The sequence below is a fragment of the Schistocerca cancellata genome, chromosome 7 (assembly GCF_023864275.1).
Source record: "Schistocerca cancellata isolate TAMUIC-IGC-003103 chromosome 7, iqSchCanc2.1, whole genome shotgun sequence".
Taxonomy (NCBI): Eukaryota; Metazoa; Arthropoda; class Insecta; order Orthoptera; family Acrididae; genus Schistocerca; species Schistocerca cancellata.
In genome coordinates this window covers 540,157,143-540,229,231 of record NC_064632.1, presented here as the reverse complement: position 1 = coordinate 540,229,231, position 72,089 = coordinate 540,157,143, and the positions used below count along the sequence as shown (strand labels likewise).

Genomic DNA, 72,089 nt, shown 5'->3' with positions numbered 1-72,089 from the left:
CACAATGATATTCCAAAATTTTAGAATATATTACCATAGACCTTTAAAGCCAGAAGGCCAACAAGAAATAAAAAAAATTCAATTAAGATAGCAATAAAATAATTTAAAACCCCAAAAGAAACATATGCAAGGTGCAACACCAATGGCTGAGGGCCACAATTGAACTTCAGAACTTCAGAATATATTACCATAGACCAGGCGTCTCCAAACTTTTTAGTCCGCGGGCCACATTGACTCCTCCACAAAGTCATAAGGGCCAAGATCTACCTAGTGCGATTAAAGCACCCTAGCACTCCATGGTCATCGTAATGTAAGGCTAAAGGAAAGATGAAATCGCAAAAATCTAAGGTTGTGGGAATAACTAACACTGAAACGAACTACGATTTTTATTTCATTACGTAATTTTGATTGGTGGACGTACCTGACCGAAATTCTAGCGTATTTTATTCTGGCGAAGTTAACCGACAAAAAAGTATGTCACTGCACATTCTTCACGAAAGCGTCCTGCAAAGTTAACGAAATTTCACAATCATTGTCAGCAACACTATTACTGCAAGACGTAACAGAGGTAGTGTATGTTAACGCATCGTTATTTCAAGCGGCGCAACAATAAGTTTAGTTATGGAATCTTGTAGCAAGTAGCAGAGCCAGAGCATATATTTGATAGTTCTGTTGCGTGATGGTGTCTATGTTGCGAGTGTCACGAGTTTTTTAGTGTTTTATGCGCTGTACTAGTAGGTGAGACGACGAAGTGTGGGACAATTCAAAGTTTGAATTCGAAGAGACAAGGAAAATCTGAAAATCGAAATACGTATAGCATAGTATTTTTTTCACTGTATTTTTTAGTGGAACCACAGTGTAATTGTATTTAATTTAGTAATTAAAGTACCTTAAAAGTAAATTCATTGCAGTTTGTTTAGGCAGACTACTCCCTAGTTTTATTAGTATTAAATAGCACAATTTTATTTTCAGGTTACAATCTTTTGTGAAGTCCTGTACAAACATGGGAAAGAAAGGAAAGGTTGACAGTGAATGTAGAATTTTTAAAGAGTAGTGGGGATGTCAATATTTCGCGGTGGAGTGAAGCAACAAACCAATGTGTATTATTTGGATAGCCATAAGTATAACCATGGCCTCCCGCTTTGTAAAGATAGAGCTCCGACAATGTCGCGGTGTATTGGTCGCGATAGGCCTCGAAACTCAATTCTTGGCAGTATAGGTACCACCTCAAATATTTGGCGGGCCGGATACCGAGGATGTCCGGCCAGCTAACGCGGGCTGGTTTTCCGGTCCTCGCGGGCCGGTTTCGGCCAGCGGGCCGTAGTTTGGAGACCCCTGCCATAGACCCTTAAAGGCAGAAGGCCAGTATGTTTAACAACAAGAAATCTTAAAATCCAATTAAGATAGCAATAAAATAATTTAAAGAAGCAACATATGCAAGGTTCAATACCAATGGCTGAGGGCCACAATTACACTTCACATTTTTTAAAATATATTACCACAATCTTTAAAGGCAGAAGGCCGCAGTGTTTAAGTTTGAAAGACAAATTTAAAAATTAATTTTGCAAAATTTTAAGAAAACAAAACAAATAACCATAAGCCTAAAATTTAAAATAGCTGACAACAGATAATTAAACACCGGTGGCACTCAGAAAGCCTCCAGGGAGGTCGGTCTGCCCTCGTTCACTTATGCGAGACAGGTGGTGAGTCCAAATACACTTGATCAGTCGGAACCCAACCAGGGGACAGCCACGGATCGACCGACACAACGACTTGCTTCCCGTCAATCAGTACATGAGAACTCAAACCGCAATGTTACAAACGTGAAAATCCACAATGGAGTATGTATTAGCTGTCAAAATTACACACCATGTTGGACAGCGACAACACGTGAGGAAAGGACACTGCCTGAAATTACTTTAGTGGTCAGGGCTGGTAACCAGAACACTAACAGCCACTAGGCAGAAAATTCCGCTGGTGCACTTTAATTTGAAACACGGTAATAGTTAATTTCGCTCAAAAGAACACTGCCTAAATTTTCGTTAGTGCCCAGGGGAGGTAACCAGAACACTAACGGCTGCAAGACAGAAAATTCCACTGGTACACTCAAATCGTAGTCGACCAAATTAGTCAATTGCACCGCATGGCGGCGAAATCTCAGTAGTAGATCCACTCGGTGTTGCTCACCGGAAAACCTCCCCAACAGCAGACCACCGAAGCGAACCTCCACAACATGAATGGACGTGGCTTGGGTAGCTGAAACCACTACTCAACTTTGTCGTCCTGAGTCGGCGAACCACGAAGCTCGTAGCGATCGGACAGCTCCACACACGCTCCAACACTGCGCAGGGACTGCCAGCGGACCCAGCCGACTGCACCGTGCAGAGATAACTTCTCTCGTCCTCAACAATCGACCGACTCACTCCAGACCCCCTTGCCGGAAACTATCAGCACCACACCAAAGATGGTACACAGCGCAAATATCGATACACATCACTGCTGCACACGTAGAAGGGAGAACAACCACAACTTAACCGCTACAAGGGCGGGAAACCAAACACAGATAGACAGCGAAGTTCACGAAAACGCATAGTTGGGAGAGAGCACGGCTCAGAGACCAAACAGCAAGGTCATCGAAGCCATCGGATGCGGGAAAGATGGGGAAGGAAGTCGGCCTTCAAAGGAAGCATCCAGATATTTTCCTGAAGCGATTTAGGGAAATCACGGAAAACCTAAATCAGGATGGCCGGAAGCGGATTCGAAACGTCGTCCTCCCCAACGCGAGTCCAGTGTGCTAACAACTGCGCCACCGCGCTCGGTGATCGCCGCAAGTCGTTTCTTTCTGTTCCAGTCCGAGAACTTTCCAAACTACCCTCGTACTTCTGTTAAATGACATTGTTCAAAAGAAGCAGATACAGTAAGTAGCCAAAGTATCACAAGTGCAGTTACCGGCCACTGCACAAGATGATTTTTGGGACACTCATGAGACGTTAGTTTCAATACAGCAGGAGCAGAGCTCTACCAGAGTAACAACAAATAGCCAGAGTTTAGTCTCTGAAGTTTGAATCTGATTACAACAACCGAAAGTTACCTCCTCTGCAATTCTGGGAAAACAGTGAGGAATTTTATCCTGTTCTACATAGTGCGGTTCGTAAATATGTAGGTATAAAAGCTTCCTCGGTTTCTTCTAAAAGACTATTTTCTAAGGCAGAGGACATGGCAACATTCTTAAAACATTACAAGAATTAGACTTCCTCAGTTCACTGCCTGAAAAATTGTGCTGCTTGTAAGAGTTTTCACTACAATATCTATGTCGAAAACTACGATATTATTTGGCTTTACTAATAAATATTAAATAGGCAGTATTTTTGGTGTGATAAAAAAATTGTAATATGTATATCATGAAACTGAGCACCTTCCGTTAATTTAAAAATAATAAAAGTGTGATAACATCGCTTCCTTTTTGGTAGAAAAAACATTTTATCATAAAAATAGTCATAGGAAAATGCTTTGTAGGCCTAAAAATAAAGGGGCAACATATAGTTTAATCGAATAATCGATTGCTTCGATGCCGTTCATCGATATGATTAATCGATTCATTTAAATAACCGGGAAGACCAATTCATCGACTCTTACTCAGAATCGGCCAACCCTATTATCTACTTAATTCACTGAGAGGTGTGTTGCCTCCACACTCTCGTAAAGCCCGCTTTAGAGCAAAAGAGAAAGAGCAAACAGCGAACTAGCTATATTTCTCTCTGGTGTAAACTGCAGGCAACGACAAACGAAGAGCATCGGGTAGTGTTCTGTTCGCTTTAGTTGGTGCTCGCACGTGTTCTGCCGGTTGTTGTTGTTTTAACGAACCATCAAAGGATGTTCGCGTTTTCTCCGTTTTTCTCGCCTTATAGCAGCGCAGAGAACATTCGTCCGCTATTTTGCGTGCAAACCACTTTTTTTGTGGCATGAGCTAAGTGAGCGTTGGATTAATCTGAAGAATATGTAATCTTACTGATAAAAGAATTCAGATATCACAGGTGCTTGTGGGTCGAAGATATCCACAGCACAAATGCTGAAGTAAAAGAAATATGGTTTGCAGAAAATTGTCGAAGCCCTCAAATGTCCGGAAAGAGAAAGACAATAAATTCATTATCTGCTTCGATCAGACGGGAACAGAGTGAATATGCGCAAGCTTTGTATTTAATTTTTATTGAAAAGGAACAGCATAATAAACATATTTCCCTTATGAACATCAAAATTAAAAAAAAGGTATGAGAGAGACCTAATCAGTCACATTGCTTACCTTCGTGGCAGCTGCTTGATGACCACTGTTGTTTTAGAGGTTTTTGCTGCAATAAGTGAATGAACAACAACCGTTTTCCAGCGATCACGCTGTTGTCTACCCTCTAACTAACTGTACGGGGTGATTCCGTTATAACGTCACAAACGTTCAGGGATGATGGAGAAGGATAAATATATCGATCTTGGGCAATGGATGTTGGCACGGAAACCACCAAATAGGGATTTACAAGCGAAAATCTTTCTGATTCCTCTGACAGTGGGGTACATGTAATGGTACTGTTGTTGCTAAGGTTGTAGAGTAGGCAACTTTCAGAGATGGTAGTATGGACCAGCACAAGGAAAAAAAAGTGTAGTAAACATGGGCTCTAAAATGCATACCTTAAGAGCTATGAACACTTGGTCATTTTCGATACCGTGAAACACGTCTCTTCTAGAATCAAGCTTTCAATCTGGAACTCAGTGTGCGCTGATATGAAACTTCCTGGCAGATTAAAACTGTGTGTTGGACCGAGACTCGAACTCGGGACTTTTGCCTTTCGCCCGCAAGAGCCCTACCGACTGAGCAACCCAAGCACGACTCAGAATCCATCTTCAGAGCTTTACTTTCGCCACTACCTCATCTCTTTGCAGAACTGCTGTGAAGTTTGTAAGGTAGCATATGAGATACTGGCGGAAGTAAAGCAGCGCGGAGCAGTCCTGAATGGTCCAGTCGGTAGAGCACCTGCCCGCGAAAGACGAAGGTCACGAGTTCGAGTCTCGGTACAGCACACAGTTTTACTCTGCCAAGAAATTTCAGACCTACTCTATTGCAAGCTCTATGGTGTCCATATTTTTCGAGGAGGTAGTATGGACGAAAACAAGAAAAAAAAAAGACTAGTAAATGTGGGCTCTAAAATGCATACCTTAAGGGGGAGGTTTACTATCTTTTGGTTCAAAAAATTGATTTTTTAAAAATTTCATTTTTGGATCATAAAAGTGTTTAGAATCCACCCCTGAAACGGTTTTTCCGAATACGGTACGGAAATGTTTGTTATTCGCGGTTGAACAAAAAAATTCACCTGCCTGAAATCGGCCTTTTCCGCGCACCAGTTTTCTTTCGGGGACGAGTTATTGTACAGGTGCTTGGGAGGAAACACACATAATTCAAATGAAAGTTTGAATGCGTGTGTTTGGAAGTTAGCCCTCAAGCATTTGCATTCTGGTGTGAAGACTGTGGAGATTGCGACTTTCCTGGCAGTGAGCAGCTTCAACGAAGGATATTCAGCAATTCTGAAGACCATGACAACGATGGACGTCACACTGGGACTCTGTTCGACGCAGTTCGGTTCGCCAAGCATTCTGACAACCACCGGCTTCAAGCGGCCGAAAACCGCTTGTCATCGGCCGTACCACCGGCTCTGGAGCAGCGTAGGATGGCCCAGATCGAGCAGAACGCCCTCTTTGAGGAAGAGGAAGAACTACTTTATAGACCCGGAATAGCAGATTGAACGTACGTTGCATAATATTGCATTTATATGTAGTCAAAACATCAAACGCGTTTATCTAGAAATGACGTTTTTTTTCTTTTTCTTTTCTTTTCTTTTTCTCTTATTTTTTTTTCGCGCGGTATGGTAACTTCCAATCTACTGAACCGATTGGCATGATTCTTTGTTTCCGAGCCGGTCGGGATGGCCGAGCGGTTGTAGGCGCTACAGTCTGGAACCGCGCGACTGCTACGGTCGCATGGTCGAATCCTGCCTCGCTCATGGATGTGTGTGATGTCGTTAGATTTGAGTAGTTCTAGGTTCTGGGGGACTGATGACCTCAGCAGTTACGTCCCATAGTGCTCAGAGCCATTTGAACCATTTTTTTAAATTTCCGACGAATCTAACGAAACTGTCTAAGAGTTGTACCACATTTATTCCGACGAAGTCGACAAATCGATGAAAAAACCCCTGTTTTTTTTCAAATGGCCTCCATTTTGTTTCCTATGGTCCAAATAACTTAAGCGAGGTACAATTCCTAAAGAATCTTATATACTTCGCTAACGTCAACTCAATTTTGATTTCAGAATGGCCGGCTGACCAGTGACATACCGCGCGTGGAGGTCTACATCGAAATTTTGTTTCGTTCCGACGGCACTTCCGCCTCTGCTCTTCGACGTTTCCGGTCGAAAAAATTCCAGTTTATAGAGGAAATATCAATAAACATTTTAACGAAATTTGACATTGATATCTATAACACAATCCGAGAAAATAATTCTCAAAGAACATGCTTTCTTCGGGCCAAAGGTAGTACGAGGTGCATTCAAGTTCTAAGGCATCCGATTTTTTTGCTAATTAACTACTCACCCGAAATCGATGAAATTGGCGTTACTTCTCGACGTAATCGCCCTGCAGACGTACACATTTTTCACAACGCTGACGCCATGGTTCCATGGCAGCGGCGAAGGCTTCTTTAGGAGTGTGTTTTGACCACTGGAAAATCGCTGAGGCAATAGCAGCACAGCTGGTGAATGTGTGGCCACGGAGAGTGTCTTTCATTGTTGGAAAAAGCCAAAAGTCACTAGGAGCCAGGTCAGGTGAGTAGGGAGCATGAGGAATCACTTTAAAGTTGTTATCACGAAGAAACTGTTGCGTAACGTTAGCTCGATGTGCGGGTGCGTTGTCTTGGTGAAACAGCACACGCGCAGCCCTTCCCGGACGTTTTTGTTGCAGTGCAGGAAGGAATTTTTTCTTCAAAACATTTTCGTAGGATGCACCTGTTACCGTAGTGCCCTTTGGAATGCAATGGGTAAGGATTACGCCCTCGCTGTCCCAGAACATGGACACCATCATTTTTTCAGCACTGGCGGTTACCCGAAATTTATTTGGTGGCAGTGAATCTGTGTGCTTCCATTGAGCTGACTGGCGCTTTGTTTCTGGATTGAAAAATGGCATCCACGTCTCATCCATTGTCACAACTGACGAAAAGAAAGTCCCATTCATGCTGTCATTGCGCGTCAACATTGCTTGGCAACATGCCACACGGGCAGTCGTGTGGTCGTCCGTCAGCATTCGTGACATCCACCTGGATGACACTTTTCGCATTTTCAGGTCGTCATGCAGGATTGTGTGCACAGAACCCACAGAAATGCTAACTCTGGAGGCGATCTGTTCAACAGTCATTCGGCGATCCCCCAAAACAATTCTCTCCACTTTCTCGATCGTGTCGTCAGACCGGCTTGTGCGAGTCCGAGGTTGTTTCGGTTTGTTGTCACACGATGTTCTGCCTTCATTAAACTGTCGCACCCATGAACGCATTTTCGACACATCCATAACTCCATCACCACATGTCTCCTTCAACTGTCGATGAATTTCAATTGGTTTCATACCACGCAAATTCAGAAAACGAATGATTGCACACTGTTCAAGTAAGGAAAACGTCGGCATTTTAAGTATTTAAAACAGTTCTCATTCTCGCCGCTGGCGGTGAAATTCCATCTGCCCTACGGTGCTGCCATCTCTGGGACGTATTGACAATCAACGCGGCCTGATTTTAAAACAATGCGCATGTTTCTATCTCTTTCCAGTTCGGAGAAAAAAAATCGGAGGCCTTAGAACTTGAATGTACCTCCCCTTAAGAACTGTGAGCACTTGGTCACCTTCTCTTATCTTCTACTCAACAAGAGCCCATTGCTTAAGGTATGCCTTTTAGAGCCCATATCTATTGAACATTTTTTATTGTTTTCGTCCATACTAGCATCTCTAAAAGTATATCGCTAGAGTACCGTTACATGTATTCCACTGTTAGAGGTATGAGAACAGTTTTCGCTTATAGCTGTCGACTCGGTCATTCCTTATGTCAAATTGGTACATTTACCTTTCTCCATCATCCTAGAAAGTTTGTAACAATATTACGGAATCACACTGTACAGCAGATGTAATCAATTAGCCCAAGCGACGGGTTGTCACACGATGACGTATTAAAAATTTGGGAGATTGTAGAGGATGAAATTCGGAACGTTTTGCATGAATAAACATATAGACAAAAATGTGAAACGAAGCTTCTGTAGCAGCAGCAGACGTTTGACCTGCCACTTGAGTAACTGCCCATCCATCCACTGACGTTACGTTATTGATGCGCATGGAAGACTGTAAACACACACAACTACAGTAGTGTAAAAAAAAAAAATGTCTTAACTTCTGAGGTCATCATCAGTCCCCTAGAACTTAGAACTACTTAAACCTGACTAAACTAAAGACACCACACACATCCATGCCCGAGGCAGGATTCGAAGCTGCGACGGTAGCGTTCGCGCGGTTCCAGACTGTAGCGCCTAGAACCGCTCGGCAACTCCGGCCGGCCGTGAGAGTACAGTCGTCCGCTTATCGTGATGTGCGTACTTAGGAAAATTTGCTGATATGTACTTGCGTTGTGATGAAGCTCACGGGGATACCAGTGCAGCTACTCGGTTATATACAGCAAGGTACCGGAACAGACGACTTAGAATAGCATCTCATTATTCACCGCTGTTGATCGTCGACTGACGGAGAAAGGAACCAAGCCGGCCGCTGTGGCCGAGCGGTTCTAGGCGCTTCAGTCCGGAACCGCATGACCGCTAGGGTCGCAGGTTCGAATCCTGCCTCGGGCATGGATGTGTGTGATGTCCTTAGGTTAGTTAGGTTTAAGTAGTTCTAAGGGACTGATGACGTCAGATGTTAAGTCCTATAGTGCTCAGAGCCAGCCAAAGGAACCTAGCTGACCGATACACGTCAAGTACAGATGCAAAGAAAAGGACACAAACCCCTGAATCTGAAGATGTTTATGGAACATGTAATCGTCGGTCCTAGAAAAATTACACGTGCAATGCACGTAGATCATGCTAGTGTTGAGTGAGCATCTACATCCATTTCGTGGGCAATCTGTTCAGAATATCAGACAGCCTGATTTTGAACCACAGCAACAATTCTCACAATGGTTGTTTCGTCGGCGTGGTGCTGACCCCAGTTGTGTAGATCTCGTGCTCTTTACTGATAACTCAGCTTTTACATGGAAGGATATTTTTTTAACTCCAGCAACAGCCACCAATGGGCTGTTGAAAATGCACACATACCCCTAAGAGAAGTTATCAGATGACATTCTCAGTAAACATTTGGGCTGGACTTCTTGGACAACACCCTATTGGACCACACGTTACCAGATAGTTTAAATCGGGGGCGGTATTTGACCTTTCTGGAGAATGCCTTGCCTGAACTTCTGGGCGACGTTCCCTTGCAACTGCGCGCTAGTTTGTTGCTTCAGTGCGACAGTGCTACAGCGCACTTTGATTGTCGGGCCAGGGTGTGTCCCACAGATGACTTCAGGCAGGCACATATTGGGACTCAGATGACAAAGGGCAGGGCAGGCAGGCGCAGCAGCTCAGTTTTTTGTGACTCACGTGCATAAATACAACAGCGGTAGTTGAGGTGCAGGAAGGGCAGGGTAGCAAAGTGCCTGCTTTCATTTTCGCCGCATAGTGTCACGGACACAGTTTACTGCGAGAGCGCCACCCGTGCTGTTGCAGGGTAGTGTCTCAGAATGACGACAGCGCAGATTAGGGTATTTAAATGTTGATAGTTTTGAGGAAGTTGCACCTCAAACAGAGGGCCATGAGACGTAACAGTCCATTGAAACCCTATTGAAACACGTATTTTTCGATCCAATTTGAAATAAACACGAATCACTCATGTAAACAAAAGGTGGGTCTGTGCTTGTAAAATTATTGCAATGAAACTGGTTACTAAATTATAACTGTATTGAAGCGTATAGGTCCTGTAATTGGAAGGAACATTTTCCGAACCAAGTATCTTTTGCATTTTATAAAAACAGTGAAAGAATTGTTGATATTTCATATTTTGAGTATTTGCATACCCCTAAAATATTAACTGCTTGGAAATCCATATATGTATTTGCTCTATAAGAGTCAGTGCAACTGTTGAAATATGTCATTAATTTTGAGGCAACAGTTTTAAATGTAATTTTATTAAAAAACCCTTTATAGCAATACCGAGAATTGTTAGGAATTATATATGAAGGGGCAGCCATGTTGGCATTTTACATCAGTGTCTTATGAGATTTTGTGCAAGAAGCATGTAATTGCTTAAGTAAGATGTACATTAGTGTCGTAAGCATGTCAGTATTTTTGAGTTTTGTCACTGTAACATAATAATTATAACGTGATATGGAATAAAGGTTCTGAAACATAATGTTAGTATTGGTCATTCTTGGTGTAAAAACCATGTTACAGTGGGCGTGAAGGAACACAGTGCTTGCGACAGCAGAAGAGAAAAAAGCAGTTGGATGAGTGCACCCTACAAAATTATAAGAATTTCAGTAATAATTTCACAGCCATCAGAACTGGACAGTTCCCGATTAATCTAGGCCCGATGTAGTAAAGATCAACCAAAGAAAATGAAGAAAGTTGATGTTTCCAAGCTTATACAACAATCCATTGTGCAGTGTGAACAAAGGTCAAAAGAAAAAGCTACTGAATGTAAAAAGACTGAAGACTCATATCTGTCAGTGACCCACTGTACCATTTCTTCATGTCAGTGTACCAAGCTATTATGTCCAGAAAGCCTCCATACTCGGTTCACTAGACAAACAATCAGACAGAAGCTGAGTTCGTTTTGTTTACAGATAACACAAGCATTGCAATAAATAGTATGTTGAGTGTAGTTCTAGAAAAATCAGCTAATGATATTTTCACGGATATTAATAAAAGGTTTAAAGCCAACTCACTCACATTAAATTTCGAAAAGACTCACTATATGCAATTCAGAACCTGTAAGAGGTTTCTACCCAGCATATACATAAAGTATGAAGAAGAGCAGATAGAAGAGGTTGACAGTCTTAAATTCCTGGGATTACAACTTGATAATAAATTCAGTTGGGAGGAGCACACCACAGAACTGCAGAAACGCCTTAACAAATCTGTATTTACAATTCGAGTGTTAGCAGACATAGGCGACATAAAAATGAAAAAGCTTGCATACTTTGCTTACTTTCATTCCATAATGTTTTGGGGGAACTCTTCAAGTCAAACAAAAGTTTTCAGAGTCAAAAAGTGTGTAATATGCATTATTTGTGGAGTAAATTCACGGACGTCCTGTAGAAACCTCTTCAAAGAACTAGGTATACTAACTAATGCCTCTCAGTATATTTACTCCTTAATGAAATTTGTCCTAAATAATATATCTCTTTTTCCAACAAACAGCTCAGTTCATTCATACAATACCAGGAACAAAAATGATCTGCACAAGGACTTAAAAGCACTTACTTTAGTTCAAAAAGGGGTCCACTACTCAGGAACACTCATCTTCAATAATTTTCCAGCAAACATAAAAAATTTAGTTATAAATAAAGATCAGTTTAAAAGGAGCCTGAAAGACTTACTAGTGGCCAACTCCTTCTACTCCATTGACGAATTTTTTAATAGAAACAAATGATGTATTGTATATACTCATACTATTAGTATTGTTATTTCAGCTTAAAAAAAAATACATGTTCCACATCCACAAGGATCTCCTCAGCACGGATCTATGGAACGAAAAAATAATCTAATCTAATCTAATGAGTTTTATTACAATTAATCAAATAAAATACTTAACTTTGGCAAGTACACAGCAAAGGATGACATACGAAATAATGTCTTTGCAGTGACTGGTGATCTCTGACTGACAAAAGTCTTTCCTGAACTGCTATTGATGTGCCTACCGTTGACGCTGCTATCCAAGTGGCTCATCTTGAAGCTGCTATTGAACTGGGGCTGCCACCAGCCGTCATGGCGCCTCTCCACATAGGGGCTGCTGCTGTTGCGTTGTCGTCTTGGAGGGACGTCTGGTCAGTGTACGATTGGCTGACGTCTTCTCACAGCCTTCTCTTCATTGTCGTTCCCGACTAGCGTGCCGGCGCTTGACTTTATGCCATAACACAAGCAATTAAAAATACAACAAGTCAACATTTCATCTGCAGTAAAATATTTAAAGTAATTTCGAAAGCTGAGACATCTCCCCTAGGAATTCACGGTCTCCACCACGAGAACGCGAACCAACTCGTAATTACGGCGCAGCAAGTGTTTCATTACCATTATGCTCGTCAGAACTCAGCTGGACCTTACACTCAACTCATGAATAGTGACAACAATTTCTTTAATTAATTTCCAAAGTAACCTATGCAGCTCTTGCTTATGTGTTTAATTTGTAATAAATTTCAGTAAAACTTCCAAGAACACAGCATGTTTTTCTTCACTTGCAGTTGGTTTTCGGGCATTACATCTTCATAGTGTGCACATACTGTATTAACCAATTCCATAAACAGAAGTCGCCAATCCACCATTCAGGAAATCAGTTATTCAGGTTCTAGGATACTTGTCTGGTACAGTGTATCAGTGATCCTTCATGTCGCAGGTGTGGTGTCACCGCCAGACACCACACTTGCTAGGTGGTAGCTTTTAAATCGGCCGCGGTCCGCTAGTATACGACGGACCCGCGTGTCGCCACTGTCAGTGATGGCAGACCGAGCGCCGCCACACGGCAGGTCAAGAGACACTGACTAGCACTCGCCCCAGTTGTACAGCCGACGTTGCTAGCCACGGTTCACTGAGAATTACCCTTTCATTTGCCGAGACGATAGTTAGCATAGCCTTCAGCTACATTTGCTACGACCTAACAAGGCGCCGTATTCAATTGATATTGAGATTCTATTAATGTATCATCAAGAGCGATGTTCTACAAATGTGGATTAAAGTTAAGTATTCCAGAAGCTACGTACTTTTCTTTATAGCATTCATTACGTATCCTGTTTCAGACCTCACGCCAGCCTGCGTGAGTTTAAGCGCGTGCCTTTCGGCTTCCTCTCATTGTGTCTAGGCTGTCTTGTCTAGACACAACAGCAGGTATACTGTATTTGCCGTCGTTGCTCTAATGTCAAGTCTTCCAAAAGTGCAGGTAAGTCTTCTATAAGGAAATGTGCATTTGCTGTGGCTGTCATGCAGTTTCGCTGGAGCAAAGACCCTATCACCAAGTCATCAACTACACCGCACCAGACATTCACTGAGGTCCTAGCTTGGAATATTGTTTCCGTAGTGCTATGTGGGTTCTCCATCGCCCATGTATGGGAACTGTGGCTGTTCATCGTTTTATTGAGTGTAAATGTAACCTCATCTGTAAAAAAGTGTATTGCATGACGTCTCTGTGTACAGCCGACCATCCACAAAATTTTTGTGTGCTTGCCGAGTCTCCTAGATGCACATGTTGCACAGGCTGCACATGGAATGGGTACAAGCCCTTGGAATGAAATGTATGCCACACTCGTACTTGTGGAATATAGAGCTGCTGGCTAATACACCGTGTATTGGCGATGGGGCTCTGTTGTACCACTGCAGTAGTATTGTCCCTTTCTTCAACTGACTGCACAGCATCCTGTTTTGATGTTACGTGTACACTGGATAGTGTTTTCGTAATGTTTGAAAACTCTGGGAAACATCCTTGCACAGTGGGTTCATCGATCAGGGAAACCTCTCTGGTATTCTGTCACAGCAGCACGGCCGCTGCCATTACAGTATCCGTACACAAACAACATATCTGCATATTCTGTATGGATGAACGTATGCGGCATGTTGGTATTCTCAGACACAATAGAATCGCTCACTTAAACAACACTCAAGCACGCACGATACGCACGTGGCGTCAGGATTACTCACCGATCCAACCACAATTACACATTGGGTATGCTTTCAGCTGTTGCCTCGGTGTGAAGTCACAGTGTCAACATCTGTTGGAAATACAAAATTATTAAGGCTTTCGTGGCCACTTGTTGACAAACTGCCTATTGGCTTCTGTCTCGGGTTCTTCGGCCGACGTTCATTTAATGATTTTTCTGACGTTTCGCCAGCACGAGTGGCTGGCATTGTCAAAGCTTCACCCTCCATTGCCGGTGGTGAACTGGAGCCGAGCTCATATATATATAGGATGGGGCCCCTCCACGCCCGCACCAACGTGGTGACCAAACCAAAAGTTCTACTGTCACCTCCGTAAGCATGTTAGTATTTGAATCAGGCGTCACAGGATGCAGGCTGTGATGTTATCCATGCGTCTGGGTAAGACTTCTCATTAACATGGTCCATCGGAGATAGATAGTGGTCGAAAACGATCGAAGGGTAGCGGTTGTAAGAGCAGAGGGAAAAAAGTGCCAAGGCCAGCGCCAAGGGAAAAAAACCTCTGCGACAGTAGGACGGGTGGTAAGGGCAGTAGCGGTTTGCTAGCTGCGACAGAGCATGCAAGGTGAGGAGTGGTTAGCGTGAGGTACCGTGCAACGTTACCTATGTACTGCGTGGTCGTGTCGTTAGCTGGGTCAGTCCGGTGCTGCGGCTGGGCTCGCTTGTAGTCTCCTGGGCCGGCGGCGGTGGCTTACTCCCTGTAACATAAAAGTTCGGCGCGGCAGCTTGGCGACGCTTGTGCGATGAAGACTGCCCTATTAGCTTTTGCACCTTTCACCTGCGGTGCTGCTGGGGCAACCGCTGGGATAGGCGCAGGTACGACTGCGCTGTGGCCTTGGGCGAAGACTGCACGCAGTTGCCTCAAGGCCTCTTCCTTCTCTGCAGCCAAGGCGGCTGCGAAGGCAGCCCTCTCCGCCGCCATGACGGCTTTGAGGGCTGCTGTGGCCTCCTTCACGGCGGCCCCGAGGTCGAGGTCGCACTTCTTCACGGGAGGGCGAGCTGCGTCCTGGCTGCCCGTTTCCGAGCGGCCGTCCCTGCCCCTGGCAGGTGGATCTGCTGCTGCGCCGTTCCTCAGCTGCGCCGGGCTGTTCTGCGCCCTACGCCGTTTCCGACGTCGTCTTCTCTTCTGCTGCTGCGTCGGTACGGCCGCGGCCGCTTCGCCGCCCCCGGCACGGCTGCGACTTGAGAAAGCCGCACAACCGCGCCAACTGGCGACGTGCGGGCCGCCACACCGGACACAAGTCGGCAAAGCGTTGCTGCCGCGGTCGCAGGCGCGGCTGTCGTGCTCGCCTGAGCACTTGACGCACCGCGCTGCGTTGCGGCAATACTTCGCTACATGGCCCTCGCCCTGGCACCTGAAGCACTGGGGCAGAGGGTCCATGGCGGTCGGGAGAGCCTCCGTCGTCACCGGGAAGCCCAGCAACTTCCGCAAGTCGAAGATGTCACTCCCGCCGTCGACCGTTTGCACGGTCACGGCATAGAGCGGCGCCCTCTTCCTGTTGGTCCGGTTGTGCAACCTTGCGGTTGCGCAACCAAACCCGGCTCGCAGCAGCCCTTCCCGGACCGCTGCCTCGTCACAGCACCAAGGCAACCCCCTGAGGAGTGCCTTGGTCGTCTTCATCCTTCCGACGGAAGGTGCCTTATCACGCGCCGGCGGTGCGTCGACGACGTAGTCGGCCACTGCGACCTTGATCGCCCTGTGGTCGGCCACATTTGCAGCTCGAACGCAGATCAGCGAGTCTGTGTCGACAGACTCGTAGACCACCTCGTTCCGAGCGCAATTCGTGATGGTGTCGAACAGCGCTGTCCACGCGCCTTTGCACTTGACGTACAAAGGGGGAGCAGGCCGCGACTCGTCTTCACGGGAGTTCCTCGCATGGTCGGCAGACTCGGTGAGTCGCACAACCGAAGGACCCTTCGTAGCGGCAGGTTTCCTCTGCGCTCCCTTCTTTCCCATGCTGCGAGGCGCGGAACACGACAATTTGCACGCGTTGTAATAACAACGCACGACAATCTGCTCTCCGCGGCGCCCACAGCACAGAAAACCTCTTCACGAGCTCTCAACGGCCGAGTAGGCTAAGCGCGCAACGGCAGCGATGCGCTCGCCTCGCCAGCTCAGGCCGCTCTTGTGCCTCTGGAGCCGAGCTCGCGGCCGCAGACTATATGTACCTGGCGCGCCAACGTCCGAGGGCTTCTCCGCGGTCATTTCCGGTGCGGTTCTCCTCTTGCTACTTGCGACGGTCGTTCGCTGCAGTACGGGAAGCCAGGATCCGTTTACCTTAAGGCTTTCCTCTTTCTTGTTGAAACTGTTCGCGTGTTTTTGTATTTCTACAGCTTCTCTGAACAAGCGCGTGTGATAGTGCTTCTCTACAGCCAGACGATTTTCAAACCGACAAGGAAGATCAAAGAGTGTCTTAGATCGGCGAAGGAAAAAAGAGACCCACTTGCAATGTCGGGAATATATCGTATACCATGCACATGCGGAAAAGTTTATGTAGGAATGACTGGACGATCAATTAACACCAGGATCAAAGAGCATAAGCGACATTGCAGGTTGGGGCAGGTGGAGAAATCGGCCGTGGCAGAGCACGCACTGAATGAGACCGACCACGTAATAAAATTCGCCGACACGGAAGTTCTGGCTGTAGAGAAGCACTATCACACGCGCTTGTTCAGAGAAGCTGTAGAAATACAAAAACACGCGAACAGTTTCAACAAGAAAGAGGAAAGCCTTAAGGTAAACGGATCCTGGCTTCCCGTACTGCAGCGAACGACCGTCGCAGGTAGCAAGAGGAGAACCGCACCGGAAATGACCGCGGAGAAGTCCTCGGACGTTGGCGCGCCAGGTACATATAGTCTGCGGCCGCGAGCTCGGCTCCAGTTCACCACCGGCAACGGAGGGTGAAGCTTTGACAATGCCAGCCACTCGTGCTGGCGAAACGTCAGAAAAATCATTAAATGAACGTCGGCCGAAGAACCCGAGACAGAAGCCAATCTGTTGGAAAACCCCCACTCCTCTTGTAGCATGGATCAGTCGCGTGTCCCATCATTATTCCGTCCACCACAGCGCTTACACAGCATTTCGGTAAGTAATATTCACACTTGTCTTCATATCCACTCACGAATGAATGTAGTCTACAACCCGCTCCAGTCCCATAACGATCGAAAATCGGACACATGTTCATAGGACTTTTCGATTTGTTTTCATATGTAGAAGCACCTCACAAATTATGTGACATTCATCCTGAATCAGCTGTAGATTTCCGCTCAAGCCTGTGAACCTCGCAGATATGATTTTGGTCTAAGTGGAATTAGTTGGTGAACTATCTATCAGAAAACCCTGATTAAAGCGAAATCACCATGAGTATTTCTCTTGTTCATGTATCAGCTTTTCGATTCTGATTTGTTCCATTTCGAAGTGTTATATAAGAACAACGCCAAGTCCATTTCCTCATCAGAATCCGACCCTGAACTAAAATTCATGAGTTCACCCATACCCTCACAAGGAAAAAATGCGCACTGAATCAAAAAGGAAAGACTGTGCGTCAGTGACTCAGCTGCCTCTCAATATGCACACACACTGCGCCACTAACAAGGGAACCTCCCCCTCAGATTTAGTTATAAGTTGGCACAGTGGATAGGCCTTGAAAAACGAAACACAGATCAATCGAGAAAACAGGAAGAAGTTGTGTGGAACTATGAAAAAAAATAAGCAAAATATACAAACTGAGTAGTCCATGCGCAAGACAGGCAACATCAAGGATAGTGCGAGCTTAGGAGCGCCGTGGTCCCGTGGTTAGCGTGAGCATTTGCGGAACGAGAGGTTCTGGGTTCAAGTCTTCCCTCGAGTAAAAAGTCTACTTTCTTTATTTTCGCCGAGTTATGATCTGTCCATTCGTTCATTGACGTCTCTGTTCACTGTAATAAGTTTAGTGTCTGTGTTTTGCGACCGCACCGCAAAACCGTGCGATTAGTAGACGAAAGGACGTGCCTCTCCAATGGGAACTGAAAACATTTGATCGCAAGGTCATAGGTGAACCGATTCCTCCACAGGAAAACTCTCTCTTCCGTGCGCTGTAGTCGTCTGAGATCGTGTGTTTCGATGTTTGTTTAGGTATAGCGTCCCCATACTACGGCGCAGTTACGTCGCATCGGACGGACGGACGGAAAGATAATAATTGTCTGAAACTAAAAAATTAAACTTTTCACTCGGGGGAAGACCTGTACCAAGGACCTGTCGTTTTGCAGCTGCTCACGCTAACCACAGGACCACGGCGCTCCTGACCTCGCTTTCTTCTTATTGTTGCTTATCTTGCGCATGTACTACTCAGTTTGTATACGAAGTGCATTCAAGTTCTAAGGCCTCCGATCTTTTTTCTCCGGACTGGAAAGAGATAGAAACATGCGCATTGTTTTAAAATGAGGCTGCGTTCATTGTCAATACATCCCAGAGATGGCAGCACCGTACGGCAGATGGAATTTTACCGCCAGCAGCGAGAATGAGAACTATTTTAAATACTTAAATTGGCGACGTTTTCCTTACTTGAACAGCGTGCAATCATTCGTTTTCTGAATTTGCGTGGTGTGAAACCAATTGAAATTCATCAACGGTTGAAGGAGACATGTGGTGATGGAGTTATGGATGTGTCGAAAGTGCGTTCGTGGGTGCGACAGTTTAATGAAAGCAGAACATCGTGCGACAACAAACCGAAACAAACTCGGGCTCGCACAAGCCGGTCTGACGACATGATCGAGAAAGTGGAGAGAATTGTTTTGGGGGATCGCCGAATGACTGTTGAACAGATCGCCTCCAGAGTTGGCATTTCTGTGGGTTCTGTGCACACAATCCTGCATGACGACCTGAAAATGCGAAAAGTGTCATCCAGGTGGGTGCCACGAATGCTGACGGACGACCACACGGCTGCCCATGTGGCATGTTGCCAAGCAATGTTGACGCGCAATGACAGCATGAATGGGACTTTCTTTTCGTCGGTTGTGACAATGGATGAGACGTGGATGCCATTTTTCAATCCAGAAACAAAGCGCCAGTCAGCTCAATGGAAGCACACAGATTCACCGCCACCAAAAAAATTTCGGGTAACCACCAGTGCTGAAAAAATGATGGTGTCCATGTTCTGGGACAGCGAGGGCGTAATCCTTACCCATTGCATTCCAAAGGGCACTACGGTAACAGGTGCATCCTACGAAAATGTTTTGAAGAACAAATTCTTTCCTGCACTGCAACAAAAACTTCCGGGAAGGGCTGCGCGTGTGCTGTTTCACCAAGACAACGCACCCTCACATCGAGCTAACGTTACGCAACAGTTTCTTCGTGATAACAACTTTGAAGTGATTCCTCATGCTCCCTACTCACCTGACCTGGCGCCGAGTGACTTTTGGCTTTTTCCAACAATGAAAGACACTCTCTGTGGCCGCACATTCACCAACCGTGCTGCTATTGCCTCAGCGATTTTCCAGTGGTCAAAACAGACCTTTTAAAGAAGCCTTCGCCGCTGCCATGGAATCATGGCGTCAGCGTTGTAAAAAATGTGTACGTCTGCAGGGCGATTACGTCGAGAAGTAACGCCAGTTTCATCGATTTCGGGTGAGTAGTTAATTAGAAAAAAAATCGGAGGCCTTAGAACTTGAATGCACCTCGTACTACTCAGTTTGTATATTTTGCTTATTTTTTTCATAGTTCCACACAACTTCTTCTTGTTTTATCGATTGATCTGTGTTCCGTTTTTCAAGGCGTATCCACTGTGCCAACTTATAACTAAATCTGAGGGGTGTGCAATGAGGAGGTTGCCTTGTAAGTATTTCCTTCGCCGCCCTGTCCTGCCCTTCGTCGGCTTCATCCCAATGTGCGCCAGGCATGCAAATGGAAGGGGATTGATTCCCAGTCCTTTGGCCTGTGTGCCCTCCTGACCGCACCCCTCTTTGCTTTTTCCTCTGCGGTTACATGAGGCCCCTTGCGTACTGTATTCAACACCAGTAGTACCAACGCCTCAGCTCACTGAGCGCGTTTGATACCAGCGGTGGGGAGCGTGCAATCTTACAGAAGATCAGACAGAACATGATTCGTCATTGCACATTATGTAACGAAGTTGGTGGCCGTCGCATTGAACATTTATACTAAAGTAGTGAAGACACAGATCCAGTCTACAGTGTTTGAAAGTACTCTACAATTTTGCCAGTTAAAGTTTTCCAGACTACAGAATTCTGTTGTTTCACTTAGCCTACAGAATGTGTCTTAATTCACACTTCCAACTATTGGTTCATTATTGCAAAATGCTCCATACTTCGTGCTGTACAGACCCACAAATTTTTAGACGTCTTTCCGCAACATCCTGTGGATATGCAGGATGTTACAAAAAGGTACGGCCAAACTTTCAGGAAACATTCCTCACACACAAAGAAAGAAAACATGTTATGTGGACATGTGTCCGGAAACGCTTACTTTCCATGTTAGAGCTCATTTTATTACTTCTCTTCAAATCACATTAATCATGGAATGGGAACACACAGCAACAGAACGTACCAGTGTGACTTCAAACACTTTGTTACAGGAAATGTTCAAAATATCCTCCGTTAGCGAGGATACATGCATCAACCCTCCGTCGTATGGAATCCCTGATGCGCTGATGCAGCCCTGGAGAATGGCGTATTGTATCACAGCCGTCCACAATACGAGCACGAAGAGTCTCTACATTTGGTACCGGGGTTGCGTAGACAAGAGCTTTCAAATGCCCCCATAAATGAAAGTCAAGAGGGTTGAGGTCAGGAGAGCGTGGAGGCCACGGAATTGGTCCGCCTCTACCAATCCATCGGTCACCGAATCTGTTGTTCAGAAGCGTACGGACACTTCGATTGAAATGTGCAGGAGCTCCATCGTGCATGAACCACATGTTGTGTCGTACTTGTAAAGGCACGTGTTCTAGCAGCACAGGTAGAGTATCCCGTATGAAATCATGATAACGTGCTCCATTGAGCGTAGGTGGAAGAACATACTGACGAAACTAAAATGAGTTCTAACACGGAAATTAAGCGTTTCCGGACACATGTCCACATAGTATCTTTTCTTTATTTGTGTATGAGGAATGTTTCCTGAAAGTTTGGCCGTACCTTTTTGTAACACCCTGTATATCACATTTCATTAATCACGCTTCATTGCTATTATCTTCGTAAAACGTAATTTAATAAAATTATTGAAGTGCTTCGCATGTGTCGTTGCACGCGTCAAAAACCATTTGAGATATAGCAGCCACTGAAATGTGAAACAATTACTAACGTAAATATCAGCAGTTGCTAATACTCAGGCTCACAGGCGCCGACTCCATGGGGCCTTAGGGGGCCTGAGCCCACTCAAAAATTTAAGAAAATTATCAGTTATATTATTCTTTGTAAGATCACAAAATTATGTTGGAATTTTTTATTTTCCTTGTTTGATGATAAGTTACCTTTTAAAAGACACTCCTGGAAATTGAAATAAGAACACCGTGAATTCATTGTCCCAGGAAGGGGAAACTTTATTGACACATTCCTGGGGTCAGATACATCACATGATCACACTGACAGAACCACAGGCACATAGACACAGGCAACAAAGCATGCACAATGTCGGCACTAGTACAGTGTATATCCACCTTTCGCAGCAATGCAGGCTGCTATTCTCCCATGGAGACGATCGTAGAGATGCTGGATGTAGTCCTGTGGAACGGCTTGCCATGCCATTTCCACCTGGCGCCTCAGTTGGACCAGCGTTCGTGCTGGACGTGCAGACCGCGTGAGACGACGCTTCATCCAGTCCCAACCATGCTCAATGGGGGACAGATCCGGAGATCTTGCTGGCCAGGGTAGTTGACTTACACCTTCTAGAGCACATTGGGTGGCACGGGATACATGCGGACGTGTATTGTCCTGTTGGAACAGCAAGTTCCCTTGCCGGTCTAGGAATGGTAGAACGATGGGTTCGATGACGGTTTGGATGTACCGTGCACTATTCAGTGTCCCCTCGACGATCACCAGTGGTGTACGGCCAGTGTAGGAGATCGCTCCCCACACCATGATGCCGGGTGTTGGCCCTGTGTGCCTCGGTCGTATGCAGTCCTGATTGTGGCGCTCACCTGCACGGCGCCAAACACGCATACGACCATCATTGGCACCAAGGCAGAAGCGACTCTCATCGCTGAAGACGACACGTCTCCATTCGTCCCTCCATTCACGCCTGTCGCGACACCACTGGAGGCGGGCTGCACGATGTTGGGGCGTGAGCGGAAGACGGCCTAACGGTGTGCGGGACCGTAGCCCAGCTTCATGGAGACGGTTGCGAATGGTCCTCGCCGATACCCCAGGAGCAACAGTGTCCCTAATTTGCTGGGAAGTGGCGGTGCGGTCCCCTACGGCACTGCGTAGGATCCTACGGTCTTGGCGTGCATCCGTGCGTCGCTGCGGTCCGGTCCCAGGTCGACGGGCACGTGCACCTTCCGCCGACCACTGGCGACAACATCGATGTACTGTGGAGACCTCACGCCCCACGTGTTGAGCAATTCGGCGGTACGTCCACCCGGCCTCCCGCATGCCCACTATACGCCCTCGCTCAAAGTCCGTCAACTGCACATACGGTTCACGTCCACGCTGTCGCGGCATGCTACCAGTGTTAAAGACTGCGATGGAGCTCCGTATGCCACGGCAAACTGGCTGACACTGACGGCGGCGGTGCACAAATGCTGCGCAGCTAGCGCCATTCGACGGCCAACACCGCGGTTCCTGGTGTGTCCGCTGTGCCGTGCGTGTGATCATTGCTTGTACAGCCCTCTCGCAGTGTCCGGAGCAAGTATGGTGGGTCTGACACACCGGTGTCAATATGTTCTTTTTTCCATTTCCAGGAGTGTACATTCAGTAATGAGTTAAAACAAATACTTGTTACGGTAGTGAGCAGGTTAACTGAAAACGAATAGTGTGAATCATGATAGTGTTACTGTGCTGCGGGCACACTTAGAATTGGTCCCGGTGCGTTAACCTTTGAGCGACATCAAAAGGACTGGAGCAGAAGCGCCTGGAACCCTCCGCCAAGCGTCGCCTTGACGCTTCGAGGCATTACGACGCCGCGGCTGTATAAAGCCCACCCTGCTGTCGCAGTCATTCAGTGTGGATACTTTCGGTCAGTGCATGCTGCAGACGTGTTTAGTGTTCCGACTTTAGTGTCTAGTGGACTATTTTATATGATTATATTTTATTCGTTTACTTTATCTCTTAGTGTATTGTGAATTAAGTTTGCAATGAATAAATTTGTTAGCAAAAAGGCGGGCTGGGAAGTTGATGATAGCGCAAGTCAACCTCCAACAATTATTGTGTCCTCAGCTGCTTAGTTGTCTTCAGGCGAGGACCATTCACAGCCGAAACCTGCACAATCCGGTAAGGGAAGATCATTTCAGAAGTCCTGGTTGATCAACATATACATGGCTAGAATATGAAGCATCTACCGAAATTTTTTTTTGCAAAACCTGCAAAGAGGCAGATGCTAAAAATCTACTACAATTTTCATCTAAAGAAAAAGAAGATGCATTTACTTTCATAGGGTTTTCTAACTGGAAAAAGGCTTTGGAAAAAATCCGTCTTCATGAAAATACGTTTACGCATAAAGAACGTGTTCTGAAACTAAATTCTATCACTAACCGAAGTGTGGCCTCACAATTGAATGAACAGTCAGATAGTGATATGAAGAAAGGCCGTTTAGCTTTTGATACAATTTTGACTACCGTGCAATTTCTATGCCGACAAGGACTAGCAATTAGAGGGCATGAAGATGTAAACTCAATTTTTTTTTCAACTGTTTGAACGCCGAAAGAATGACGTACCTGAGTTTAAAGATTGGTTAGTGCGTTCGGGGTATAAGGGGATGTCCCACAATATTCAAAATGAGATCATTGATCTACTAGGAAAGTCTGTGTTGAGAAAGGTATTGGCTTCAGTCAAGAAGACTGGACATTTTTCTATTATGGGTGACAAAACAAGTGATTCTTCGATTCATGAACAAGTGCCCATTTTGTATTCATACTGTCAATGGTTCCTTAATCATCAACACTGAATCACAAACTCTGTTTAGTATTTTAAAAGACGTTTTGGCTCGTCTTCATTTGTCAATGGATAACCCAACAGTGCTATGATGGTGCCTCGAATATGAGAGGTAAGTTCAAAGGACTAAGAACGTAAGTCTTGGATATACAACCAAAATCATGTTATTTGTATTGCACTGCTCACAGTTCAGACTTGGCAGTTGTAGACAGTCTCAGCCATCTTACGTCTATGAGGGATATTATGGCTTTAACCAAGGACTTAATAAACACTGTAAGGATGGGACTTTTCAGAAGCATACGCTGTGAGAGCACCGACGACCAAGCTGGTCTACGACCCCTTTGTCCAACTCGACGGACTATGCGATCTTCTATTATCTTGAGAATATTGAAAAACTTTGAAGAACTTCTAAAGTTTTTTGAAACATATTCTGCACAGGACAAAACAGAGGCAGGTTACAAATATACAGGCTACCTTGAGTCAATGTTACAATTCAAGACTTGTTTCTTTTTACGTCTATGCTACCAAACAAGGAATCCAATAGAGGATGTCAATGAAAAAACTCATTGCCCTCATCTAAATGTTGCTGACCTGAAAAAAATATATGAGGGCTTGATTTGTATATTGAATGGAAGGCGTGATAGTTTTGAACACTTTTGGGAATTGTGTTTAAAATAGAAACCTTCACAAGTTGATCATCCTTCGCTTCCTCAGAATCGAAGTATACCAAAGATGTATGAAAACAACGAAGCCAGCTCACCTCACACTTTCAAAACCACAAAGTTATTTACATTGAAGTTTGTGAAACAGTGCAATCTTGCGTTACTGAGCGGTTTGCTTCAACTGGACTCACACAGGTCATTGCAGTTAAACAAGAGTGCTTGCTTTTAGTAAACAGAGCTAAAACAAACTTGGAAAAATCAACTGAATTTTTCAGAAATAACCTAGACATTGAGAGACTGCGCATACACTTGAATATGTTAGCCGATATCGCCAATAAAAAACAATTTGTCTTAAAAAACATGTGTGATGTAACAAAGTACATTACTCAAGAGCCAGCAGTTGGAGAAATGTTATGTGAAGTAGTGAAGTGCATTGAACTTCTCCAAGTAGTTCCAATCACGACAGCAACAGCAGAACGGTCATTTAGCGCCCTTAGACCTCTGAAGTCAACAATGGGACAGAAGCGATTGAACAACTTGGCTGTTCTTCCCTGCCCCCATGAACCATGGACCTTGCCGTTGGTGGGGAGGCTTGCGTGCCTCAGCGATACAGATAGCCGTACCGTAGGTGCAACCACAACGGAGGGGTATCTGTTGAGAGGCCAGACAAACGTGTGGTTCCTGAAGAGGGGCAGCAGCCTTTTCAGTAGTTGCAAGGGCAACAGTCTGGATGATTGACTGATCTGGCCTTGTAACAATAACCAAAACGGCCTTGCTGTGCTGGTACTGCGAACGGCTGTAAGCAAGGGGAAACTACGGCCGTAATTTTTCCCGAGGGCATGCAGCTTTACTGTATGTTAAATGATGATGGCGTCCTCTTGGGTAAAATATTCCGGAGGTAAAATTGTCCCCCATTCGGATCTCCGGGCGGGGACTACTCAAGAGGATGTCGTTATCAGGAGAAAGAAAACTGGCGTTCTACGGATCGGAGCGTGGAATGTGAGATCACTTAATCGGGCAGGTAGGTTAGAAAATTTAAAAAGGGAAATGGATAGGTTAAAGTTAGATATAGTGGGAATTAGTGAAGTTCGGTGGCAGGAGGAACAAGACTTCTGGTCAGGTGACTACAGGGTTATAAACACAAAATCAAATAGGGTAATGCAGGAGTAGGTTTAAAACTGAATAGGAAAATAGGAATGCGGGTAAGCTACCACAAACAGCATAGTGAACGCATTATTGTTGCCAAGATAGATACGAAGCCCACACCTACTACAGTAGTACAAGTTTATATGCCAACTAGCTCTGCAGATGACGAAGAAATTGAAGAAATGTATGATGAAATAAAAGGAATTATTCAGATATTGAAGGGAGACGAAAATTTAATAGTCATGGGTGACTGGAATTCGGTAGTAGGAAAAGGGAGAGAAGGAAACGTAGTAGGTGAATATGGATTGGGGCTAAGAAATGAAAGAGGAAGCCGCCTGATAGAATTTTGCACAGAGCACAACTTAATCATAGCTAACACTTGGTTTAAGAATCATGAAAGACGGTTGTATACATGGAAGAACCCTGGAGATACTAAAAGGTATCAGATAGATTATATAATCGTAAGACAGAGATTTAGGAACCAGGTATTAAATTGTAAGACATTTCCAGGGGAAGATGTGGACTCTGACCACAATCTATTGGTTATGACCTGTAGATTAAAACTGAAGAAACTGCAAAAAGGTGGGAATTTAAGGAGATGGGACCTGGATAAACTGAAAGAACCAGAGGTTGTAGAGAGTTTCAGGGAGAGCATAAGGGAACAATTGACAGGAATGGGGGAAAGAAATACAGTAGAAGAGGAATGGGTAGCTTTGAGGGATGAAGTAGTGAAGGCAGCAGAGGATCAAGTAGGTAAAAAGACGAGGGCTAGTAGAAATCCTTGGGTAACAGAAGAATAAATGAATTTAATTGATGAAAGGAGAAAATATAAAATGCAGTAAATGAAGCAGGCAAAAAGGAATACAAACGTCTCAAAAATGAGATCGACAGGAAGTGCAAAATGGCTAAGCAGGGATGGCTAGAGGACAAATGTAAGGATGTAGAGGGTTATCTCACTAGGGGTAAGATAGATACTGCCTACAGGAAAATTAGAGAGACCTTTGGAGATAAGAGAACCACTTGTATGAACATCAAGAGCTCAGATGGAAACCCAGTTCTAAGCAAAGAAGGGAAAGCAGAAAGGTGGAAGGAGTATATAGAGGGTCTATACAAGGGCGATGTACTTCAGGACAATAATAGAGGGTCTATACAAGGGCGATGTACTTGAGGACAATATTATGGAAATGGAAGAGGATGTAGATGAAGATGAAATGGGAGATACGATACTGCGTGAAGAGTTTGACAGAGCACTGAAAGACCTGAGTCGAAACAAGGCCCCCGGAGTAGACAACATTCCATTGGAACTACTGACGGCCTTGGGAGAGCCAGTCCTGACAAAACTCTACCATCTGGTGAGCAAGATGTATGAAACAGGCGAAATACCCTCTGACTTCAAGAAGAATATAATAATTCCAATCCCAAAGAAAGCAGGTGTTCATAGATGTGAAAATTACCGAACAATCAGTTTAATAAGCCACAGCTGCAAAATACTAACACGACTTCTTTACAGACGAACGGAAAAACTAGTAGAAGCCGACCTCGGGGAAGAGCAGTTTGGATTCCGTAGAAATACTGGAACACGTGAGGCAAAACTGACCTTACGACTTATCTTAGAAGAAAGATGAAGGAAAGGCAAACCTACGTTTCTAGCATTTGTAGACTTAGAGAAAGCTTTTGACAATGTTGAGTGGAATACTCTCTTTCAAATTCTAAAGGTGGCAGGGGTAAAATACAGGGAGCGAAAGGCTATTTACAATTTGTACAGAAACCAGATGGCAGTTATAAGAGTCGAGGGACATGAAAGTGAAGCAGTTGTTGGGAAGGGAGTAAGACAGGGTTGTAGCCTCTCCCCGATGTTATTCAATCTGCATATTGAGCAAGCAGTAAAGGGAACAAAAGAAAAATTCGGAGTAGGTATTAAAATCCATGGAGAAGAAATAAAAACTTTGAGGTTCGCCGATGACATTGTAATTCTGTCAGAGACAGCAAAGGACTTGGAAGAGCAGTTGAGTGGAATGGATTGTGTCCTGAAAGGAGGATATAAGATGAACGTCAACAAAAGAAAAACAAGGGTAATGGAATGTAGTCGAATTAAGTCGGGTGATGCTGAGGGAATTAGATTAGGAAACGAAACACTTAAAGTAGTAAATGAGTTTTGCTATTTGGGGAGCAAAATAACTGATGATGGTCGAAGTAGAGAGGATATAAAATGTAGGCTGGCAATGGCAAGGAAAGCGTTTCTGAAGAAGAGAAATTTTTTAACATCGAGTATAGATTTGTCAGGAAGTCATTTCTGAAAGTATTTGTATGGAGTGTAGCCATGTATGGAAATGAAACATGGACGATAAATAGTTTGGACGAGAAGAAATAGAAGCTTTCGAAATGTGGTGCTACAGAAGAATGCTGAAGATTAGATGGGTAGATCACATAACTAATGAGGAAGTATTGAATAGGATTGGGGAGAAGAGAAGTTTGTGGCACAACTTGACCAGAAGAAGGGATCGGTTGGTCGGACATGTTCCGAGGCATCAAGGGATCACCAATTTAGTACTGGAGGGCAGCGTGGAGGGTAAAAATCGTAGAGGGAGACCAAGAGATGAATACACTAAGCAGATTCAGAAGGATGTAGGTTGCAGTAGGTACTGGGAGATGAAGAAGCTTGCACAGGATAGAGTAGCATGGAGAGCTGCATCAAACCAGTCTCAGGACTGAAGACCACAACAACAACAACAACAACGGCTGTTCTTCATGCCCACCGAAATGTTTTGGATGAATTTGATATCCGACCAATCATCAACGACTTCATATTCAGTAATCCAGTCAGACGGTCGACATTTGCGCTAACCATTCTAAAGACACTCTAGCCCTAATAATGACATTTAGAGCAACATTAAAAATCTTTATAAAATAGAGAATTAAATACGTACATAATGTTAAATTTTAAGTTTCGAAATATTGGTACTAGTTTAGTAGTGTATTACCATACTACTGTAGTAGTGTATTAGTTATTTTCAAATACTTAAATATTTTTAGGGTGTAAGAACCAATTAAAACCCGCTATTTACATTCTTTTTTAGTGAAAGTATTAGGCATACTGTATTAACTTTATTAACTGTATTAAAGCATTAACTTTGAGATATTGTTTTTATTTAATGAACCCTGAGCCTTATCAGAGTAAGCTTAAGTTAACTATTGCACTTATTAATCAAAATGCTATTACTGTGCGATAGCAATATTTTATGTTTTATTCTTTTAATGATAGTTTAGGATTTATTTAAATATAATTTCAGTCTTTTCAAGGATATATATTCACTGCTCTGTAGTAGTTTATAAGCGTGATTATTACTGTAAATTAAATAAGCTTTTTACGAAAATACCGTGCGTGTTTATGTTTTGTTTCTTTTTTCAAAGCCAAAAAATTTGTCAGGCTTGTCGAGTTTTCTGGAGTGTCGGGTTATCGAGAGTCCAGTTTCCGGGGTTCTAATGTTGAACATATGACTCTAAAATGCTTTAAAAAACTTTAAAACTCACTATCTTTCAAATAAAACTTAGAAAACTTCCCGGAGCAAGACCCCTAGTATGCCCCCCCCCCCCCCAAATTTTTTATAAGTCGGCGCCCCTGGTCAAACTGTGCTTCATTTATTTTTGTTTTTTGAGTTGTGTTGTTCATTGGCAATTACTGTTCAGCTTCTAAATTTTCGCCTCAGTTGTAATGAGAAGCCAGCTGACACATGCGGAGTTTGGATTATTGCTTCCAGTGTGGAGCTGCATTGTGTCCACGCTCTTCACCCTTACTACAAATACAGACACCTACATTCCTCTTTTTCTACGCCATTGTGCTTACTTTATTTGAACATAGAAGTATTGCATTGTGGCTACAACTAGCATTGCTTTCGAGTGTTACCTACTTGCTGGTTACCAACAACCCGCAAAACAGTAACGCAGCGTCGTGGGGTCAATACGCTACGTCGTTTTTACGAGGTGCATTCAAGTTCTAAGGCCTCCGATTTTTTTTTTTCTAATTAACTACTCACCCGAAATCGATGAAACTGGCGTTACTTCTCGACGTAATCGCCCTGCAGACGTACACATTTTTCACAACGCTGACGCCATGATTCCATGGCAGCGGCGAAGGCTTCTTTAAAAGGTCTGTTTTGACCACTGGAAAATCGCTGAGGCAACAGCAGCACAGCTGGTGAATGTGCGGCCACGGAGAGTGTCTTTCATTGTTGGAAAAAGCCAAAAGTCACTCAGAGCCAGGTCAGGTGAGTAGGCAGCATGAGGAATCACTTCAAAGTTGTTATCACGAAGAAACTGTTGCGTAACGTTAGCTCGATGCGCGGGTGCGTTATCTTGGTGAAACAGCACACGTGCAGCCCTTCCCGGACGTTTTTGTTGCAGTGCAGGAAGGAATTTGTTCTTCAAAACATTTTCGTAGGATGCACCTGTTACCGTAGTGCCCTTTGGAATGCAATGGGTAAGGATTACGCCCTCGCTGTCCCAGAACATGGACACCATCATTTTTTCAGCACTGGCGGTTACCCGAAATTTTTTTGGTGGCGGGGAATCTGTGTGCTTCCATTGAGCTGACTGGCGCTTTGTTTCTGGATTGAAAAAAGGCATCCACGTCTCATCCATTGTCACAACCGACGAAAAGAAAGTCCCATTCATGCTGTCGTTGCGTGTCAACATTGCTTGGCAACATGCCACACGGGCAGCCGTGTGGTCGTCCATCAGCATTCGTGGCACCCACCTGGATGACACTTTTCGCATTTTCAGGTCGTCATGCAGGATTGTGTGCACACTTTCTCGATCATCTCGTCAGACCGGCTTGTGCGAGCCCAAGGTTGTTTCGGTTTGTTGTCACACGATGTTCTGCCTTCATTAAACTGTCGCACCCACGAACGCACTTTCAACACATCCATAACTCCATCACCACATGTCTCATTCAACTGTCGATGAATTTCAATTGGTTTCACACCACGCAAATTCAGAAAACGAATGATTGCACGCTGTAAAAGTAAGGAAAACGTCGCCATTTTAAGTATTTAAAACAGTTCTCATTCTCGCTGCTGGCGGTAAAATTCCATCTGCCGTACGGTGCTGCCATCTCTGGGACATATTGACAATGAACGCGGCCTCATTTTAAAATAATGTGCATGTTTCTATCTCTTTCCAGTCCAGAGAAAAAAAATCGGAGGCTTTAGAACTTGAATGCACCTCGCATGTTTCCGTCTGTTCTCTCCAATATAAACGCATGTTCACGGGTACAAGCGAATGTTACCGAACGGTGGCGAATTGCTGTCAAATGTTCGTTCAATTGTGTTCGCCTCCATTTGCTCAGGTGTAAATGAGTCTTAATATGATCATCAGGCTCCAGACCTATCTTGCATTTGTCAAGGAAGAGAACTGAAGCTACTGATCGAAACTGCATTTTAGATGTATCTTTGGTCGCCTTCTCTGGGCACCTCGGTCATTGTGGGAGAGCAAGATTGTGTTTCTGTCTTGCCAAGAGGCCAAACTGGTCGAGAAGGGATGGTTGTGTACTGACTGGCTCGACACAGCCTTCCTGGTAGCATCCAAAAAGATAGCATGCAATTCTGTTGCATTGTATCTGGAGTACCTACTAGTTTTGACATATACAGTACTCATTCGTCATCAGCTGGTGTTGTTGATGGGAGGCGACCACCACAAGGTGCATCTTTTTTGTCTCTCAGTTGTATGGTCAAATGGTTTCATTGAGGTGTAGCCCAAATAGGTGGACAACGCCCCGTGTTGACAACGCTTCTTGGCGTGTCCGATATAGTGGATGATGTTCTTCCGCTTTCCCTCCTTGCGCTATATATCTTCTGTACGGTGCCTCTTGAAACACCAAACTCTTCAGGTACCTTGGTTAGGGAAGCATCCGCCATCCGAGCACCAACAATTCCACTTTTTTCGAAAGCACTGATCTCAAACGTAATTCCCTCACAAATACACGGAACACTTTTCTGATCACGTTTGACACCTGCAACGTATTGAGTGCATCGTACAGGTTCTGTTCGCAGTCAGATGCAACAGTGCAACTTGCAGGCTTGGCTAGCATCTAAATTTATGTTCTAACATGCATTTCTTCAGATGGTTCTATAGTTTTGTCCAACAAAAAAATGTAGGGACTCCAAACACGCTGGAAGAGGAGACGCACGGGTAATACGCCACTTTCATAGATATAGGAAAAAAAATTGCAAGCAGTTTCAGTAATTTCCCACCAAGATACAACTTTCCAGTTTTAATCTGCAGCAGCGAGAATATGTTGCTTAAAATTGGTATAAGAAATACACTACATCGGAGTACCACGGTTCTCATATGGGTCCCAATGTGCAATGATGGGAGACGCGCTTCGAACTGAGGCGCGTTGTTCGTAGTAACGTTACCTGCCGCGAGGAGCAGCACCTCCCACCAGCAGCACGCTCGTGGCAGAGATCCAGAGGTCGAGCGGTGTAGGGGTATTGCAAGCAGACGATATTGTGTGGACGAAAAGGGAAGCGAAATGTTCTTCCAGTTTAATAATTTCACGGGGAGACTCACCGGCTCCACACACATGCATCCATATTTCCCTGTGGTAAGCGGCCAACATTATTGTTCAGTTATGAGACCAGTTGGCTTTAATTATTCAATTTTTGAGATATAGTTGTGTACTACTCAAAACAAATATTTGTTACACGTAACCCAACACATTTTAATTATAGTTAAATGTAAAGATGCTGATAAACTTAGTCATTGTTCTTCAGTAAGATTTTTTTCTGTAAAGTAATATAAGCAAACGTAGTGATGTGCTCACAGTTAATTACGTTAGGGATTTACTCACGTTATGTGAATCGTTCAAAATCTGACCATAATACAGAGAAATGCACCTCAGTTCTGCGACATGTATTTAAAAAGATGTCATCGCAATTTCTAATTTGTATATTTGGCCCATTCCGTATTAGCAGTGGTAAGCCGGAATGTTGTAAATGTACTTATAGAAGATTGCCTTTGGAGCCTCCCAAGTTTGCTACAACTGCAAAGCTTTGAATAAAGCACAATACATGTTTGTCTCGGTCCCCAAATTTACAATATTTTGTGCAGATGAGGTGAAATGTTGTTTACTGTGAATTTGTGATTTGCAAGACTCAGTTTGCGACTGCAGTTCAGCAAACCTGAAGTAAGGTCTAGGCAATTTCCTGCGGTGTAATCATGCAAATCCTGGTGTGTCCTCTACTGCAACATTTTGGATGCAGCTCAGGTACTAATTAGTAAGTTGCCTTGTACATGTGACATTTGTTCATGCTGTTATGGCTATTCAATAATCATGGAAATAATCAAATTGTTTCTAACTGTGTAAACTTAGGAGCTAAGGATAACACATCTGCTAGAAGGAGATTGGGTGTTTACTGTATTGTATGTATCCAAAAGTTTTGAAAACTGTTTCTTTTGTGTTACTGAACATAAGATTTTGAGTCGGTGATAAGAGACTAGGTATAAAATCAGTTATATTGGAAAAGAACAGAAAATTAAGAAAAAAATAGAATTTCAGCTGTCATTTTTACTTTATATCCTGTGCTTAATGTAATTTGAATGTCTGGAAGTCATAGGTGAAGTTACTCGTATTTCATGGAAAAGGTTTTGGAATATTCGTCTCCCATGTCTAGATAGCAATGGTCACAGGAAGACAAAGAATTAAGGAATTTTAATATTCATTAATTTAATTTTTACTAGCATGGATTTGGGAAATCTACATAATTTTAAAATTCAGTGTTTTTCATATCATAATTCTGATTAGCCTACTTTTATACTGTATAGAGATAACTGTGAGATTGGTGCAACTATGTATTACAATTGTAAGGCATATGTGCTGTGAAGTTCTAGTTGTCATTTGAACCAAAAAAAAGCCCAGTAGACATTTGCCCTGTTTCAAAAGATGTCCTTTATAAATAACTGTAAATTTTTATCATTGTGAACTTGTTTTATTTGATTATTTACTTTTTAGCTATAATTTGTCATGGTGTAAATCCATAACATTTTGACTTTGGTGATGGTAATGGTCCCACTGCTGTTAAAGAATTCTATTAGTCCTTTCTAATATGTCAAATTCTAATTATCTTTCCCTTTTGCTCAAATGGAATTAATAACATTTGTAAGAACCATTAATGGTTGCGGAAAAAGCCATATGTCACACTTGAAATAAATTCGAAACCTCATATCTGTATCAGTGTGGAATGTGATACTCAATGGTATATTAATATTCCTGTTATTTTAGGAAAAAAATGCTAAGAGACAGTAATTTTCATTATTCTAAGATATAAATACATTGTAGTAATAGAGAAGACTCCATTGGCATATAAAATATTCTATAATTTCTGCATGAAGTCCCTTCACAGCCACCCATAAATTCGATACATCTAAAGTTTCTGTACTATTCATTCATCTGCCAGTACACTGCAGCTGCAGATTATGTCCAGAAAGTATACTAACAACAATGTGGCAAGTGCTAATGTATTATATTGATGTAGAATTTCTTCTAGATTTATTTGTAGTCTACTTAAAAAAATAAATTCCTATGTATCAATAATGATGCTGCAATTATGGACAACTTGGTGTGAGGACTATAATTCATTATATTTTTGTTTGGGACTGGATGAATACAGCAGTGTGTACAAGATAAGTGGATTTGCAAGGGTAACTTATAGGTCACATCATTGATGTGAGCCATGCACAAGCACTGCAACATTCTCTATTGAGTATATTTTAGTGCATTGAAGGTGTATTGAAACATACAAAATAGAGCATATGATAATATGGACATGTATACTTCAGTGGATCATTTGTGTCACCTCATTTAAGAGCCAGTATTTCTGTGCAGTTGGTGATTTATTCTTCTTCCTGAAATGTTTGTGCCCACGCAGGTCATTCACAGAGCCTCTTCCAAACATATATGTTCTCCTGCAGTGTATCATGTAGCATCTGCTTCCATTGCTGTCTCTTCAGGTCACATCATTCTTCACCTGGTCTCCCCATCTTGTCCATGGTCTTCCAGTCAGCCTTTGTCCAGATTCTGTCAATTTTAGGGCTCTTCTCAAAAAGTCTTTCTGGTCCCATTCATTTAATGTGGCCAGACCATTGAAGCCTAACACTCCATAGTTTATTTTAGGGGCTTGAACTGCAATGTGTTTCATATTGTTTAATTCCTTATCCTGTCCCTTCTTGTCGTATCCTAGAACCCTCATAGAAATCATATCTCTGTTGCTTGTGTTCTGATCAGAGCTTTGTCAAAATCCAGCATTGTGATTCATTGGTCAAAACCAGCAGATTGTGACTTGTACAATGTGATCTTTATTTTGGCACATATTTTACAAAGTCTTAATTATGTCCAATAAACAATAACAAAATTTCAAACAACTTTCTATTCTCTCAGAAATTTCATCCTTGATGTTCCTTTCTTGGCTAATTTGCTTCCTAGATATTTGAAGGCATTTACTTCTCTAATAATTTTTCCATTGCAAGTTACAACCTTCATTTTCATTTTTCTTGCTGATTTCATTACTTCACTTTTTGTAAGCGGATTTTCAAGGCTGATTCATTAATTACTCTCAGCCGGCATTTAGTTGTTCTTCCAATTTATGCTCATTTTCTTCTCATATCATCACAGCATCTGCATATGCTATGATTTTCATATCATTGCCGTCGATCCTTGGTGAACTTCCCATATGATGCTGTCCGTGACTATATTAAAAAGCACTGGTGGGAGCACACTTTTTTGCCAAACCTCTTTATCTGCTGTAAACCATGGAGTTTTTGCCATCTACTATAGCATAATTCAGGCATTTTTGTACATGTTTCTGATTCTCACTGGCATTCCCTTTGAAAGTCCCAGTCTGTGCAGACCTTGCCATCTCTTTCCCTTCTAACAGTGTCATAAGGCCTTTTTGTATCTATGAATGCAACTATGTCCTTCCCAAATTCCTAGTTCTTTTCAACAACCTGTCTGGCTGTAAATAAAGCATCTATAAATGATCTTTCAGGTCAAAATCATTGTTCTTCTGTTAATTGTTGTTCTATCTTATTTCCTATTTTCTGTAAAACTATCTTTTCATAAGTCTTCATGCAGTGGCACACTAGCAGTGTTTCTCTCTAATTCTCACAGAGTGCCTTGTTGCCCCTCTTAAAGGTAGGTATAGTTATTTCCTTTGTCCAATTGTCTGGAATATTTCCATATGTCCATACTATTCTCAATCTATAAAACCACTGAATTCTGATAGCTCCTGCAGCTTTGATCATTTACACTGTGATGTCACTACTCCAGTGGCTTTGCCAATTTTTGTTTGTAATACAGCTTTCTCTACATTCATCGTCTTCAGATCTTCTCCTTCTATTTATTCTCTGTGTATTTCTTTCATCTACCTCTATCTCATACTTGTTTCATCCTTTCCTTCATATAGTTTTTGAAAGTATTCTTTCCATTCTTTAAAGACTACTACTTCCTCTGACACAGGTTTTCTTCCATGTTGATGATGTTTGAAGTATTTTCTTTTTGTTTCCTTCTTTTACCTAATATGTGGTACATCATCTTCTTGTTGTTCATAAAATTTTCTACTTCTTTCGTGAATTTTTCCCAAGGCATCTTCTCAGCCAATGCTGTCATTTTCCTTGCTGCTCTTCTTAGTCATTTCTATTTTTTTTCTTTTTCCCCATTCTGGTTTTGAACCATTCTTTCATTGCATTCTTCTTCTTCACAGTGTCTGTAATTCTCACATTTCACACAGGAAGTTTTTTGTGTATGACTTTTGTTGATGTCCTTGCACTTGTTTCTCGTTTCTTCCACTGCCCTGTCTAGGGCCTGTTTGACACTCCTTCATCCTTCATGTACATCCTTCCTCTCATCTTTAGGAAGGTGTATATTATTTGTCTCCCTATATATCTCTTGGGTTTCTCTACCTTTCAGATTCTGGCACTTGATTTTTGTCTGTCTTATTCCTTTTCTGAATTTCTTTAGTGTCCATACCAATAGCCTGTGGTCACCTTAAAGATTAATGCTTGGTATCACTTTCACTTCCGTCAGGCATCTTCTGATTTCTTCAGTTATTACTATATATAGCTTATTATGGATTTATGTGCCAAATTCCAACTGTAGCTGATAAACTTGTGACACTCTTTTCTCATACCATCCATTATCAGTTATCCATTTATTTCTCAGACATGAGTCAAGTAATACATCACCTTCCTCATTTCTGTGATATCTTCCATGGCTTCCTGTGGCTATTTAATATCCTCTTCTATCACTCCCAACTCTGGCCTTAAACTCTCCCATAATCACAGTCTTGTTAGATGTTTCACCATATTGCAGATTAGTGATAAACTTTTCCTTCTAATCTGTTTTGCATCTTATTTGAGGAGCATAAATGTGGACTGCATCAAGAATATTTCTTTCCATCTTAAGTTTAATTATTCTCTTATATTTTCCACATTAAGTAATTTGTTCACTGTTTCTTCTTTTGACTTTTCCTGACCACCAAATCTTATATCCTTTATCCTGCACCTTACTAAAAGTCACTTTCTTTCTTACCTCACTTAGTCCCATCATTGGTATGTACCTTCCTGTCATGATCTGTGTTATTTCCTGGATTCTTACATCCTTTTATAAGGATACAATGTTTAAGTCCTATGTATTTCTTTGGACAAATCTGCCCTGTTGCCTGTCACTTTTTGAGGTTTCTGTAGGGTCTTCAAAGCTACCCTAGTGTTCTCCACTGTACTTTTATCCTATAGGCAATGCCCTACTTCAGGCAGTTGCCTGTCTCCAAAATGTGGTTGAGGGGTTGGACTTATGGGAAACAAATAGTTACTGACTTATTTTAGTTGCAAGCTGTGTATAAATATTTTTATGAGTGCTATCATAAAATATGTTAGAATCAAAATATGTCTAACCAGTTTTGTACAGTACCAATTGACAATGACATACTTTAATTAACTTCCATTACTAATAGATGTCTTTAGAAGTGAGGTGCAGACATTGGTGCACAGTAATTGACAGGCTTGCCTAAACTGCACAAGTGTGAACTCATAGCACCAGCTCTTATTCTCAGTAAAGACAGTTTACAGGAAGTAGGAGTCTCAATCACAAGCTTTAATAAAATCCTCTAAAGTGTTAATTTTATGATCTCAGTTTGTGCAGCACAGATCAAAAACAGATCTGCATGCCCAAATGTTTGTGAATGGCAGTTTCATCAAAGTACTTGCTCATCAAGAAGTTTGCTGGTATATACCACAGAGTGGGTTTTTATTTTTAGTGCAAATGGATGAATAAATTTGGCATCCAAGAAAAATTAATACATTCTTTAAAAATGTGTACTTGAGTTGTATAGTTAAAGATCAAAATAGTCCCCCAGTGTGAATATACATCATTTATTTATCAAAACAAACTGATGAAACATGTTAGGTGTAACTGATTTCTTCTTCTTACTGAGCAGGCAATTTACGTGTCCTTTGTAGGCCTTACTTCCAGTCTAATGATGGGCAACCTGTCCTTTATTTTCTTTGTTTCTTTCTTTTATTTTAAAGTTTATAAAACTATCCTGTTCAGCAGAGCTTAACACACACCAATTTCCAAACCCAAAATTTGTATAACTTCCTTAAACAGCAATTTGCATTATAAGCATCGTAATATTTGTAAAATTTTTACTTGACATGTCTAAAATTCCTCTCCTCATGTTACTATCCCCCCCCTGCCGGCCCCACCTTCTCACTATAGATTTCTTTTTCATGGGAGCTCTTCTCATAATGTTTGTTTCCAATCATAGCCCCAAGGAAATGATTTCGAGCAGTAGAAAACTTCTAATAATGCAGTTTACTTTGGCAGTTATAGTTTTAGAAGTCAATATGTCTCGTGGTACTAACATAGCAAAATGTTATAGTGGACTCTTAAGACCTGACACTTGACTGAATGATAAAATTTATTTTAAATGCAAAAGGTGGAATACAAGCATTTAGAGGTGCTTCCAGAAGCAAACTTGCTTTGTAAAGTACTAAAACAAATGGCAGTTCTACTTATAGAGTAGAAAACTTGATTTATGAACTATTAAATATTCTCCGACCATTTTAAATGGCACAACAAGTGATTTTTAGTTAGGAAATTGGTGACATGACAGTATCAAGATTGTTCTGTACAGCTCTCAAACAGAACGTGAGACATTGAAGAAACTATGTTTAGCATTTTGCAAACATTTATGATCTGTGATTTGGATCAATTACAAAAAATTAAAAAAATACTTGTTTAAATTTAGTTTTGTACTTTTGAACAGACTTAAGCCTAAAATTTATATTAGAGAATGTAATGTTTGATACACATGCTTAAATGTTTTATTTTTTCCCCCATGGAAGAGTGCACAGCCACTGGAAAGGAAGGAACCTCCCAAGATAATATTTCACAGCAAAAATGAACAGATGGCACGGGTTGCACCACCAGTTAGACATGCATCACAAAACCTTATTCCAGGCACAAGTACCCCCTATGGTCCTGTACCTGAGAATCTGCGGCGCAAGATGGAACATTTTCAGGTAAAAAAAGACCTGTTTCAGAATTTTTTCATATTTCCAAACAGCTTAAGAATAAGAACCCTGTGGATTTCTTATGTTAACTAGAGTGAATGGGTTTGAATGTCTGATATTTTAATAAGTTCTAACATAATCTCCCTCTCCACTGGAGTTCCTTGGTATGAATTGTAACAGAGTTAAGTTTGATGTTCAGGAATATATTTTGACATGTGTTGACTTCCACTTACTATGTACTATGAACAGACAAATGGATTTGCAATGGGAAGCCCATTGACACCTGTTATTTCATTTGTTTATGGAAGACATTGAGGAATGTGCCTTGGAGTTAGCAGCATTGAAACCTGAATTTTTTTCCACAGATATGTAGATGATACTTTCCTTGTTTGGCCTCACAGATGAGAGAAACTGAATAGCTTTGTAGAATATATCTTACTTCAATCCCTCAAATATTTGTTTCATGATGGAGGTGGAAAATTATGGCTGCTTTCCATTCCATCAGTGTTAGTCTGGGGGAGGTTGGTGGTATGCTGGGACATGTCATTTATAGGAAGCCAGCTTGCACTGACTTTTATCTACAGGCTAATACTTGTCTCCATCTGGCTCAGTATAAAGGGATACATTCTACCTTGGTTCATGAGGCCCACACCATCACAGACCCTGAGTTTGTCAGCTTAGCTAGCCCATCTTAATTATACTGAAAGACAGATCAGATGTATTTTGCATTATCAACCAGGTGAGTGGTGATAATACCAAGATTGCACCAAAGTCTGTGGCCTTTGTCTGCTGCAGGAAGCATTTCCAACAGGATTGCTTATATTTTGTGAGAATGTAATGTTAAATGTGTGTTTCTTACGACCCTGAAAGATATGGATCTTTTAGGATCCATAAATGATGATCTTGGCTTTTGTAAGTGGCAGTGTTTCATATTCCTTGTATTTGTGGCATGTCATATATTGGTGAGACCATAGAGACTGTAGACTGGTATATAGAGCATAAGCATCACACATGCTTACAACTACTGAGCAAATCTGCTATTGCAGAACATTGCCTTGGCACTGATTATCGTATGGAGTGTAACAACACAGAAATTCTGGCATGCACTTCTAGCTATTGTGATAGTGTTGTTAAGAAAGCAGTTCAGATGAAATTAGCAAGTGACCTTATAAATACAGACTAAGGTTTTGGCTTAAATGTTGCATAGAACACTGCATTCTCCCTTGTAAAAACAAAATTGGGGGAGGGGGGGGGGGGGGGGGTGACAGGGCAGAGTTAATGCTACTTCATCCATTGAGCATTAATTTTCACTGTTGATAGCCTCTAACATCAGTCAACTGTGGGGGCTTAGTGTTTATTGTGTGTGTGTGTGTGTGTGTGTGTGTGTGTGTGTGTGTGTGTGTGTGTGTGTTTTTAGCTATCTTACTTTACTGGAAATGATGTGCATACCAAAGTTCTAAATTCCCTTGCTGCATTTGTGCCTTGAAAATGACAGGATGTACATCTGTCAAAATACTGGCCTATATTGAAGATGTTATCCAGCTGTGTTCCCATAAGTTACCTGAATATAAACGTAGTAGATAATCTTCTTATAGTATGTATATCACCAGTTAATATTTGTTGGAAGTTAAACAAAAATGTTTAAAATATATTACATGAAAACTACACCAGGAACATCTCCTGTATAGACTGAAATTTCTTACATTATGTAGTACACATTATACCAATTCTGTGTGACTATATGGAACTGTGACAGTTGGAAGCTTCAAGTCAGTGTGACATACAATATGCTTAGTTAAATTTGATTACTCTCTACTGGATGTGAATTCGGCTTGATCTTTTATTCTTCCTGAAGTTCATGTCAATTACCTGTTGGTAAAGGCACTACCTGTTGTTGTTTTTCGGTCTGAACATTGTAGTGATGAAGCTCTCTGCACTAGTCTGCCCTCTGCATAACTGCTGCAGTCTACATCCATTTGAACTTGCTTGCTGTAGTTGTTTTGGTCTCTCTCTACAGCTTTTACTCTCCACCCTTATCTTGCCTGAGGATGTATCCTATCAACTGATGTCTTCTGTTAGTCAGGTTGTCACAAATTTCTTTTTTTGCCAGTTTGATTCAGTATCTTCTCAAAAATTACCTAATTTTCTGGTACAAACAATTGACCCCATTTTCATTCCATGTACAAGACTACACTCCGAACAAATACTTCGAGAAAGGGACTTTTTAATATTTAAATTTGTTTGATGTTTATAACTGTCACTTTTTCAGAAATGCTTTTCTATTACCATCATGCATTTTTATATCCTCACTACTTTGACTATTGCCAGTTATTTTTCTGACAAAATGACAGTCTTCATTATTTTTAGTGTCTCATTTCCTAACCTGATTCCCTCACCTTCACTTGATTTGATTACTTTCAGTTATCCGTTTTACTTTTGGTGTGTGTTTTACAGTATCTCCAAGACATTTCTCCTTAACCCAAATTGATCTTCCTGAGATCAATGTATAAAAGTTTTCTCATTCTTCTGTAAATAATTCAGTTCATTATTTTGCAAACAGAACTTTAGGCTGGCAGTTCAGTAGTATTCACGCCTGACAGCATCTTCCTTATTTGGAAGTGGATTTATTGCATTCTTTGTGAAGTGTCGAGGGATTTCACCTGTTCAATGTATCTTGCATACTAGGTAGAATTATTTTGTTGTGGCTGGCTCTTCTGGGGATCCCAGTAAATCTGAGTGAGGGAATGTAGTAGGCTTTGTGGGGCTGGTTTCAATGTAGGTCTTTCAGTGCTCTCCCAATTTCTTCTTGCAGTATCATGTCACACATCTCAAGTGCAACCTATTGCCACTCTGCAATACTGGTCTTAAGTTCATTTCCCTTCTGTGTATTCCTTCCACTTTCATCCTTCGTTTATTTGTGTAGTACTGGCTCGCCATCAAAGCTCTTAATATCCATAGATATCAAAAAGTTGTTTAATTTTGCTATAAGTGGATCTATTTTTTCCCATAATCATGCATCAAAAGCTTTGCATTTTTCTGCAAGCCATTGGTGCATGCAATTTTACACTTTCCGTCAATCAAACTAGACATTTGTATTCCCAGAATGAAATTTTCACCCTGCAGCAGTGTGTGCTTCCAGGCAGATTTTTATTCTGGAAATATCCCCAGGCTGTGGCTAAGCCATATCTCTGCAATATCCTTTCTTTCAGGAGTGCTAGTTCTGCAAGGTCTGCAGGAGAGCTTCTGCAAAGTTTGGGAGGTAGGAGATGAGGTACTGGCAGAACTAACGCTGTGAGTATGGGTTGAGAGTTGTGCTTGGGTAGCTCAGATGGTGAAATGTGATTTATTAGTCTCATTACATATATTGTACAGATCATGTGATCTGTTGTACAGGAGACATGTGAAGTTTAGCAAAAATGTAATGTATAATGATATACAGAAATTCTTTTTACACTGCTTTAAAAATAATGCCAATAAATAAAACACCACAATATCACAATTTCCTTTGTTCTACACAGACAACACTGCAATATTAGCTATAGATTTTCATTGATCAAAGTGTCAGACTGTCTTCCATGAATTCTTCAATGGTGTAGTAACATTTCTCTAATATATTTTGGAGTAAACTTTCCAGCGAACCAACTTCCATTGTTAATAGGTTTCTTCCTTTTAATTTGTTATAAATTTTTAGCCCCATGTACAGTGGTGTCTGAGCATAAAGCTTTAAGTAGTGCAAAGGAAATTTGAAGTTTTCCTTGCGACGAGTCCATAGCTATGCTTGAAACGGAACTTTTCAAGAGTATGTTGATTACTATATACAAAAATCAAAATTTCAAAAATGTACATTGAAGTAATTGTTAGTATTTTTAATTTCTTGAACAAAGGGTGACATGACTCATTTTTGTGGGCAGCACATGTTTCTAATGATTTTCTTCTGAAGAAATAGTAGCCTTGTATTGCTTCTAGAGTTTCCCCAGAAAATTATCCCATACCGAATAACAGACTCAAAATAACTGTGGTAGACTGTCTTTCTTGTGTCCGTATGGATGGCACCAGATAAAATAAATATTGCAAAAGGCAGGGAATTTAATTTATTTGCCTGGAAGAGCACTTGTCTGCAAAAGGCATAGGCCCCGAGTTTGAGTCTCGGTCTGGCGCACAGTTTTAATTTGCCAGGAAGTCCCATCTGTATTCCCTTTCATCTGCTTCGTTTGCTGCATTTTTATATTTTCTCCTTTCATCGGTTAAATTCAGTGTTTCATGTTATCTGAGGATTATTACTGGGCTTGTTTTTTGCTTATTTGATCCTCTGGTGCATTTACCATTCCCATTCCTTAAGGCTGGTCATTCAGCCAGTTTGTTTCCTTTTCCTTGTTTGTCTAAGTTGCCTAATGTTACCTTTTAAACTCTCAGCAACCAGTGGTTAATTCAATTCATCCAGGTCTCATATCTTTTTGCAGTTTCTTCAGTTTTGATCTATAATTCATAACCAATAAATAATGGTCAGTGTAAATATCTGCACCTGTAAAGGTTTCAGAGTTTAAAATCACTAGGACCCTTCCATATACCCAACTTTACATACATATTTTACCTGAGAAGATGTCATAATTGTCTAGTCATACAATAGTCTGCATGACACCTACATCATGACTTTTTAAACCAAGTGTTAGTGATAGATAGATTGATTTAGGTTCCAAATTTTATCATGTGACTAATCCTTTCACCCCTCTCTTGTCCCATCTAACCCCCTCCTCCCCCCCTCCCCACCCCAAACCCACCAACTCTCAGCTGATTTTCTCCTACAATTCTGTTTCTTCCTTTTTTTTACCATCAAATTCTGCCTCTACATCACAGTTAATTTGTCATTCCCCTTAATGATCTTCGTCAATCTCATTCTGTCAATCTCATTATCAGTGGCGTTCATCTTAATCTTAATAATTGTAAATATAATAGAGGGAAACATTCCACGTGGGAAAAATATATCTAAAAACAAAGATGATGAGACTTACCAAACAAAAGCGCTGGCAGGTCGATAGACACACAAACATACACACAGAATTCAAGCTTTCGCAACAAACGGTTGCTTCATCAGGAAAGAGGGAAGGAGAGGGAAAGACGAAAGGATGTGAGTTTTAAGGGAGTCATTCCAATCCCGGGAGCGGATTGGGGGGGGAAAAAAGGACAGCTATACACTTGCGCGCAGCCGGCCGAAGTGGCCGTGCGGTTAAAGGCACTGCAGTCTGGAACCGCAAGACCGCTACGGTCGCAGGTTCGAATCCTGCCTCGGGCATGGATGTTTGTGATGTCCTTAGGTTAGTTAGGTTTAACTAGTTCTAAGTTCTAGGGGACTAATGACCTCAGCAGTTGAGTCCCATAGTGCTCAGAGCCATTTGAACACTCGCACACACACACACACACACACACACACACACACACACACACACACACACACACACATCCATCTGCACATACACAGACACAAGCAGACATTTGTAAAGGCAAAGAGTTTGGGCAGAGATGTCAGTCGAGGCGGAAGTACAGAGGCAAAGATGTTGTTGAAAGACAGGTGAGGCATGAGCCGTGGCAAATTGAAATTAGAAATTAGCGGAGATTGAGGCCTGGCGGATAGCGAGAAGAGAGGATATGCTGAAGGCCTGTGTCCATTTATGCGAATGGACAGTTTGTTGCTGGTCATTCCCACATAGAAGGCTTCACAGTGTAGGCAGGTCACGGCAGAGCCACGTGTGAAAGCACCCATGTGATTTACCAACTGACCTGCCTACACTGTGAAGCCTTCAATGTGGGAATGACCAGCAACAAACTGTCCATTCGCATGAATGGACACAGGCAGACAGTGTTTGTCGGTAATGAGGATCACCCTGTGGCTAAACATGCCTTGGTGCACGGCCAGCACATCTTGGCACAGTGTTACACCGTCCGGGTTATCTGGATACTTCCCACTAACACCAACCTGTCAGAACTCCGGAGATGGGAACTTGCCCTTCAGCATATCCTCTCTTCTAGCTATCCGCCAGGCCTCAATCTCCGCTAATTTCTAACTTCAGTTTGCCGCCGCTCATACCTCACCTGTCTTTCAACAACATCTTTGCCTCTGTACTTCCGCCTCGACTGACATCTCTGCCCAAACTCTTTGCCTTTACAAAAGTCTGCTTGTGTCTGTGTATGTGCGGATGGATATGTGTGTGTGTGCGCGCGCGAGTGTATACCTGTCCTTTTTTCCCCTAAGGTCAGTCTTTCCGCTCCCGGGATTGGAATGACTCCTTACCCTCTCCCTTAAAACCCACATCCTTTAGTCTTTCCCTCTCCTTACCTCTTTCCTGACGAAGCAACCGTTTGTTGCGAAAGCTTGAATTTTGTGTGTATGTTTGTGTTTGTTTGTGTGTCTATTGACCTGCCAGTACTTAATAATTGTAAAAATTGATATGTGTATATTTGGATCTTAAACATATCTTTCTAAACTGCTGAATCAATTTCAACCAAACTCATTATGCATAGCACTTGCTATGTGGAAAGAACTGCTGTGAGAGGTAAGAACACCTACCTTTCCATAGTAGTGGGGCAAAAAGAATAGTTCTTCCTTACTGTGATGTATGCAGTGCTCTGCCAAGTACTGCCTGTCCAATTGGAGTTCATGCAGGACATGTTGGGGTAGTATCAAGTATCGAAATGCATTGCAAGTGTTATATGAGGAGACCATGTGGCTGGATAGATAGATAGATAGATAGAGAGAGAGAGAGAGAGAGAGAGAGAGAGAGAGAGAGAGAGAGAGTTGAAACTGGGTTCGCTATAATGAAGCATGTGTCGAATCGAATGGTGGGCATTTCGAACACTTCTTGTAGTATTGGTGTAATAGGAAACAAAGTAATGTGGGTTTCACTTTTGTTACGATACTGTTATAGAAAAGGAAAATAATTTGAATTTAATTTTCATTATGGCATAGTTAAAAAGAGGAAATAGTTGATTGCAATTAATAGAAAACAAATTACATGATAATTGGTTGATTTTGTACTAAGGGAGACATTTGAAGTTAGCTTTTCTTTAGTACCACAACCTTCATTACTGTAATTTTGTGAAAGAAAAGAAACATTTGGTTGTACCTAATTTGTTGTTTATACAAGCGAATTGCATGTTCTTGACAACCCAGTAACTGTTTACATTGCTTGTTTCAGTAGTACCTAGCTCACACTGTGTCATTGTACACATCCAATGTTTACATTGCTCTTGTCTGTCCATTATCTCTCTTATCTCTGTGTCAAAGTCTGTAATACACAAGCAAGGTCATGTGCTGTCAGCAGACAGTGTAAACAGAAACAAATCTACGTCAATCCTACAGATATGTCTCTTAGAAATACAAAAATAAAGAAAGTGATAAGACGACACTTCATTAGATGTTTTTGTAAAACACAGAGATGTACTGTCTGTATAATTGTGGCAGCTTTTATCATTTACTCCTGTATCTTCCTCTACAAAATTCTTCCCTTCTTTAGAAGTATACTGAGCTCCATTATCTGAAAGAATAGCCTTTGTGACGCCTACATTTCAAAATTCGCCCTTTTTAATTTTTTTGTAATGCTTTTACTGGTTCTTTTTTTATAGGACATAATTTTATGAATTTATCTACCATAACAAAAATGTAATTGTAACCACATTTTGCTTCTGGCAACTACCTGAACAAGTTAACTTGTAACAGAATATTCTGCATGTATGCTCTACTAGTCTGGTTACTGACATTCACAAATTGACATCTGTCACAAATAATTAAAATTTAGGACTCTTCTGATTAAGTTGTAAAAATATTTTTTAAGCTTTTGGATACACTTCAAAACTCCATGTTGTCCAAAACTTTCACATATGTACTTTGACTTTCTGTATACTGGCCAACACAAATTCAATTTATCACTATCTGGACTGTTTCTCCTAAATAACACTACCCTGTAAACTTTATTATAGTGTTCCTCCTTTTCTTTCCCTTTCTGCCCCAAATAACATTTTACAAGTTTCCAGTTTTCATTGTTTTGGTTTCTCCTTGTCTTGTTGTAAATCCTCCTGATTTCTTTTTCATTTTCAATTCCTTTCATGTACATAATCCTGAAATCACTTTCTTCTTGATTCCTATCATCTTCATTTCCCTTCCTCCCCCCACTGGCAATCTAAATAATGAATCTGAAATAAGATTTTCCTTCCCTCTTAAGTGTTTTATTGAATAGTCAAATTGTCCCAAGGAGAGTGGCCACCCTGTAACTCCGATACAATGTGGATTTCTGCAAAAAAACTTAAAGCCTTATAATCAGAATATACAATAGTTCTGTAACCCAGTAAATAATTTCTAAACTTGATGAAAGTACTATGTACTGCCAATAATTGTTTCCCAGTCATGGCGTAATTTTTGTCATGTCTCTGTAATTTTCTGCTTAAAATGCTGTAGAATGATGTTCTGTTTGGCCATTGACTACTTTCTCTTGGAATAAGTAAGCTCCCACTACACTATTAGTACTGTCATAAGGCAAAACAGTAATGTCAAATCTGGCCTGTGCCAAATTTTTCTATCACATAACTGCCTCTTTATTTCATCAAAAGCTTGCTGACATGCATTATTTTTAAATACGCACAATAGTCTTCTTTAAAAGATTCTTCAGACAAGGTGCATTCAAAGCCTTGGTCCTCACATATTTTCTGTAACAATAAGCTAACCCAAAGAATGATTCTCAACTCCATTTTTTGACTTGGGAGCAGACTATTGTTCTATGGCTAAATTATAATCATTGTCAGACAAAATTCCTTCCTCATTAATATTGTGGCCAAGAAACTGTTTCACAACAGATTTACAATTTTCCTACTTTTCTTAACAATTTCAAATTCTCTTCCCAACTTTCTCTTTTTATTAAAATATAATCTACATAAATAATTAAGACTGCAAGGAATCCTTTCCCTAGAACAAAACCTAAGACTTGCACAAAATGCTGCATTAGAAATGTTTAATCGAAATGGTACAACGCAGTATTGGTGATAAAATCTACCACTATATAGGAAAGGAGTGTAGAATTGTCATGTAACTTACATCTTTAAATTTATGAAATAGTTGGTCTGTATTTATGGATGTTCAGTTTCTCTCTATAATATTTTAAGTGTCTTGAATCCAATACAAGTCTATCCCTCCATCTCTTTCACATATGTCCGCAGCTCATTGTCTAGTGGCTAGTGGCGCTGCCTCTGGATCACAGGGTCCTGGGTTCAATTCCCAGCTGTGTTTGGGATTTTCTCTGCCCAGGGACTGGGTGTTTGTGTTGCTCTCCTCCTCCTCCTCCTCATCATCATCATCATCATCATCATCATCATCATCATCATCATCATCATCATCATCCGTAAAAGTGGCTAAATTTGACTGTGTGATGGCTGGGACTTTGTATGGGTACTGATGACCACACAGTTGAGCACCCTACAAACCAGTCATCATCATTCACATACCACAACGAGTTGGTTATTGTATTCACCACAGCTCCTTACTGTAAGTCCTCAAACTTAACATATTTTGCAGTTGTCCTTTTACACGTTCTCTTCTACAGATAGGTATTCAGTAAGGTTTAATAAAGAATCATTTATGTGGTCTCAAGTTTAGACTGGTAATTCTTCACTTTTCCTGGTTTCGCATTAGGTAGCTACATCAGAGTTCTACTGTAAAAAATTTCGTTAAATCCTCCTCACTCTGGTTGAGTATCTCAGCACTTCCTGCTTTTCTTTCTGCACCTACATCTACATGCACCACAAACCACTGTGTTGTTACCTGCATGGCTACCTGTAACCTGTGCAACTTGCAAATAGAGCAAGGGGAAATAGACTGCCTATATGCCTCTGTATGAGCCATAATTTCTTGTATCTAAGCCTTGTGGTCCTTACATGAAATGTATGTTAGCAATGGTAGAATAGTTCTGCAGTCAGCTTCAAATACTGGTTCTGTAAATTTCCCCAATAGTGGTCCTCAAAAAGAACATCACCTTCCCTCTAGGAATTCCCAGAGTTCCTGAAGGATCTCCATAACACTTGCATGTTGTTCTAAGCTACTGGTAAAAAGGCTATCTGCCTGCCTCTGAATTGCTTCAATGCCTCCCTTTAATTCGACCTGGTATGGATCCCAAAAACTTGAGCAGTACTCAAGAATAGGTCACACTAGCATGTTATATGCAGTCTCCTTTACAGATGAACCAACCTTCCCAAAATTCTCCCAGTAAACCAGTCAACCATTCTCCTTCCCTACTGCAATTCTCATGTGCTCCCTCCATTTCATATCACTTTGCAAAATTATGGCCTGATATTTAAAAGATGAGACTAAGTCAAACAGGAAACTACAGGTGCTATATCCCAAATTTATTGGTTTGTTTTTCCTACTCATCTGCATTAACTTGCATTTAGAGCTAGCTGCCATTCTTCACACCACTTAGTAGTTTTGTGTATCATCTACAGTCACTCAACTTTGACACCTTACTCTACACCACAGCATCAACAAATAACCACAGACTGCTGCCGACCCTATCCGCCAGATCATTTATGCATACAGAAAGTAATAATGATCCTATCACACTTCCTACTCAGCATCGAGGACCACATAATGGATTCTGTTACTTAAGAAGTCTGAGCCACTCGCATATGTGGGAACATATTCTGTATTCCCCTACCCTTCATTAACAGTCTGCAGTGGGGCACTATATCAAATGATTTCGAGAAGTATATAAATATGGAATCTCCCTGTTGCCCTCCATCCATAGTTTGTAGAATATCATGTGAGAAAAGGGCAACCTGAGTTTTGCACGAGTGATGCTTTTTAGAACTAATTTCTTCCCTCTCTCCTTACACAAATACATGTATTAATTTAGTCTGATTCCATCCCCCTCCCCCCATTCCAATTCTGATTAAAATTATCTCTCTTACTTCTCTTTAAAGCACTGTTTAATAATTTATCTACATATTTTTTAAAAAAATTCCGTAGAATAATCTGGCCCGTGAACTAAACAATCATGACAATGTTGTAGAAAATCAGCTGGGAGAAGTTTATTATCTCTTGAAAAACTTTTAATTGGTACATTGGTCCACATCCAACTTTTTACTACTGGTGCTTTTAGTGGCAAAACTATCTTTCATATTAGCTAACTTTTCCAAAAATTACCTAAATTATTATTAGAGGCATCCACATTGATAATTGTAATTTTCTCCAACTCAGCAGCCTTGCCTTTTGGTTTTCTGTTCCATTTTCTAAATTGCTGATTTTACATTCAAGGTTTTGATTATTTTGACCCATTTCTGATCTTAATATGTGGCTTTCTTTTGTTATCACATTTCGAAACATATTGTAAATTTCTTTACTGTATCAGTAAAATTTGTTTTAAATTCATTCGCCTTCCACTGTATCAACCTATGCATTTGTTTGTGCTCTGCCTCTACAACTAATTTGCATTTATCCTCTTTTATTTTAGCAATTTGAGCAGTAGTATTTAAAATTTCATTCCTGAGCACTTTTAACTTGGTATTTGTGGCATCAATTTTACTGCCCAAACCATTACATAATAATTTTTTTGATGTCTTGAGCCTGCTATTTGTTTGCTCTAAACTGTTAAGCTCAATTTTTTGTGCAATGATTCTAAACCCCTCATCCCCCACCCAGCTTTTTATTCCAATTACTTAGCTAATCAGTTTTTCTGCAAAATAAGACCTTAGCAAGCTATTAAAAAGAATTGCTATTGATTTGTAAAAGTTATCTGTGATCAAAGCCTCAGAATGGACTGCAGACACTAATATCTTCTGACACTGCTCACACATCACGTCTCTGATTAAATTAATCGCTGTTGTTAAACAGTATTCCTGCTTCATTAAGATTATCACTAAAATCAACATTGTTATTTAAAACTGGTTCCTTACTAACTAACTTCTTCCTGATCTTTCATATACTATCTAAGTACTTCACAGCCTAAAAAAAGAAGAGAGAAAACAAAAGTTTTTCATGTGACCTAAGCGCTGTCTTTCGCCACGGCTCTGTCAAAAATTAAATTTTCAGTACTTACCTTTTTCAGCATTTACGATGATGTCTCACATAGTCAATTTTCTGTTAATTCAGTTTGTCACATTCCTTGTCTATCTGTGTGTTCCAGTTTTGGTCTGTGCCATTCATATCCGTAATTTAGAATTCTGTTTCAAATTTTCTTTTTGTGATGCTTAGAAACCTGAAACTCAAAAATTGGTTAGCACATCTATCCTGACTTTCTCACCATATCTCAGCTCCAAACACCATATTGAAATTCAACCAGCTTTAGTGGCCAATTTGCTGATTGTTGGAGAGATGTCAAAGTGTGTAACTCAGCGTTAATATAGTTCGTCTGCTTAAAACTACACCTGGATTCAGTTTTACATATTGACAGGAACTTTACAATGTGTTCATGAATGACATTGCCCTGATTCAGAAATATACTTTGAAAATATGTTTATTGTGTCACAATATTGATAAAACTCACATGGGTTTAGCTCTTGCAAAACCTGAGTCCAGTGTCTTTACAATGGGCTCTATTGTTATTACTATTACTCATACATTAATTTTACAAAGGATGAGTTCAGCCTGCATTTAGATTTGGTTTTTTTTAGTTTGTGGTACTTTCATTCTCTAATTTGATCAGAATTTAATACTATTGGTTTAATTTCATAAAGTCAACTAGTTTTTGTATACACAGTAAGCTAGCAATGTTACAATTTAAACTTCTGCACGTAAATAACTTCACACAAACATTGCCAGATAGTATTGCCATCTCTGATATTTATAAAATTGTGCTGTGTTCTGCACTGTCTTATTCTGCTGCATTAAAAGTTTGTTTCCCATTTGCTGTATTAAAAGTTTGTTCCGCATTGCTTTCAGCTATTCACAGTACCAACATAATAAGGTGTGGTTGGCTAACATTACCAAAGTCAGATTGGTCAGTCATCCAGACTGTTCTTCTGCAGTTACCAAAAAACACGCTCCTCTTTTTAGGAAGAATATACTAATCTGGCTTATCACAGATGCCTCTCTGATGTGCTTGCATCAACAGTACAGTTGCATGTATCTGAGGCATGCAAGCCACCTCACTGCAACAAGCTCCATCTTTCATTGGGAGGGCCACTGGCAATGGAAGTGTTACCTATTTTCATCCTTATATATGTTGTGATAAACATTGGTAATACTGAATTCTCCATATGTATGCCCAGTATTTTGTTTGTTTTTGCATATGATATCTGTCAGAAGAACTACCCACTTGGATAGCTGAGAGCATTAAAGTGGGTGCTGACAAAACATGGGGAAGGGAATCAGCCCTTACCGAATTTGCCCCGTGGATTAATGAGAACTGGTGAGCCACCCAGCCTGGATGTGGGTTTTAGGCCATTTGCCACATCAAGCTAGATAAATGATCGACTGGTACCGATGTCCCACCTCAGGTACACACTAAACAAATATTTAGAAAATGTTGTCATGTTTGAATATGATACCTGCTCTAGGCACAGATGGATGGGGTGCACAGATTCTAGCTTGAGAGGAAAGCCTCACTATGTTTAGAGACTTGTACATGAGGTTGATCAGTATGGCACATTGCAATAGAAGAGATTATTATTTATTGTAATACTCCAAACCACCACATTCAGGATGTCTGTGCTACATTGCTTAACAATGTAGTCTGTGATATAATGGGTATCACGGTACTATCTTACAAATGCAGCACCCTTGCTGTAGGATAGGCCAGAGTGAAACTTGTGCCCACATACAGTAAATTTTGTCAGTCACACACTAGAGATAGTTTCACATCCATTTTTCAGCCTTGGGTGCTGTTGCTGCCTGACTAGACTCTAGTGCATGGCATGTGTGCCACCAATTCAGTCAGCTCGGCATCACAACACGAGTGCAGACAGGTCTATACCCATTGCAGGGCACCATGGATAGTATGTACAGCCCAAGGCCACCTTCAGCAAGAGGCCGACGAATGTTGCTACATCGATAGAAGTTGCAAAAATGTTAACTGTCTTGAATGCTTTCCAGCATGTACCAACTTTAGATGAATGAAACTTTGTATCATCTGCTACCTACAATGTCAGTATTTAGGACACTTTCAGATTGATTCCTCACAACAAATTAATCATTACCTCCATGTCACTTTTAATTTCAAAATTATGTGCTAGCTAATTTTAGCAATAATCAGAAAGAAATCATTACCAGTCAGTCATTTCATTTATAGAGATTCAATTATTACCTCCAACCACCAGACTGAAGCACTCCCCAGAGTGCACAGATAGTAGAGCCAGCTTTTTGGAGAAAATCTTATGGTTTGTTATGGTTATGAAAACCAGATAGCAGTGATTCAAGGTTGTGTTTACATTTTATGGTCCAGTTCATCATCACTTTGTATCACTCTCATCTAAACACCAGTTTTCTCACATGCACTATATCCTAACAGTACAGCCAAAATGTGATGATATGATAGCCAACTGAAACTGAGTGACTTGCTGATGTTGTTGTCCTTGACACTGATGAGATACATGGCCACTTTCTTTGAAGTTTCCACTTCATTTGGATGCTGCCCATTGACTGAAGTACTTTAATTTTTTTCATTCTACAGTTATCGATCACTTATTACAGGTAGACTGTCCTGTAGATCCTCAGAGTTCGGGTTCATTCCAGCTATTCTTTTCAGTTATTAAAATGTTTGTGTCAGGTAATTGACCTGAAATAATTTTAATGTAATTGGTGCAAAAATATATGAAAGCCATGACTTTTTGTTGCGTTAAAAGTTTGTTTTGCCCCTATACCAGAATTTGCATATCTCAGAGCTGTGGTTTAATCTCTGTAATTTTATTGCCAGTGTGGTTTGGGTAGCTCAAAATTAGACCTTTCTTCTTAAGGTCCAAAATGCATGACTTACCTTTTTAATATATTGTGCTACAGATTCTTTTTAGTCATACACGTCAGAATACTTTAAATGTGCTTGGCAGTATTACTCTTTACAAATGAGCTTTCAGTGTTCTCTGTAAACAGTATTACTCTTTGAAATATAAAATTTTCAGTTTTATTTTTAATCCTATTATTAATCTTCCAGGTAATGTAAATGTCAGTTTCTCTTTATATGATTAACAACACATCATTAATAAAAGACCATGTATTTTTGTATTTTCAGAAACGAGATGGTGTTCCAGTTCATCTGAAAGGTGGTCCTATGGACAGAGCCTTATTTGGACTCACAGTAGCCTTGTGTGCTATTGGACTGTTTGAAAGTTTCCGCTTCTACTATATAATGTCTACACCAAGGAAATAGACATGGATAAATGCTAGTGTGTTAATAGTAGGAAACAAAAATGTAAATCATTCGACAAAAACTGTGGAGAGACCCCATGAGTCATACGTGATTAATATTGTAAATATTATTTATTGAAATAAATGGAGATGTATTATTCTTCTACAATTTATGAAAGTATTATTCTTCTACAATTTATGAAAAGCTTTTATTTGAGAAATGTGTACTTGTATTGAAGACAACATATTTTTCAAAAATGTTTTTATATTTACAAGCAAATTGCTTGTGTCCAACAAAATGCCGCTGATTACCTTTTATTAAAATAACTCAGAAGTATAAGGGAAAGATAGATTTCTACTTACTGTAAAGATGACACATTAAATTGCAGACTGGCACAACTAAGACACGTACACATTAGCTTTCAGTCACATCCTTTGTCACAAAATGAAATACACAGTCATCTCCCAGCTGGTCTCGGTGACATTCTTCCTCTTCTTTCCTGTGTTTACCCAATGCCTGCCAAAGTGTACACACTTCAGCCATACTGTATCAGTGATGGTCCATGCACAACACATGCCTACATGACCATGCAGATTGTTGATGCAACATCTGATGCCACAAATTATTACGTTTATTCCTATTGGTCACACTTTTTCACTCATCCTAACATATTTTCACATTTTATTTTCCCACCTAGCCATGCCACATGAACTCGGGGCCCTCGGCTGAACTGATCCACCTTCCTCTCTCTTCCCTTATACCAACACATGCTTCATATGTTTTTCTTCCGTGTTTCTGTATGTTTTTAAAAGCATTCCTATCTGAACTGCCAGAGATGGTAGGGTAGTCATGTCTGTATGAATGACTGTGTGTGTGTGTGTGTGTGTGTGTGTGTGTGTGTGTGTGTGTGTGTGTGTTTTTCTTTTTTGACGAAGGCTGTGGCTGAAAGCTAATGTGTAAGTGTCTTTTAGTTGTGCCTGTCTGCAATTTAATCTGTCATCTTTACAGTAAATACCAGTCTATCTTTTCCTTGCATTCTTGATATTCCAACCTAGAGTTTCCAGTGTCTAAAATGACTCATTATGTTATAACATTAAATGAATTCTCATCGTGATGAATTCATAGTCAAAAATGAAAAAGAAATGTTTGTGAGACACATACATTTAGAAGCACCATGCTGAATGTAAGTGGCGATGTTACACATATCTGACATCTAAATTTAATGCATTTCTAACAATGTTTCTCCCATATCTTTGATAATTGTTTCCACAGAAAATTGGATAATGCAGTTCCAATATGACACTGAGGAATAATGGGTAAAACGAATTAGAATAGAGTATGGTAAGAAATGAAATGATCATATGGCACTGTTGGCCGGGAGGCCCCATTCGGGGGGGAGTTCGGCTGCTGTATTGCAAGTCCTTTTTATTTGGCGCCACTTCGGTGACTTGCGAGTCAATGATGATGAAAATGATGGACACACAACACCCAGTCCCCTGCTGGGAATTGAACCCAGGCCCCTGCGTGGTAGGCGGTAATACTACCCCTATGCTACAGAGATGGACAGTATGGCAAGTAAAGAGGACAATACAGCATGGTTTACAGGGATCACACTGTTCAAAAATTCTTTGATGACTATAAAATGCAATTATAAAAATAAAATAAAATAGGGACAATTGTAAACATAGGGGATGCTGATGTCTATTAATTCATCTATTCAAGATGTTCTGTAGATCCTATCAATAAGGATAACATTAAAAGATGTGGAATGGGTCAAGGTCTGCATTAACAAAAGACAACAAAATCATTTTCTTAATATGTGTACTACTTATATGTGTACTCTACTAACAGTAAATTACCACTATACTGCTTAAAGATGTTCATGCTTATGACGGCTAAATTTAATCGGTGAAGTGAGAAAGAATTACTGCTCTCTCCTCAGTTATATTGGCTAGCTGTTATTGACAGCTTAATACTTTCTTGATTATTACAATAGTATTTTTCAAAGGAAATACTTTTATAAATAGTCCTGTTTTTTGCAGTGGCCACAGGACTGTGGCTTTGGATCGTGTGTGCTTCTGTGTGTGAATGTGTGTAATTTTACTAGAAAAAGAATGCTCAACAGCTATTGTGCATGCTGTTTTCTGTTACATTTCTGTGCTCGATGCTTTGGTCTGCTATAGGTGTTGTCTTACCCTTATGTTATATGTCGTGCCATCCAGAAATTTCCATTATTTTTGCACATTGCTTTTTGTCGTAAATCTTTGCAGCAAACAATGCTGCTTGCTGTGTACATCACATAACTTCTCAGTTCTTTCATCTAGATATTCTGATAATTAGTAGAAATAGTTGCTAACAGTGTTTTGATCTGGTTGGGATTCCTTGTGTCTGACTTTCTTAGATGAAGCTTGTTGGATATGTTGACGCCAGAATATGTAACTCCACTCTGAACCACAGACAAGGAGGCAAAGTCCACATCGAAATTAGTGTCTTGTACTGTGACACTGTTAGTCACTGAGTCGAGTGAAATGGTTATTATTGACAGCAACAAAAAGTATTATGTACTGAGAAGAATGGAATGATTATTAAAGAGGCTCTTAAAAGATGTGTGGTTATGTGCTGTGCACTCTATTTTTACTGTTGGCTTCTGACAAATAAAAATTTATTTGCATTTGTTGCACTGCCCCAGAAGGTAATTCCACATGACAGCAAGCAGCGAAGAGATTAAAAATAAGCCAACACACCTGTCTTTAGGCGACCTCAATCAGGAATGTCTCTAATGTCAAAACGCACATAACTGAGCTGCTTCATTAGTTTGATTGTTGCCTCCATTTTAACTCAACTGCCCCACCCAGGACTATTAAACAGAACCCTCCATGTAGTGTATGACCATTAACCCTGTAATGCTGGCTATGGCCGCACAGTGTGACTCCAAGTGGTAGGGTATCATCTGTATTCACAAGCTCAGCTGTACATGAATATAATGTGTCGGCAAATGGGTGTACAACATGAGACTGGATGCAACAAAATAATGTACATCCTTCTTACTGAGTGAGGTGGTGCAGTGGTTAGCACACTGGACTCGCATTTGGGAGGATGACAGTTGAAACCTGTGTCCAACCATTCCGATTTAGGTTTTCTGTGATTTCCCTAAATTCTTCAGGCAAACCAGGATGATTAATTTGAAAGGGCACATCAAACTTCCTTTCCAATTCTTCCCTAATCCAATAGGACTGAATACTTCGCTCTTTGGTCACATCCCCTGAAGTAACCAACCAACACACAATCAATCCTTTGACTGCAGGCTTTGGACTTGCACGTGGTATGTTAGATGTGCATATTTCTGTTGATTGATATTTTTTGCATAGTAAAATATGCATGCCCAACTACTACTGTCACACAAATTCCTGCATGGAGGACATAGAAATAGGCATCTCTGTTGTAGAGAGAACCATCTGAATGAGCTGAAAGAAAGTAAGTCACCAAGTCCAGATGGAATCCCAATTTGGTTTTTACATGGAGTACTCTGCAGCATTAACCTCTTACTTAGCTTGAATCTCTCACCCAGTGCAGAGTCCCAAGTGACTAGAGAATGGTGCAGGTGACTCCTGTACATAAAAAAGGTAAAAGAATGGAGCTACATAATTACAGACCAATGTCCTTGCAATGATTTGTTGCAAAATATCCAATTGCATTCCATGTTTGAATGTAACAAACTTCCTTCAGGCTGAAAAGTTTGTCCATAAACAAACATGTATTGAGAAAGCATCAGTTGTGTGAAACTTGGCTTGTCCTTTTCTCGTATGTGTGAACCATGGATGAAGGGCAATAGGCATAGATTTCTCAAAAGCATTTGACACAGTACCCTGCCGCAGACTGTTGCTGAAGATCCAGACATATACTTCCATGGATATGGTGTCTGTTCTTTCGGATATGTCCAAAAGAACAGACACCGTATCCATATAAGTATATAGTTCTGGTGATACCGGCCATGACCTCCTTCTGTGCAGATGCACACACATTCCCCAAACTCTTACGGAACTTGGAAGTCTGTCCTCCACGAGTAATGAGTGTGTTGGGGTGGGACACTACGAATGTAGTGTGTGGACATACAAGGTGAGAATGTGTCTCTCACGGGAGGCATGCGTGAGATAGTTCATGCAGTCGCTCTATCATCTGTGTCCTTGGTGGCTCAGATGGATAGAGCATCTGCCATGTAAGCAGGAGATCCCGGGTTCGAGTCCCAGTCGGGGCACACATTTTCACCTATCCCCATTGATCTATATCAATGCCCGTGTGCACCTGACGGTATTAATATAATTCTAATTTCGATCCAGACGTATGGATGAGGTTCCCAGTACCCAAGTGGCTCGAAGACTTCTTAAGCACCAGAACCCAGTATGTTGGACTAGACAGTGAGTGTTCATCAGAAATGAGGGTAATGTCAAGAGTGCCCCGGGAAGGGGGGGGGCGGGGCGGGGCGGGGCGGGAAAGACCTCCATTATTTTCTTTATACACAAATGATCTGATGGACAGGGTGAGCAGCAGTTTATGGCTGTTTGCTGGTTACGCTATAGGGTATGGGAAGATGTCATCATTGATTGACTGAAGGAGGGTACAAAAATACTCACAGAATTTCTAACTGGTGTTAGGAATAGCAGCTCGCTCTCAATGTAGAAAAATTAAAGTCACTTGGGATGAGTTGGAAAAGCAACCCAGTAATGTTTGAATATGGCATTAGTAATATGCTACTTGAGTCACCAGTGATTAAATATGTAGGCTTAGCATTGCAAATTGATGTGAAATGGAACAAGCATGTCAGGCTGACTGTAGGTAGAATTTTGGGAAAGTGTACTCCTTCTATAAAGGAGACGATGTATATAATGCTAATGCAACCCATTCTTGAGTACTGCTAGAGTGTCTGGATTCCTCACTAGGTCAGATTAAAGGAAGACATTGAAGCATTTCAGAGTTGAGCTGCTAGATTTGTTACTAGTAGGTTCAGTCAGCACAAAAGTATTACGGAGGTGCTTTGTAAACTCAGATGAGAATCTGTGGAGGTAAGACATTACTTTTGTGAGCCACAGTTGAGGAAATTCAGAGAATCAGCATCTGGGACTGATGGCAGAACAATTCGCTGCCAATTTACATTTCATATAAAGATCATGGAAATAATGAGAGAAATTAGGGCTCGTATAAAGGCAGTTGCTTTTCCTTTGCACTCTTTGCGAGTGGAATGGAAAACTACCTCTGCCATGCACTGTATGATGGCTTGGCTTGCAGAATATGTACATAGATGTAGACACTTAACAATAAAATATGCCTTTTCAAATAATGGAAAATGAGCTGGAATAACAATGATATGAATTAGAATTAATTGCTACTTACAATGTATAGGCGGCATTGAGCAACAGATAAAAACATTTAAAAGCAGACTAAGTTGTCACATAAAGTCCTTCATCACTTTTAGGGAAACACACACACACACACACACACACACACACACACACACACACACACACACACACTCTCTCTCTCTCTCTCTCTCTCTCACTCTCTCTCTCTCTCTCTCTCTCTCTGCCAATGTTGCCTCTGCATACTGTCTCAGTATCAAGAGATGGCTGTGGCCATATGTATGCATTTTTAAATTTGATGGACTTTGTCTGATAGTTGAGTCTACTTCTAAATGTGCCTGGATGCCACACTATGTCCAGAAACACAAGAAAAATTAGTACAAATATGATCAGAATTCATCATTCCAAAAAAGTTATGTATATATTAGTAAAAAAAGAAATGAAATGAGACAGGAATGGTAACTTTGATTAGATGGACTACATTTTATATGTCTTCTTTGGTAATACTGAATAGCTTAAAAATTTTATTTCCTTTTGCAGTGACTGCACACTTTCAATTGGTGGGTCTGAAATTAAACTGACCTGTATAAATTAATTTGCTGTCTTTTCACTTTTATTAATACAAGTAAAACTGCAATGTTCAACTTATATTCATGAATTTAGACAGTTAATACAGTATATCATGATCAGCACTTCACTTACAATTGTTTTGACAGATCTACACTTTTACCCTGGAATTCTCACTGACAAAGTGAGGTTTGAGTTCATTGTATAGTAACTGCACTCTACCTCTATTCAGCCTTGACTTCTATAGATATAGTTACTGTACTGAGCCTTACTGATAGGTGGAGTCTGATAACTTGGCACGGACTGAATGACTTATACAATGTAAAGGATGTAGTGTCGTGTTCTCGTGAAAAACCAATTTATTTACATTAAAACATAATTCTTGAAATGAGGAGAAAGAAAACTGGTGTCCTCTGGATTGGAGCGTGGAATACCCAATTCCTTAATCGGGTAGGTAGGTCGGAAAATTTAAAAAGGGAAATGCACAGCTTAAAGCTAGATATAGTGGGAATTAGTGAAGTTTGGTGGCAGGAGGAACCTGACGTCTGGTCAGATGAATACAAGGTTATAAATACCAAATCAAATAGGGGTAATGCAGGAGTAAGTTTAATAAAGAATAAAAAAATAGGAGCGTGAGTAAGCTACTGTGGACAGCGTAGTGAATGCATTATTGTAGCAAAGCTAGACACGAAGCCCACACCTACCACAGTAGTACAAGTTTATCTGCCAACTAGCTCCGCAGATGACAAAGAGATTGAAGAAATGTACGATGAGGATAAGAGAAATTATTCAGATAGTGAAGGGAAACTAAAATTAAATAGTCATGGGGGACTGGAATTAGATAGTAGGAAAAGGAAGAGAAGGAAAAGTAGTAGGTGAATATAGAATGGGGGTAAGGAATGAAAGAGGAAGCCACCTAGTAGAATTTTGCACAGAGCTTAACTTAATCACAGCTAATACTTATTTAAGAATCATGAAAGAAAGTCATATATGTGGAAGAGGCCTGGAGACACTGGAAGGATTCAGATAGATTATATAATGGTAAGAGATTTAGGAACCAGGTTTTAAGTTGTATGACATTTTCAGGGGGCAGATGTGGACTCTGACCACAATCTGTTGGTTATGAACTGGAGATTAAAACTGCAAAAAGATGGGAATTTAAGGAGATTAGGACCTGGATAAACTGAAATAACCAGAGCTTATAGAGTGTTGCAGAGAGAGCATTAGGGAATGATTGACAAGAACGGGGGAAAGAAATACAGTAGTAGAAGAAGAATGGGTAGCTTTGAGAGCTGAAATTGTGAAGACAGCAGAGGATAAAGTAGGTAAAAAGAGAAGTCTGGTAGAAATACTTGGGTAACAGTAGAGAGATTGAATTTGATTCATGAAAGGACAAAATATAAAAATGCAGTAGATGAAGCGAGGACAAATGTGAGATATAGAGGCATATATCACTAGGGGTAAGATAGATACTGCCTACAGGAAAATTAGACACCTTTGGAGAAAAGAGAACCACTTGTATGAATATCAAGAGCTCAGATGAAAAACCAGTTCTAAGCAAAAAAGGGAAGGCAGAAAGGTGGAAGGAGTATATAGAGGGTCTATACAAGGGTGATGTACTAGAGGGCAATATTATGGAAATGGAAGAGGACGTAGGTGAAGATGAAATGGGAGATGTGATACTGCATGAAGAGTTTGACAGAGCACTGAAAGACCTAAGATGAAACGAGGCCCCGGGACTACTGATAGCCTTGGGAGGGCCAGTCCTGACAAAACTCTATCTGGTGAGCAAGATGTATGAGACAGGTGAAATACCCTCAGACTTCAAGAAGAATATAATTATTCCAATCCCAAAGAAAGCAAGTGTTGACAGGTGTGAAAATTACTGTAATAAGTCATGGCTGCAAAATAACACGAATTCCTTACAGACAAATGGAAAAACTAGCAGAATCCGATCTTCGGGAAGATAATTTTGGATTTTGTAGAAATGTTGCACCATGTGAGGCAATACTGACCCTATGACTTGCCTTAGAAGGTAGATTAAGGAAAGGCAACCCTACGTTTCTAGCATTTGTAGACTTAGAGAAAGCTTTTGACAATGTTGAATGGAATACTCCCTTTCAAATCCTGAAGGTGGCAGGGGTAAAATACAGGGAGCAAAAGGCTATTTACAATTTGTACAGAAATCAGATGGCAGTTATAAGAATCAAGGGGTATTAAAGGGAAGCAGTGATTGAGAAGGGAGAGAGACAGGGTTGTAGCCTATCCCCAATGTTATTCAATCTCTATATTTAGCAAGCAGTAAAGGAAATGAAAGAAAAATTTTGAGTAGGAATTAAAATTCATGGAGAAGAAATAAAAACTGAGGTTTGCTGATGACATTGTAATTATGTCAGACAGCAAAGGACATGGAAGAGCAGTTAAATGGAATGGACAGTGTCTTGAAAGGAGGCTATAAGATGAACATCAACGAAAGCAAAACAAGGATAATGGATTGTAGTCGAAGTAAGTCAGATGATGCTGAGGGAATTACATTAGGAAATGAGACAAAGTAATAGATGAGTTTTGCTATTTGGACAGCAAAATAACTGATGGTCGAAGTAGAAAGGATATAAAATGCAGACACAATGGCAAGGAAAGTGTCTGAAGAAGAGAAATTTTTTAACATCGAATATAGATTTAAGTCTTAGGAAGCCTTTTCCACAAGTATTTGTATGGAGTGTAGCCATGTACAGAAGTGAAACATGGATGATAAATAGTTTAGACAACAAGAGAATAGAAGATCTCGAAATGTGATGCTACAGAAGAATGCTGAAGATTAGATGGGTAGATCATGTAACTAATGAGGTGGTACTGAATAGAATTGGGGAGAAGAGGAATTTGAGGCACAACTTGACTAGAAGAAGGGATCGATTGGTAGGACACATTGAGGCATCAAGGGATTATCAATTTAGTATTTGAGGTAAGTGCGGAGGGTAAAAATCATAGAGGGAGACCAAGGCATGAATACACTAGACAGATTCAGGATGTAGGTTGTAGTAGTTAATTGGAGATCAAACAGCTTGCACAGGATAGAGTGGCATGGAGAGATGGATCAAACCAGTCTCTGGACTGAAGACGACGACAACAACAACAACAACAACACAGAAATTAGATTCCTAGTTTCAGCAATAAATATTGCACTTTCAAATCTATAAAAAGAAAATATGCCAAGGTTACAGGCTTGCAGTCATAAAAATAAAGTGGGCATACACAACAGCTAAAGGACAAACATTGCATACCCGTTGAACTGGACAGTGATAGTTACATCGAACAATGTAGGACTATACAGTATGCTGTAATATAATAACTCTAATAAAATTATGCTTATATGGATACAATCCAAAGTCAAAATTTGATGATGAATACCTCTAATAAGTAAAATTTAAATAAAAACATACCATAAGAACATTGAGGTATTAAAATGACATGCCAGGCGTGCTATCGTAATGCATGCACAGCTTGGAGTATGAGTAGCATGAAGCAGACAGATATGCACCACATCTTGCCTCTTTGTGGTATAATGCCATATTGACTGAGACAGTAATTGTGAACTGGATTTGGAGTTCAGTGGATGTGATTACTGAGAGGGACCACTAGATGGTGGTCTGCACTGCTTCACATCACTAATTTAACAGGGTAACACTTGTTAACATAGGAATTAACAGAAGGAATGTAACATCAAAGTAGTATGTGCCAAGCAATCATAACAGAAAAATTTACTCAAATTGTATACAAAGGAAACGCAGTGTGCTGTGAAGTGTCATGGAACTCTGTCAGATAAAAATTGGAAACATTCTGTTATGTAATAATGACAAATAAATTACAAAGTTATACCACACAATATAGTAATAGAAGCTGTAGGGGAAAGGTACACTGTCAACATTTACAGAATTATGGAACGGGATTTGACATATTGATTCGTTTCACCACACACAAAGGATGACAATGAAAAATTTTGTGGTAGGAAAGTGTGAAACAAGCCCCTACACAATGAAGGCTAGCAATATAATATGAAATTCTTTTATAAAACAGTTTGTAGTAAAAACATATACTAATATTAAATTAAAGATAAATTTTATCTTCTATTTTTTTAATTTTTATCTTTACATCAATGTATTATCACTGTATGAGTAAAATTGTAGTTGGTTTATTACCATTAGACATCATTTCTGAGAATGCAAATGTATTTACAAGTTATATTAGTTGCATTATCTATTAACTATCTTGTATAACTGCAGTGATACCCTGTTTGCACATCCTGAATCAGTTGGCATGAACAGCAAAAAAACTTTATTTAATATTCGTATTGTATCTGTGATGTACTCTTGGGTTTATGAATTACATTTATATCAGAATCCTGCACTATAAATATTACATTATTCTTATTGTCATAATACAAGAATCTTTTATTAAATATTTAGGCCTAACACACACCATGAGATTACCTTCCTGTAGCATTCTGACAATTTTGCCAAAATCATAGCGACACGCTTTAGCTTGAGGCCTAGGTCCTACATTAAATCTTGAGAGGGTACTACAGTGGAACCCCTATTTTACTTTTTTGTGTGGTCCAAACTTAAAAAATGCAAAATTGAGAAAAAATGCTGAAGTAAGGGAAATATAAAACTCCACAAAAATATGAGTGAAAACAAACCTAATTGGCATATGATTAAAAATTGCAATCCTCTCCAATACTTTGTATAAAATCTGTGTAAATGAAGGGAATTTTAATTTACAGTGCTACATTTATACAATAATTTGTGGTAATGAATTTCATCAGTTATTAAAAAAATCAGAGATGTGTAACAGCAAATATAAACTCACCAAAAAATGGTGATGATATGTGGGTACAAGGTAATTGAGGTGTTTTCTGACATGTTATGACTACAGATTATATGTTCAAAACATGCATTTTTGAGAGATCATCCTTTGTACTCATCCAGAAAAAAGCAAAAATTGATGAACTTATTGAACTAAACCAAAAATATAACATTAGCTAAATGGTTAAACCAGAAGCATAAATGCGGACATATGCTTAATGACATACTCTGTAACCATTGCTGTAATTGTTTAATGCTTTTATTATGAGCTCCACTACATATGCTAACCACTGTTAAAGTGTTATTTTAGGCTTGATGAGAGAAACACGTGAAAAATGAGTTTACTTCCCCAAGTGACATTATTATCTCATTAGAAGTTGACTCAGTGAATTTCTGTTCACTGTGTAAAATCTAAATTTGAAAGAAAGCTCAGGTGCTACAGTTTCACTTGCCTTCTATCACTGCTGGCAATCTTTACAATCTACTGTGTGTGCTGTAAAGTATATACATGAATAGTGTACTATGTCAGATTGGAACACAAAAGTCTTTAAAATGTGCTATCACAAAATCCTTGCTCAATTTCCATGTGACATCTCTGTCATAGTACATCATCTGCATGAACAGTATATTTTCAGCACTCCACAAAATGCTTTCACACCTATCTGCATCCTGTCACTGAAGGGCCACTCCCCCTCTCAGTAGGTGAGCTCATTTCATTTCACATGTTAATGTGATGTGGTGGCTGCGCTGACTATTGGATGACTTTAACAAATTGGTGGCCAATATGAGTTCACTATGTGGAAATGGGCAATGTTTCCTCAATTGTGACTGAACATATTCTTCGAGACTCAATTTTTGAATTTGAAAGGTTGACAACTGATATTGTAGCTGAATACAGTACATCAGAAATACATACGAAAAGATGAGACTGAGTTGTAAGTGCCACAAGAAAAAGTCGTGTCTGGGCCCCTTCATCACATATTGGCTCCGTCTTACTGCTGCAACCTAGCAGTAGTTGCATCATAACTGTGTGGAGAATCTAAATGTTGCAATTTGGGGGTGGCATCACTTATCTTGGATTACGTCAGCATTTCCTTTCACATCTCCCTCTTCACAATGGTCTAAAATACTTCCTTAATTCTGCCACCACCCCTGGTGTGAACTATTTATTTTGAGCCACTTACAACTTTTCCAGTCACATCAGATGTCAGTAGGAAGAGAACAGGATGAACTCAAGTAAGACACTGAGTTGTTGTTGTTGTTGTTGTGGTCTTCAATCCTGAGACTGGTTTGATGCAGCTCTCCATGCTACTCTATCCTGTGCAAGCTTCTTCATCTCCCAGTACCTACTGCAACCTACATCCTTCTGAATCTGCTTAGTGTATTCATCTCTTAGTCTCCCTCTACGGTTTTTACCCTCCACACTGCCCTACAATACTAAATTGGTGATCCCTTGATGCCTCAGAACGTGTCCTACCAACCGATCCCTTCTTCTGGTCAAGTTGTGCCACAAACTTCTCTTCTCCCCATTCCTATTCAATACTTCCTCATTAGTTATGTGATCTACCCATCTAATCTTCAGCATTCTTCTGTAGCACCACATTTCAAAAGCTTCTATTCTCTTCTTGTCCAAACTATTTACCGTCTATGTTTCACTTCCATACATGGCTACACTCCATACAAATACTTTCAGAAATGACTTCCTGACACTTAAATCTATACTCGATGTTAACAAATTACTCTTCTTCAGAAACGCTTTCCTTGCCATTGCCAGTTTACATTTTATATCCTCTCTACTTCGACCATCATCATTTATTTTGCTCCCCAAATAGCAAAACTCCTTTACTACTTTAAGTGTCTCATTTCCTAATCTAATTCCCTCAACATCACCCGACTTAAATCGACTACATTCCATTATCCTCGTTTTGCTTTTGTTGATGTTCATCTTATATCCTCCCATCAAGACACCATTCAATCCGTTCAACTGCTCTTCCAAGTCCTTTGCTGTTTCTGACAGAATTACAATGTCATCGGCAAACCTCAAAGTTTTTATTTCTTCTCCATGGATTTTAATACCTACTCCAAATTTTTCTTTACTGCTTGCTCAATATACAGATTGAATAACATCAGGGAGAGGCTACAACCCTGCCTCATCCCTTCCCAACCACAGCTTCCCTTTCATGTCCCTCGACTCTTATAACTGCCATCTGGTTTCTGTACAAATTGTAAATAGCCTTTCGCTCCCTGTATTTTACCCCTGCCACCTTCAGAATTTGAAAGAGAGTATTCCAGTGAACATTGTCAAAAGCTTTCTCTAAGTCTACAAATGCTAGAAATGTAGGTTTGCCTTTCCTTAATCTTTCTTCTAAGATAAGTCGTAAGGTCAGTATTGCCTCATGTGTTCCAGTATTTCTACGGAATCCAAACTGATCTTCCCCGAGGTCGGCTTCTACTAGTTTTTCCATTCATCTGTAAAGAATTTGTGTTAGTATTTTGCAGCTGTGGCTTATTAAATTGATTGTTCGGTAATTTTCACATCTGTCAACACCTGCTCTCTATGGGATTGGAATTATTATATTCTTCTTGAAGTCTGAGGGTATTTCGACTGTTTCATACTTCTTGCTCACCAGATGGTAAAATTTTGTCAGGACTGGCTCTCCCAAGGCCATCAGTAGTTCCAATGGAATGTTGTCTACTCAGGGGGCCTTGTTTCGACTCAGGTCTTTCAGTGCTCTGTCCAACTCTTCACGTAGTATTGTATCTCCCATTACATCTTCATCTACAGCCTCTTCCATTTCCATAATATTGTCCTCAAGTACATCGCCCTTGTATAGACCCTCTATATACTCCTTCCACCTTTCTGCTTTCCCTTCTTTGCTTAGAACTGGGTTTCCATCTGAGCTCTTGATGTTCATACAAGTGGTTCTCTTATCTCCGAAGGTCTCTTTAATTTTCCTGTAGGCAGTATCTATCTTACCCCTAGTGAGATAAGCCTCTACATCCTTACATTTGTCTTCTAGCCATCCCTGCTTAGCCATTTTGCACTTCCTGTCGATCTCATTTTTGAGACGTTTGTATTCCTTTTTGCCTGCTTCATTTACTGCATTTTTATATTTTCTCCTTTCATCAATTAAATTCAATATTTCTTCTGTTACCCAAGGATTTCTACTAGCCCTCGTCTTTTTACCTACTTGATCCTCTGCTGCCTTCACTACTTCATCCCTCAAAGCTACCCATTCCTCTTCTACTGTATTTCTTTCCCCCATTCCTGTCAATTGTTCCCTTATGCTCTCCCTGAAACTCTCTACAACCTCTGGTTCTTTCAGTTTATCCAGGTCCCATCTCCTTAAATTCCCACCTTTTTGCAGTTTCTTCAGTTTTAATCTACAGGTCATAACCAATAGATTGTGGTCAGAGTCCACATCTGCCCCTGGAAATGTCTTACAATTTAAAACCTGGTTCCTAAATCTCTGTCTTACCATTATATAATCTATCTGATACCTTTTAGTATCTCCAGGGTTCTTCCATGTATACAACCTTCTATCATGATTCTTAAACCAAGTGTTAGCTATGATTAAGTTGTGCTCTGTGCAAAATTCTACCAGGCGGCTTCCTCTTTCATTTCTTAGCCCCAATCCATATTCACCTACTACGTTTCCTTCTCTCCCTTTTCCTACACTCGAATTACAGTCACCCATGACTAATAAATTTTCGTCTCCCTTCACTACCTGAATAATTTCTTTTATTTCATCATACATTTCTTCAATTTCTTCGTCATCTGCAGAGCTAGTTGGCATATAAACTTGTACTACTGTAGTAGGTGTGGGCTTCGTATCTATCTTGGCCACAATAATGCGTTCACTATGCTGTTTGTAGTAGCTTACCCGCATTCCTATTTTCCTATTCATTATTAAACCTACTCCTGCATTACCCCCATTTGACTTTGTGTTTATAACCCTGTAGTCACCTGACCAGAAGTCTTGTTCCTCCTGCCACCGAACTTCACTAATTCCCACTATATCTAACTTTAGCCTATCCATTTCCCTTTTTAAATTTTCTAACCTACCTGCCCGATTAAGGGATCTGACATTCCACGCTCTGATCCGTAGAACGCCAGTTTTCTTTCTCCTGATAACGACATCCTCTTGAGTAGTCCCCGCCCGGAGATCCGAATAGGGGACTATTTTACCTCCGGAATATTTTACCCAAGAGGACGCCATCATCATTTAATCATACAGTAAAGCTGCATGCCCTTGGGAAAAATTACGGCCATAGTTTCCCCTTGCTTTCAGCCGTTCGCAGTACCAGCACAGCAAGGCCGTTTTGGTTATTGTTACAAGGCCACATCAGTCGATCATCCAGACTGTTGCCCTTGCAACTACTGAAAAGGCTGCTGCCCCTCTTCAGGAACCACATGTTTGTCTGGCCTCTCAACAGATACCCCTCCGTTGTGGTTGTACCTACGGTACGGCTATCTGTATCGCTGAGACACGCAAGCCTCCCCACCAACGGCAAGGTCCATGGTTCATGGGGGGGAGGTTTCATAGGGGCTACAAATTTATGATGTAGAATTGCAAAACACATAAAATTGGAGAATGTAAAATTGAGGTTCCACTATAATGGTGAGGCTGGTTTCATATTTGAAGCAATCATATGTCACTATGATCTGTAAAATAATGTAGACTTTTGCAGTAACTAAGAAATAAATACTATAGTGTACAAAATTGTATGTGCAGCTTATGGTTGCCTTAAATCTGCTGCTAATCTTCCGTACTCTGACCTAGACCTTGAGCTACATTGTAAGTGTCCTGGGCCAAGGATCCTTATAATCATAGTACCAGCACCAAGCTTATTACAATAAATATGACTGATTGTCAGTAACCAAAGATTAGTAGCCGAATTAAGGTAACAATAAGCTGCACATACAACTGTGTATATTTTAGTATTCATTTCCTCATTACTTAGAAAATGTACATTATTTTACCAATTACTTACTTATGACACAATTGCTAGAAATTTAACTTAAAGTGCACAAAAACTAGGGGACACAGAGACACAATCATCATTTTACCAATGAGCTGGACAGTTAGCAAGTGAAAGAAATTGTAGGTAGTATGTTATAAATGTGATTTCTACATATGTAGGGATTCCCAAAGCATGCCAGAAAGTTTTGAAGGTGAAATTTTCTGAACTGAATAATAGCAAAATATCAAGGTCATTTTATGAAAGTAGGTATTTTTGTAACCAGTTGTGGTGTCACAAGGCTTAGTCCTATCCCACCCCTCATTAAATCAACCAAGACTTATACGAATAATTGTAAGAACAGTTATTATTATGTTCTTTAAGTTTGTTTTGGGGTTTTCAGAAATACTGTGGGAAGAAAGTTTATTTATGTTGCAGATAACATGGAAGACGTTGCCTAATGATCACCATGAAATTTCGACGTAGCGGCAAGTGGGCAAGGAATAAAACGAATGCTGCAAACTACCGCGAGCCATGGAAGAGCCTGGGCCACGAGGGCGTTGAGCTTCCTAGGTCGTTGTTGGACAACAGATCGATAGAGTCTTGAAAGGTTCATGTAAAATGTATAAGCGGGTGTCACATTAGGTGGGATCTGATGCCTGTAATACTTAAACAGTTGTTAAACGGCAATACCAATAGTTCATCATTTATATAGATAAAAAGTAGTAAAGAGATAGGAAAGGAAGAGTTGCGGCGTCAGAACGAAAGGTGATACATCGCTCAGCAACGAAGAAGGATGTAAACAGCGGGCATTATGTGGTGAAAACAAATCAACTGATAAAATACTTATGTGGTGAAAACAAATCAACTGATAAAATACTAAGTCTGTAATTAAGCATAAAGCCACGTAACACTGCACAGTAAATAAAGGCTACAAAGCTATGGTACTGAATTTTGGAAATAATCAAGTTAAAACTGAAACATTCTGGAACATGAAATTTTTTGGTATGAATAATTTTTCAAATATGTTTTTGAAAAATAAGTTGCTTCCTGAGAAGAGGGGAATGTGAGCCTTCAAATGTACTAACCCAGTTTAGGAAAAAAAAAACTCCATTTGCTCACTGAAAATTCACCGTTACTTGGTTTGTATTTGTAGTCAATCTCCAACTGTTTTAAAAAGAGGGTTTTTGGATGAACTAATCTGTTATCAGTGTACACTAGAAATATTTGGAAACAATGATTTCTCTGAATGGAGTCACAGACATGCACAATAAATAAACTGCTAAACAAGTAAGATTTTTGCCAGAAGGCCTGACACACAGTCCAATAATTGTATTTAGTACTTTTTGGCAATACTGTGTATTTCTTCATCAGGTGTACCATTGCTTCATGAAAAATAAAATGGAAAAGAGGAACCCACTCTTTGGAAAGCAGAAGTTGTGGGACCTTCTATCTCCTTTGGAACAATTGCAAATGACTTCCTTCAAGATGATGACAATTTGTCAATCTCCTATTTGGCGCCATCCCTAACAATCATCTTTGCAGGAGCATCTGAGCCTGCTGTG

The 72,089-nt window shown here is 40.7% G+C and overlaps 1 protein-coding gene across 1 annotated transcript; it reads left to right on the top strand.

The window, feature by feature from the left end:
* Positions 1 to 32,346: 32,346 nt before the first annotated feature.
* LOC126092056 (cytochrome c oxidase subunit 7A-related protein, mitochondrial-like) lies at positions 32,347 to 54,947 on the top strand. The gene is made up of 3 exons (XM_049907463.1): positions 32,347 to 32,503; positions 39,298 to 39,474; positions 54,663 to 54,947. The coding sequence occupies exons 1-3, from the start codon at positions 32,432 to 32,434 to the stop codon at positions 54,798 to 54,800; spliced, it is 387 nt and encodes a 128-aa protein (XP_049763420.1). The 5' UTR covers positions 32,347 to 32,431; the 3' UTR covers positions 54,801 to 54,947.
* The last annotated feature ends 17,142 nt before the right edge of the window (positions 54,948 to 72,089 follow it).

Coding starts and splice junctions, on each gene's coding strand:
- LOC126092056 (XM_049907463.1), top strand. CDS start 32,432: ATGTTCTTCCAGTTTAATAATTTCACGGGGAGACTCACCGGCTCCACA. Junction 32,504..39,297: donor TGCATCCATATTTCCCTGTG/GTAAGCGGCCAA, acceptor CCCCCATGGAAG/AGTGCACAGCCACTGGAAAG. Junction 39,475..54,662: donor GCAAGATGGAACATTTTCAG/GTAAAAAAAGAC, acceptor TTGTATTTTCAG/AAACGAGATGGTGTTCCAGT.